Source organism: Amblyraja radiata, chromosome 28, assembly GCF_010909765.2.
Source record: "Amblyraja radiata isolate CabotCenter1 chromosome 28, sAmbRad1.1.pri, whole genome shotgun sequence".
Lineage (NCBI taxonomy): Eukaryota > Metazoa > Chordata > Chondrichthyes > Rajiformes > Rajidae > Amblyraja > Amblyraja radiata.
The window spans coordinates 7076908-7148996 of NC_045983.1; the positions used below are offsets into that span (position 1 = coordinate 7076908).

The 72089-nt window shown below is 45.5% G+C and overlaps 1 protein-coding gene across 1 annotated transcript; it reads left to right on the forward strand.

The window, feature by feature from the left end:
- The first annotated feature begins 17495 nt into the window (after window positions 1-17495).
- On the forward strand, window positions 17496-36904 carry lyrm9 (LYR motif containing 9). The gene is made up of 4 exons (XM_033045665.1): window positions 17496-17607; window positions 21596-21762; window positions 29558-29650; window positions 36547-36904. The coding sequence occupies exons 2-4, from the start codon at window positions 21628-21630 to the stop codon at window positions 36571-36573; spliced, it is 255 nt and encodes an 84-aa protein (XP_032901556.1). The 5' UTR covers window positions 17496-17607; window positions 21596-21627; the 3' UTR covers window positions 36574-36904.
- The last annotated feature ends 35185 nt before the right edge of the window (window positions 36905-72089 follow it).

The window sequence follows — 72089 nt, forward strand, 5'->3', positions numbered from 1 at the left end:
AACAAAAACGTTTATGCCATTATATCCATTCTAACACATTTCCACATAACAAATATGTACTGGGTCACACTTGTTTCTCCCATGGAAGGAAAGTCAGTGAGTTGGGACGAGAGTCATAGAGTCATAGAGTTTTAGAGTCTTGCAGCGAGGAAACAGGCCCTTCAGCCCATCTTGCCCACACCAGCCAACATGTCCCATCTATAACAGTCCCACATGCCCGCATTTGACCCACATCCCTCGAAATTTAACTTATCTAAGTACCTGTCAACTCCCTTCTGGCAAGAAACTGCCAGTTAAGTGATTTTGTGGACATATTGGATATTATCTTTTACAATGCCACAAGGCAACAAAATCTTTCAAGATTTCTCTAAAGAAATACTCAAATCCCCTTTATTCCTCTTTAATCTCCAATCTGTTCCGAGCCGAAACGTCTTCTTTCCCTCGAATGTAAACACAAAAGGCTGGAATAACTTAGCGGGCCAGGCAACATCTCTGGAGAAAAGGAATAGGTGATATTTTGGGTCTTCTTCAGACTCACAGACTCTTCGTTCCCTCCGCAGATGCTGCCTGACACGCTGAGTTCCTCCAGCACTTTGTGTGATTTTTTCTGTGTCTCTTGTGTCCCATTTAAAAAGCTACCTTGAAGGATGACTGCAGAGTTTTTGCTGCTTAGTTACTTTATAGTTAATGTAAAATGTTTGGAAAGGCTTGAGAGTTTTTAAAACTACTGGTTGAGACTCGGATCCAAGAAAAATATTATTCAGCCATCTGTGCACGCCAAGGTACTGTCAACAAAAACAAATTGTTACGTTCGTGTCATTCGATATATTTAATTTGGAACATCAGAGATAGGGTAGGCAGCCAGAATCTATGTCCCAGGATGGAAATGTCAAATACAAGGAGGCAGAGCTTTGAGGTGAGAGTGGGAATTTTTGAAGGAGAGGTTTTTTTTTTGTAAGGTGGTGGGTAGGGTTGCCAACTGTCCCGTATTAGCCGGGACATCCCGTATATTGGGCTAAACAGGATCGCCCTTGTCCCGTATTTGACTGCTATTGACTATTTGACTATTCGGGTCGAGGGGACTGTTGGGTCGGAGCGCTGCAACCCGCCCTGCCTCACCCGTCCCGACGTAGTGCAGCCCATGGAGTGCAGCAGCAGCGCCTCGCCCATGGCCCCATCGGTCAGCTGTCCAACCTTCGGACCTTCGGTTACCGCCGACATGGCCGATCATCGGTTCATGAGTTGGATGGGGTGCCGGACTCTGCACGCATTGTCGCGCGGGCCAAAACTCCTCAGCTGGCCAGCCGGCTGGCCTTTGTGTATAGTCCAGCACCCAGGCCAACTTATCATTCACCCACCACGGCCAAGTCGGTCAACGAATTGCCGTCGGGAATTTGTCCCTTATTTTGACATTTTGTCCTTTATTTAGGAGTGAGAAAGTTGGCAACCCTAGTGGTGGGTGCCTGGGACACGCTGTCTGGGGGTGGTGGTGGAGACAGATACAATAATGACATTTAAGAGACTTTTGAATAGGCGCTCAGATATGCAGGGAATGGAGGGACATGGATTATGTGCAGGGAGGTAAGAGTTGGTCTTGTTATCATCGGACTCCGGAGGCCCCAACCACGGGTGAACATCGAGGAAGAGACTGACTTTGGTGCCTTCCCTCGCAGTGGGAAACTTTTGATTCTGCTGTGTGAGGATGTTTTATGTTTAAATCTATCGTGTGGTGTGTTCTTTATTTTAGTGTATGGCTGTATGGTAATCACACTTCACTGTGCCAGCTGGCACATGTGACAAATAAATGTATCTTCTATCTTGTATGTTCGGCACAAACATTGGGGGACGCAGGGCCTGTTCTCATGCTGTACTGTTCTATGTTCTATTTAGATAATTTATGAACATTGATTGAGAATAAAGAGCTGAATACCAAAGGTGTATAGATGTTCACGGATCAGTAAGACACCTAGCTGGTAATAGAAAGTAGCAAAGAAACATTATAGAATAGAATACCTTTATTTGTCATTCAGACCTTTCGGTCTGAACGAAATGCTGTTGCCTGCAGCCATACATGTAATAATAACAAAACACAATAAACACAAATTAACATCCACCACAGTGAGTTCACCAAACACCTCTTCACTGTGATGGAGGCAAAAGTCTTAGAGTTACTGTCTCTTCCCTCCTCTTCTCCCTCTGCGCCGAGGCGATACCCCACCGGGCGATGGTAAGTCAGTCCGCGGTTCAAGCTCCGCGGCCCGGGGGTGGTCAAAGCTGCCGCCCTCCAGTCCAGGACGCAGCTGTTGCAACGGGTGCTCCGGAAAACAGGCACCAGCCTGTGACCTGCAAGCTCCTGACATTGTCCTCCACTGGCCCGCGGCCGAGCCCCGGATCCAGGTCGCCGCCGCCTCAGCCGCCGTAGCACCGTCTCCGCTCCGCACCGGGCCGCCCACAAGGCAGCGTCTCAGCCCCGCACCAGGCTGCTCACACGGGAGCACCTTCCAGCCAGTAGCCGGTCTGCCCACAAGGCAGCGTCTCAGCCCCGCACCAGCCTGCTCACACGGGAGCGCCTTCCAGCCAGTAGCCGTGCCGGCCGCACAGGAGTGTCTCAGCCCCGCGCCGTCCGCCCTCACCGGAGCGCCGAGTCGTGCCGCTACCCGGACGTCGCCACAGCTCGAAGACGGCCAGCCTCGCGTTGGTGAGTCCTGGCTGGCTCTACCTCCGGACCCTCGAGGTCGGTCGCAGGTTGGAGGCCGCCATCTCCGCCATTAGGCCTCAGCGCAGACGGGGGAAGAGAAGGGGAATACGACAAAAAGTCGCATTCCCCCGAAGGGAGAGACAGAAAGCTCTGTTTCACCCTCCCCCCACACACATAACACCACCTAATAACCAAAAAATGTACTAAACTAGACAAAAAAAAACAACATAAAAAGTAAAAACAGACAGACTGCAGGCGAGCCGCAGCTGTATCACAGCGCCGCCACTTCCGGATCCATAGCATTTCCATAGCAATCTGCAAATTGGTTGGACATCTTAAAGCACTTTACATAAATACTTCTGAGAAATAGTAATTGCTGTGATACTAGAACTATTAGCACAGAAAATCAACTTTGAGAAGCCTGAAAGAACCGGATAATCACTTTTTAAAACCAATTTTGATTTGGCAGAGGCACGGTGGCGCAGTGGTAAAGTTGCTTGAGACCTGTTCAATCCTGACTGCGGGTGCTTGTCTGTACAGAGTTTGTACGTTCTCCCCATGGGTTTTCTTCAGGATCTTCGGTTTCCACCCACATTCCAAAGATGTACAGGTTTGTAGGTTAATTGGCTTGGCGTAAATGTAAATTGCCCCTTGTGTGTGTAGGCTAGTGTTAATGTGCGGGGGTCGCTGGTCGGTGCGGACTCGGTGTGTCGTAGGGCCTGTTTCCACTCTGTATCTCTATACTAAACTAAACTCTGTTGAATCAAGTGGAGAGTATATTCGTCTCAGATGGAATTGCTGCAACTTTGCACTCTTACTCTGGACTCCATTATGTTACTGCCCAAAATCCCAATGTGTTTCTTTCCACTCGTGTACATGGCTTTTTGAGCACAATTGATACGGCTCGCTGGAGTTGTTCCTGACCATTTATAACTTCATTGCTGTGTTTGTCCTAAAATCATTCTGTCACAAAGATGGTGGGTTTTTCCCATCAATAAATTGGCCTTTGATTCAACTTAAACATTTATTATCTCCAGACTTTTGCTGTGAGCAATAATGATAAGTTACATAAAGCACTGCAGTAACTCAGTGGGTCAGGCAGCATCTCTGGAGAATGTGGAGAGGTGACGTTTCAGGTCGTGACCCTTCTTCAGTCTGATGGGAGGAGGTGGAACCTCTTCAAAGTAGGCATACCTTGAGGAGATTTCACACTGGAGCGGTCAAAATGTAGAAAAAAGGAACTGCAGTTACTGGTCCATGAAAAAAAACACAACCAGTCTGAAGAAGGTTCGCGACCCAAAATATCAGCTATCCATGTTCTCCAGTGATGCTGCCTGACCCGCTAAGTTACTCCAGCACTTTGTGTCTTCGTTCATAACCAGCATCTGTAGTTCCTTGTTTCTAATAGATACGAGTACTCTGTTCTTCTTCAAAATTATGCCGTTGTATCTTTTGCACCCAACTTGGGCGAAGGGTGCTGTTTTGGATTAATACGGAATATAGAACAGAACAGCACAGATACTGGCCCTTCGGCCCACGTTGTCTGTGCTGAGCACGATGCTTACTTAAGCTACAGGGAAGATAGGCTGGGTCCCCTTTCACTAAAGCGTAGGAGGCAGAGGGGTGACCTTGTAGAGGTTTACAAAATCATGAGGGACATAGATATGGTGAGTAGCTGAAGGCAGGGGAGTCTAAAGCTAGAGGGCATGGGTTTGATGTGAGAATGGAACGATTTAAAAGAGACCTTAGGGGCAAATTTTTTCACACGGAGTGTGGTGCATAAATTGCATTTTCAGATGAAGAAGTGGAGACGGGTATGATTACGACATTTAAACGGCACTTGGACAAGTACAGGGATAGGAAAGTTTTAAGGTCATAAATGAGAGGAGAGAAGTAGGCCATTCAGCCCATCAAGTCTACTCCGCCATTCAATCGTAGCTGATCTATATCTCCCTCCTAACCCCATTCACCTGCCTTCTCCCCATAACCTCTGACATCCGTACTAATCAAGAATCTATCTATCTCTGCCTTAGGGTTTTGGAGGGACAACAACTGACATCAGGAGTCATTCATAGTAGCCAGTTAGTCAACTAAACAGCACATTACACAGGATGTGAGAGCAATGTGGCACCACAATTAAAGAAGGCATACGGCATCCTTGCCTTTATGGGTTGGGGCATTGAGTATAAGAGTCGGGGAGTCATATGGGGCTTTATGGGACTTTGGTGAGGCCGCATTTGGAGTATTGCGCGCAGTTCCAGTCACCCCATTACAGGAAGAATGTGGTGGCTTTGGAGAGTGTGGAGAGGACATTTACCAGAATGCTGCCCGGATTAGAGGATATTAGCTCTAAGAAGAGTTCGGGCAGGCTTGTCGTCGGCAAGTGGGGCCAGCTCAGTTGGGCAACCTGGCCTGCACGATTGAGTTGGGCCAAAGGGTCTGTTTCCGAACCAGGTTCTCGGGCCCTGTGAGGATGCGGATCTATTAGCAGTACCTCTGTCAGGAAAGCTATTCATACAGCTCTAGATCCCGTATACTGATTAGGGCCACAACATGTTCACAAATTTTATGAGTAGAATTAGGCCATTCGGCCCATCGAGTCCACTCCACCATTTAATCATGGCTGATCTCTGCCTCCGAATCCCATTTTCCTGCCTTCTCCCCTAACACCCGTTCTAATCAATAATTTGTCTATCCCTGCCTTAAAAATATCCATTGACTTGGCCTCCACAGCACTCTGTGGCAATGAGTTCCACAGATTAACAACTGGAACTCAAATCCCCTTACGCAAGGTATTTAAAGAGAGGAATTAATCTTAGTTCCAAGACCTGGTTACTGATATGGATGACAGATATAGGCTGGGCCAGACTTGGGTAGAATTGCCTACGCCATCCTGCTGAGGCTGACGACTGAATAGTAAACATTTGTCAGAGCTATCAGGAAATAGTCACCACGTGAAAAACAACTCCACTGCAGCATGAGTCTGCATCTTCAGACTGACATTTCATGGAATGAATTATGCTTTGTTAATGTATTTTAAATAAAAGTCTGTAGATAGACACAAAAAGCTTGAGTAACTCAGCGGGACAGGAAGCATCTCTGGAGAGAAGTATTGGGTGACGTTTCGGGTCGAGACCCTTCTTCAGACTGTTCCGCTGAGTTACTCCAGCGTTTTGTGTCTATCTTCAGATTAAACCGGCATCTGCAGTTCCTTGCAACATATAACTTAAATAAAGGTCTTATACATATCGCTTAGTTTCCCTCAGATTGCCAACAGTGTAATTTAAAGAAGAGATAGTTCATATGGAAACAGGCCCTTTAGCCCAACGAGTCCACGCCCACCATCGAACAACCGTTGACCATGGTTCTATGTTATCCCACTTTCTCATCCACTCCCTACACATTTTAGGGGGGCAATTTACAGAGGTAAATTAACCTACAAAATCCGCACATCTTTGGGATGTGGGAGGACACCGGAGGAATCCTATATGATCACAGAGAGAATGTGCAAACTCCACACAGACAGCAGACAAGGTCAGAATTGAATCTGGGTCTCAGGTGCTGTGAAGTGGCAGCTCTACCTGCTGTGCCGTTGTACCGTTTGGAAAGTGTTCTGCTATCTGTGTTGGTCGTGAGTATTAGTGTCATAGAGTGATACAGTGTGAAAACAGGCCCTTCGGCCAAACATGCCCACACCGGCCAACATGTTGCAGCTACACTAGTCCCACCTGCCTGCGTTTGGTCCATATCCCTCCAAACCTGTTCTATCCATGTACCTGTCTAACTGTTTCTTAAACGTTGGATTAGGGTTGCCAACTTTCTCACTACCAAATAAGGGACAAAAGGTCAAATTAAGGGATAAATTCCCGACGGCAATGCGTTGACCGACTCGGCAGTGGCTGGGTGAATGATGAGTTGGCCCGGGTGCTGGACTGCACACCAAGCCCAGCTGTCGGGCCAGCTGAGGAGTTTTGGCCCTGGCGCCGGACTTTGCGCGCGCAAAGTCCAGCACCCTGTCCAACTCATGAACCGATGATCGGCCATGAGAAGGAAGGGTGGTGGTGTCGGCGGTAAGCGAAGGTCCGAAGATCGGACAGCTGGCCGGGCTGCGACCGACATGGCCACGGGCGAGGCGCTGCTGCTGCACTACATACACTGCACCATATTGGGATGGGTGAAGCGGGACCGGATGCGACGCTCCGACCCGACAGTCCCCTCGACCCGAGTAGTAGCAGTCAAATATGGGACAAGGGCGGACCCATATGGGACAAACCAATTTAGCCCAATATACGGGATGGTTGGTAACCCTAGTTGGGATAGTCCCAGCCTCAGCTACCTTCTCTGGCAGCTTGTTCCATACACCCACCATCCTTTGTGTGAAAAAGATACCCCTCAGATTCCTGTTAATTCTTTTCACCTTCACCTTGAACCTATGTCCTCTGCTCCTCGATTCCCCTACTCTGGACAAGAGACATTCTATGTGGAATTTTGGTTTACGACCTTATCAATTTGAAGATAAGTTTGTTATCTTTTATATGTTCACTTATGAATCGTTGCAAAATAAAATAAGATATAGCATCACTCACTTTCATTTAAAGTAATCCCCACATCAATAAATGGATTAAGGCACACTAGTTCATACAATTTCAACCGTAAAGATCTATTGTCTTTCAATACCTAAACAAGAGCAGTGTCTACTTCGCTTCAGATCTTTTTTTTTTAGTTGAGTTTAGTTTATTATTGTCATAGGTACTGAGATACAGTGAAAAGCTTTTGTTTTTATTGGCATGAATAGATCTTAATGCCTGATCTACGCTTTCCTGCCACAACGACAGTGCATTCCTCCTATAAATGGTGTTGTAAAGGAATCCATCCACACTTTCAATGGAGTCTCTCCCAATTGGAGACGTTTGGGCAGAACTTCAATGTTCCATTGGGTAGAACGTAGGTTTGTGGGTTAATCGGCCTCTGTAAATTTCCACCATGTGTAGGGAGTGGATGTGACAGTGGAATAACATAGAACAAGTGTGAATGGGTGATCGATGGTCGGCATGGACTCGGTGGGTCGAAGGGCCTGCTTCCATTCTGAACATTTTTCAATTTCAAGATTGTGCTTTACAAGTTTTTGCATGATTGGCAATCTAAGTTACTTCAGAAGGCTGTTCTGTGTTTTATTTTAAGTGCACGTAACCAGATATTGCCACTTCTAAGCACATTGAAGGACATTAATGCTTTACTCTTTGTCTCTCATGCCACCATGCCTCTCCGCACCTTTTTCTGAACAACTAGCCTATACAAACAACAGCGGCTTAAATGGCCAAGATGTATTGTGTACTGAGGGATAAAGTTGGCTGAAGCACTAGAAAAAAATTCCCTTGCTCATCTTCGGGTGCCAACTTTAAACACTCCGCATAGGGCTAATAGTGATATCCTTGTCATCTCATCAGGTATGAGAGAGCCCAGTCCATGTCACAACACATCCTTGATGCTGCACTGAAGAAGCAGATAAGACAATGTGCTTCAAAAACAAAAACTGCTGAAGGCACTCAGCTGGTCAGGCAACGTGATTTGGAAGAGAAACTGTGCCAAGTGAATGGAAAAGTCCGAAGTTTAGTTCAGTTCAGTTCAGTTTAGTTTAGTTTAGTTCAATTTTAGTTTAGTTTAGCTCAGTTTTAGGTTTAGTTTAGTTTAATTTAGTTTAGTTTAGTTTAGAGATACAGCGTGGAAACAGGCCCTTCGGCCCACCAAATCCATACCGACCAACTTATATATCTATATTACTAAAACTCTGTTCTTGACCGGTTTTGGCCATCTGTGCTGCGATTTCCGAGAGAACGCCACCACCTACGGCCATCATTTCTGGCCACCTTGCTTAGAGCCCCCCTCCGACGCATGTGTGCCAAGGATTTTTCCCGTCGATTAAAAATGACAGAGATTTTAATGTTTTTACAAAATTCCCCATTCCCGCTGCTGCCCCCGCTGGCGGCAGAGGAGAGGGACTATAAAACCAGGAAGTGGTGTGCAACACAGTCTCTTCAAGATGGAGGAAGGCAGAGGGTCACGTTTCTCTGAGCTGTGAATAACACTGAACACATGTCTACTCAAATGTAAGTGCCCTTAGTGGTTCTAATATGCTTGCAGAATGTGTCTATTGGTACTAAAGCTTGCAAAAAAAAGTGTCTATTGGTTCTAAAGCTTACAAAAAAATGTCTATTGTTTCTAAAGCTTGCAAAAAAATGTCTATTGGTTCTAAAGCTTGCAAAAACATGTCTATTGGTTCTAAAGCTTGCAAAAAAATGTCTATTGGTTCTAAAGCTTGCAAAAAGTGTCTATTGGTTCTAAAGCTTGCAAAAAGTGTCTCTATTGGTTCTAAAGCTTGCAAAAAAATGTCTATTGGTTCTAAAATGCTTGCAAAAAAATGTCTATTGGTTCTAAAGCTTGCAAAAAAAATGACTATTGGTTCTAAAGTTTGCAAAAAAATGTCCATTGGTTCTAAAGCTTGCAAAAAAAATGTCTATTGGTTCTAAAATGGTTCATACTAGCGCTCCAGAAAGCCCCCTGCCCTCCCCCCCTCCCCCCTCCCCCTTCCCCCTTCCCCCTGGTTGGCTTGGCTTGGGTGTGTCTTGAAATTGAAAGGCACTACTTACTGCAAATGTTGGCATGAAGTTGAAAGGCACTACTTACTGCAAATGGTGGCTTGGGAGCTTTGGCTTGAAGTTGAAAGGCACTATTACTGCAAATGGTGGCTTGGTTGCTTTGGCTTGAAGTTGAAAGGCACTACTTACTGCAAATGGTGGCTTGGTTGCTTTGGCTTGAAGTTGAAAGGCACTACTTACTGCAAATGGTGGCTTGGGTGTGGCTTGAAGTTGAAAGACACCACTTACTGCAAATGGTGGCATGAAGTTGAAAGGCACTACTTACTGCAAATGGTGGATTGGTTGCTTTGGCTTGAAGTTGAAAGGCACTACTTACTGCAAATGGTGGCTTGGGAGCTTTGGCTTGAAGTTGAAAGGCACTATTACTGCAAATGGTGGATTGGTTGCTTTGGCTTGAAGTTGAAAGGCACTACTTACTGCAAATGGTGGCTTGGTTGCTTTGGCTTGAAGTTGAAAGGCACTACTTACTGCAAATGGTGGCTTGGGTGTGGCTTGAAGTTGAAAGACACCACTTACTGCAAATGGTGGCATGAAGTTGAAAGGCACGAGTTACTGCAAATGGTGGATTGGTTGCTTTGGCTTGAAGTTGAAAGGCACTACTTACTGCAAATGGTGGCTTGGTTGCTTTGGCTTGAAGTTGAAAGGCACTTCTTACTGCAAATGGTGGCTTGGGTGTGGCTTGAAGTTGAAAGACACCACTTACTGCAAATGGTGGCATGAAGTTGAAAGGCACTACATACTGCAAATGGTGGAATGGTTGCTTTGACTTGAAGTTGAAAGGCACTATTACTGCAAATGGTGGCTTGGGAGCTTTGACTTGAAGTTGAAAGGCACTACTTACTGCAAATGGTGGCTTGGGTGCTTTGACTTGAAGTTGAAAGGCACTACTTACTGTAAATGGGGGGCGTGGGTGCATTGGCTTGAAGTTGAAAGGCACTACTTACTGCAAATTGTGGCTTGAAGTTGAAAGGCACTACTTCCTGCAAATGATGGCTTGGGTGTGGCTTGAAGTTGAAAGACACCACTTACTGCAAATGATGGCATGAAGTTGAAAGGCATTACTTACTGCAAATGGTGGCTTGGGAGCTTTGACTTGAAGTTGAAAGGCACTACTTACTGCAAATGGAGGCTTGGGTGCTTTGGTTTGAAGTTGAAAGGCACTATTACTGCGAATGGTGGCTTGGTTGCTTTGGCTTGAAGTTGAAAGGCACTATTACTGCAAATGGTGGCTTGGTTGCTTTGGCTTGAAGTTGAAAGGCACTACTTACTGCAAATGGTGGCTTGGGTGTGGCTTGAAATTGAAAGACACCACTTACTGCAAATGGTGGCTTGGGAGCTTTGAAGTTGAAAGGCACTACTTACTGCAAATGATGGCTTGGGTGTGGCTTGGGTGTGGCTTGAAGTTGAAAGACACCACTTACTGCAAATGGTGGCATGAAGTTGAAAGGCACTACTTACTGCAAATGGTGGCTTGGGTGTGGCTTGAAGTTGAAAGGCACTACTTACTGCAGATGGTGTCTTGGGTGCAATGGCGTGAGGTTAAAATGCATTACTTACTGCAAATGGGGGCATGGCTGCATTGGCTTGAAGTTGAAAGTCACTACTTACTGCAAATTGTGGCTTGAAGTTGAAAGGCACTACTTACTGCAAATGGTGGCTTGGGTGCTTTGGCTTTAAGTTGAAAGGCACTGCAAACGGTGGCATGAAGTTGAAAGGCAGTACTTACTGCAAGTGGTGGCTTGGGAGCTTTGGTTTGAAGTTGAAAACCACTACTTACAGCAAATGGTGGCTTGGGTGCATTGACTTGAAGTTGAAAGGCACTACATACTGCAAATGGTGGCTTGGGTGCATTGGCTTGAAGTTGAAAGGCACTACTTACTGCAAATGGTGGCTTGGGTGTGGCTTGAAATTGAAAGACACCACTTACTGCAAATGGTGGCTTGGGAGCTTTGAAGTTGAAAGGCACTACTTACTGCAAATGATGGCTTGGGTGTGGCTTGGGTGTGGCTTGAAGTTGAAAGACACCACTTACTGCAAATGGTGGCATGAAGTTGAAAGGCACTACTTACTGCAAATGGTGGCTTGGGTGTGGCTTGAAGTTGAAAGGCACTACTTACTGCAGATGGTGTCTTGGGTGCAATGGCGTGAGGTTAAAATGCACTACTTACTGCAAATGGGGGCGTGGCTGCATTGGCTTGAAGTTGAAAGTCACTACTTACTGCAGATTGTGGCTTGAAGTTGAAAGGCACTACTTACTGCAAATAGTGGCTTGGGTGCTTTGGCTTTAAGTTGAAAGGCACTGCAAACGGTGGCATGAAGTTGAAAGGCAGTACTTACTGCAAGTGGTGGCTTGGGAGCTTTGGTTTGAAGTTGAAAACCACTACTTACAGCAAATGGTGGCTTGGGAGCTTTGGCTTGAAGTTGAAAGGCACTACTTACTGCAAATGGTGGCATGAGGTTGACAGGCACTACATACTGCAAATGGTGGCTTGGGTGCTTTGGTTTGAAGTTGAAAACCACTACTTACAGCAAATGGTGGCTTGGGAGCTTTGGTTTGAAGTTGAAAGGCACTATTTACTGCTAATGGTGGCTTGGTTGCTTTGACTTGAAGTTGAAAGGTACCTCTTACTGCTAATGGTGGCTTGGGTGTGGCTTGGGTGTGGTTTGAAGTTGAAAGCCACTACTTACTGCAAATGGTGGCGTGCGTGCATTGGCTTGAAGTTGAAAGGCACTAACTGCAAATGGTGGCTTGGGTGCTTTGGCTTGAAGTTAAAAGGCACTACTGTAAATGTACTTACTTCCTGTTTGCACTGTATATTGATTTTAGATAAAACGCTACCACTTACGGCTGTGATTTTTGGCCATCTTACTCAGTCCCCCTCCGCTGAGCAGATGCAGAGAATTCTTCCCATGAATGAAAAATAAAAGTGTTATTAGTTTTTTTAAAAATGTTGAGAATCTCTCTCCTGTCAATCACTCCATGAAATCCACACCTTTTCCGGTGGTGGGGGGGGAGGGGTTATAAAACCCGGAAATGTGGGTGTGGCTCAGTCTCTGCAAGATGGAGGAGGGAGAGGTCACGACTCGCTGTCTTTAGTGGCTTTGCACCCTACTTCAAATGGTATGAAACTGCACTTGAATTTGGTGGCCTTGCACCCTGCCAGAAGTGGTAAGAAACTGCACTTGAATTTGGTGGCCTTATACCCTGCTTGAAATAGAATTTCAAGGATTAGCCGTGAGTCAAATACCAACCCACCAGCCGTGAGTGAGTGAGTTGCCAGCACAACAGGCTTGATTGACTGAGACGCCAGCCCAAGAATCCATTTGGCGCACAATTTGCATACTAGACCTCTGGAAACCAGTCCCTTCAGCCCACAACACCCATACTAGTGCTCCAGAAAGCTCCCCCCTCCCCCCCCCCAACTGGCCACCAATATTAGAATTGGTGGAGAGGTGGAATATTGCGTTGGATGACCAGACCTCCTGTGTGATGCTGGGACCCAACGGGTCCCACTTAGTCTAGTATATATATGTAAATTAACGCAATGGAAAGGAAGGACATTAGTTTGGAGGATGTGGAATCGGTATGGGTAGAGCTGCGAAACACTAAGGGGCAGAAAACGCTGGTGGGTGTTGTGTACAGGCCACCTAACAGTAGTAGTGAAGTTGGAGATGGTATCAAACAGGAAATTAGAAATGCGTGCGACAAAGGCAAAACCGTTATAATGGGTGACTTCAATCTACATATAGATTGGGTGAATCAAATTGGCAGGGGTGCTGAGGAAGAGGATTTCTTGGAATGTATGCGGGATAGTTATCTAAATCAACATGTAGAGGAACCAACGAGAGAGCAGGCTATTTTAGACTGGGTATTGAGTAATGAGGAAGGGTTAGTTAGCAGTCTTGTTGTACGTGCCCCCTTGGGCAAGAGTGACCATAATATGGTTGAGTTCTTCATTAGGATGGAGAGTGACATTGTTAATTCAGAAACAATGGTTCTGAACTTAAAGAAAGGTAACTTTGAGGGTATGAGACGTGAATTGGCCAAGATTGACTGGCAATTAATTCTAAAAGGGTTGACGGTGGATATGCAATGGAAGACATTTAAAGACTGCATGGATGAACTACAAAAATTGTTCATCCCAGTTTGGCAAAAGAATAAATCAGGGAAGGTAGTACATCCGTGGATAACAAGGGAAATCAGGGATAGTATCAAAGCGAAGGATGATGCGTACAAATTAGCCAGAAAAAGCAGCATACCGGAGGACTGGGAGAAATTCAGAGACCAGCAGAGGAGGACAAATGGCTTAATTAGGAAAGGAAAAATAGATTATGAAAGAAAACTGGCAGGGAACATAAAAACTGACTGCAAAAGTTTTTATAGATATGTGAAAAGAAAGAGATTAGTTAAAACAAATGTAGGTCCCTTGCAGTCAGAAACAGGTGAGTTGATCATGGGGAACAAGGATATGGCGGACCAATTGAATAACTACTTTGGTTCCGTCTTCACTAAGGAAGACATAAATAATCTGCCGGAAATAGCAGGGGACCGCGGGTCAAAGGAGTTGGAGGAATTGAGTGAAATCCAGGTTAGCCGGGAAGTGGTGTTGGGTAAATTGAATGGATTAAAGGTCGATAAATCCCCAGGGCCAGATAGGCTGCATCCCAGAGTACTTAAGGAAGTAGCTCCAGAAATAGTGGATGCATTAGTAATAATCTTTCAAAACTCTTTAGATTCTGGAGTAGTTCCTGAGGATTGGCGGGTAGCAAACGTAACCCCACTTTTTAAGAAGGGAGGGAGAGAGAAAATGGGGAATTACAGACCAGTTAGTCTAACATCGGTAGTGGGGAAACTGCTAGAGTCAGTTATTAACGATGGGATAGCAGCACATTTGGAAAGTGGTGAAATCATTGGACAAAGTCAGCATGGATTTACGAAAGGTAAATCATGTCTGACGAATCTTATAGAATTCTTCGAGGATGTAACTAGTAGCGTGGATAGGGGAGAACCAGTGGATGTGGTGTATCTGGACTTCCAGAAGGCTTTCGACAAGGTCCCACATAAGAGATTAGTATACAAACTTAAAGCACACGGCATTGGGGGTTCAGTATTGATGTGGATAGAGAACTGGCTGGCAAACAGGATGCAAAGAGTAGGAGTAAACGGGTCCTTTTCACAATGGCAGGCAGTGACTAGTGGGGTACCGCAAGGCTCAGTGCTGGGACCCCAGCTATTTACAATATATATTAATGATCTGGATGAGGGAATTGAAGGCAATATCTCCAAGTTTGCGGATGACACTAAGCTGGGGGGCAGTGTTAGCTGTGAGGAGGATGCTAGGAGACTGCAAGGTGACTTGGATAGGCTGGGTGAGTGGGCAAATGTTTGGCAGATGCAGTATAATGTGGATAAATGTGAGGTTATCCATTTTGGTGGCAAAAACAGGAAAGCAGACTATTATCTAAATGGTGGCCGACTAGGAAAAGGGGAGATGCAGCGAGACCTGGGTGTCATGGTACACCAGTCATTGAAAGTAGGCATGCAGGTGCAGCAGGCAGTGAAGAAAGCGAATGGTATGTTAGCTTTCATAGCAAAAGGATTTGAGTATAGGAGCAGGGAGGTTCTACTGCAGTTGTACAGGGTCTTGGTGAGACCACACCTGGAGTATTGCGTACAGTTTTGGTCTCCAAATCTGAGGAAGGACATTATTGCCATAGAGGGAGTGCAGAGAAGGTTCACCAGACTGATTCTTGGGATGTCAGGACTGTCTTATGAAGAAAGATTGGATAGACTTGGTTTATACTCTCTAGAATTTAGGAGATTGAGAGGGGATCTTATAGAAACTTATAAAATTCTTAAGGGGTTGGACAGGCTAGATGCAGGAAGATTGCTCCCGATGTTGGGGAAGTCTAGGACAAGGGGTCACAGCTTAAGGATAAGGGGGAAATCCTTTAAAACCGAGATGAGAAGAACCTTTTTCACACAGAGAGTGGTGAATCTCTGGAACTCTCTGCCACAGAGGGTAGTCGAGGCCAGTTCATTGGCTATATTTAAGAGGGAGTTAGATGTGGCCCTTGTGGCTAAGGGGATCAGAGGGTATGGAGAGAAGGCAGGTACGGGATACTGAGTTGGATGATCAGCCATGATCATATTGAATGGCGGTGCAGGCTCGAAGGGCCGAATGGCCTACTCCTGCACCTAATTTCTATGTTTCTATGTAAATGGCTCGATTGTAATCATGTATTGTCTTTCCGCTGACTGGTTAGAATGCAACAAAAGCTTTTCACTGTACCTCCGTACACGGGACAATAAACTAAACTTAAACATTAAAAGTGACAGAAAAAGAGAAGCAAATTGAGACTGAAAGTTACAGCCACATTTGTTTAGAGAGAAAACATTTGAGTGCTTACCTTAAATTGTTAAATCCAATATTTTAATTGAATTTAATCCCAAAATCTTCAGCATATGCAGAATATATATATATATATTGTATATATATTATATATGTGTGTATATTATATATATATATATATATATATATATATATATATATATATAAGTGAATGCATACATACATACAAATTATATGTATATATATATATATATATATATATAATTTGTATGTATGTATGCATTCACACACACACACACACATATATACACGTTACTGGGACATGTTGACCGGTGTAGGCAAGTTAGGCCAAGGGGCCTGTTTCCACACTGTATCATTCTATGCTCTTTAATAGATGTTCTGTGTATGATGTGGAACATGATATTAAATATAATGCTTATAGGAGTGCTGTTATGATGTGTAGAACCAAAGAGGATAAATGTCTAAAATGTCCTGATTTTAAATTGTCTGACAATAATCTTAATGTCTGTAAAAAGGTAAAATAGCTTGGGAATTTTATTAAAGAACAAGTGACAGATGATGAAGATATTTATAAGCAACGGCGTATGCTGTATGTACAGGCGAATATTCACTTGCGTAAGTTTGGTGCGTGTACAGATGTGGTGAAGATGTTGATGTTTAGACCATATTGTACACCACTCTATACTGCGCACCTGTGGTTGAACTACGGAAAGACAAGTTTGCAGAGACTAAAGGTGGCCTATAATGATGCCATGAGAACACTGCTAAGGAAACCTAGATGCTGTAGTGCTAGTAACATGTTTGTGGATGCAGGAGTCAGTAATTTAGAAACTATCCTAAGATATCATCTCTATAAATTCATTTGCAGGATAAATGACTCTAAATATGTAATTATCGTGGCTTTGTCAAACGTAAGTTTTAGCACTACATGCTACCAATCCCAGTTGTGGAGACCTTGGTATTGCTGTCTCATTGTAGGACACTGATCTTTCTTTTTTATTCTATTTTAAATCATGTATTGTGTTTTTTTATATATCCAATTTATGATGCTTTTATAAGTGATATACTAAGATTTTATATTGTTTAAGAAGGAACTGCAAATGCTGGAAAATCGAAGGTAGACAAAAGTGCTGGAGAAACTCAATGGGTGAGGTAGCATCTATGGAGCGAAGGAAATAGGCAACGTTTCGGGCTGAAACGTTGAAGCAGGGTTTCGGCCCGAAACGATGCCTATTTCCTTCGCTCCATAGATGCAGCCTCACCCGCTGAGTTTCTCCAGCAATTTTGTCTACCTACTAAGATTTTATATGTATTTTACGGTGTTTTTATATGCAATGTATTTATATGTAATGTTGTCCTTTGTCTGAACCTTGAGTCTGAAATAAAGTTTTCATTATTATTATTATTGTTATTATTATTATTATTGTTATTACGACTTTATCATGGAAACTAGACACATTCTCACCTTCAAGTTGTAAAAATGAACAAGGAACTGCAGATGCCAGTTTATTTAAAAAAGGATATAAACATGCTGGAGAGACTCAGCAGGTCAGGCAGTTATCACTGGAGAGGGTGGATAGGTGAGGTTTTGGGTTGGCACCAAAGATACTGGCACCCTTCTTCACTTAGACTGAAGAAGGGCACTGATCTGAATCCATATGTTTTCCAGAGGTGCTGCCTGGCCCGCTGAGTTACTACAGCACCTAGTAGCATTTTAAATATTGTGCTCGAATGATGTTTGCTGGGCGGCACTGGTGAGGATCAGGTTATGCTGTTGCTCTTTATGCAGCTGAAACGGGTGCGCGGCCCCTTTAAATGTGTAGCAACTGCGCCGGAGCCGCTCCCTCCCTCCCCGTCCGGGTGCTGCCGCCGCAGGAAGGTGAGGGGAAGCCGGGCGACCAGGGACAGGGAGGCCGGGGTAGAGGTCTCAGCCCCAATGGTTCAACAGAAACTCCAGGCCCCACGGTAGAGAAGACCCCCCTCTGCCCCCACGGTGGAGGTGTTGTTAGGCCCCACGATGGAGGAGAGCCTCTGGTCCCCACGGTGGAGGAGGGTCCCTGTCCCCACGGTGGAGGAGTCTCAGTGCTGCTAGCTCCGTCCGCGTGGGTGTCTGCTGCAGGAGTCCCCGGGACTTGCTGCACCGCGCCCGGCTCTGGCTCTGCCCGAGGCCGAGGCCTGCCGTGGCGGAGCAGGCCGCTGCCCCAGTGCAAGGGCAACCTGCACCACACATGGAGCACAGAACAGCTCACCATATGTGTTCTTAACCACTATGTCTAAGTGTGTTTAAGAAAAGACTGCAGATGCTGGGAAAATCAAAGGTAGACAAAAAAAAGGAAGATAAATGCTCCATAGATGCTGCATCACCCGCTGAGTTTCTCCAGCATTTTTGTCTGTCTAAGTGCATTGTCACTTTGCTCTCGCATCCCATTTAATGTGCTGCTTGGTTGACAAGCTGGCTACTGTGAATTACTCCTGATGTCAGTAGAAGGTAGTGTCGGTAGGTGAAACCAGGGTACGGTGAGAGATAATCAGGTACCAGGGAAATGAGTAGGGGAATGTGATTGATGATAGACACAAAACACTGGAGTAATTCAGCGGGCCAGGCAGCATCTTTGGAGAAAAGGAATAGGTGACTTTTCAGGACAAGACGATTCTTCAGGCTGGCCAATAGTCTGAAGTAGAGTCTCAACCCAAAAAGTCACCTATTCCATTTCTCCAGAAATGCTGCCCGAGCTGCTGCGTTACTCCAGCATTTTGTGCCTATCTTTGTTGTGTAAACCAGAATCTGCAGTTCCCTCCGACACAATGTGACTGACGAGGATGCTCTCAGATCTAGCATGGACTCAATGGGCCCAGTGGTCTCCTCTTGAAAGGAAATATAAAAGAGCTACAAGTTCTCCATGAGCACTGAGGTCTGAGTCATAAAGATGCACAACACAGAAACGGGCCCTTCGATTCAACTCGTCCATGCCAACCAAGATGCCCCATCTCAGTTAGTCCCATTTGCCTACGTTTGGCCCATATCCTAATCCTTTCCTATCCATGTCTCTTTACAAATACATTTTATATACTATTATAGTACCTGTCTCAACTACATCCTCTGCTTGTTCGTTCCATATACCAACCACCCTCTGAGTGAAAAAGTTGCCCCTCGGGCTTCTTTTAAATCTTGCTCCTTTGACCTGTTTTCACTGGTTCTTGATTCCCTGACTCTGGGTAAAATACTCTGTTTGTTCACTCTATCAATTCCCCTCATGGCTTTTATACACCTCTATGCGATCACCCTTCCTGCGTTCCAAGGAATAAAGTCTTAATTTGCCCATCCTCTCCCAATAGCTCAGGACCTCGAGGTACATTCCAAGAAATTGGAAGTTGTTGGTGGGGAGATTAGTTCAGTTTAGTTTAGAGCTACAGCATGGAAACAGGCCTCCACTCCACCCATTCCACACTGACCAACGATCACCTGTTCACACTGGTTCAATGCTATTCAACTTTCGCATCCACTCCCTACACACTAGGGGCAATTTACAGGAGGACAATTAACATACAAACCCACCCGTTTTTGGGATGTGGGAGGAAATCGGCGCACCTGGAGGAAACCCACATGGTAGCAGAGAGAATGTGTAAACTCCTCACTAAGACGGAACTCGAGGTCAGGATCGAACCTGGATCTCTTGCGCCGTGAGGCAGTCACTCTACCAGCGATGCCACTGTGCTGTTCCAATTTACGTAGTGCGAGACTATCTGAAAGAATGTAGATCAAGAGAAGGGAAGTGGAAATAACTTGAGAAACCACTGGACACCATGGTGTGAACGACTTCTCTCTGCAGTCCGAATTTCCATGATTTAGAAATTTGTTTTTGAAGTAAAGTTACTGCAAATTTATGGCAAAGGTTACTGTGAAGAAATAAAGTAAATGCAGGGAATCTACGGTCCAGTTATGTGCAGCAAGATCTCTGAAGCATTAACATGTTAAACTCGCAGTGATACAGGTTCGGAGAAAAAAAATTCCCTCAGCTCTTTAAAATAATACCATGAGAGCAAATAGCTTTGATTTAATATCCCAACTGAAATCGGCACTTCTGGCCATACTGTACTTACATAGTAGTTTGTAGGCGCAGCGCCAGAGACCCAGTTTCGATCCTGACTATGGGTGCTTGTCTGTGCGGAGTTTGTACATTCTCCCCGTGACCGCGTGGGTCTCGTCCGGGTGCTCCGTTTTCATCCCACACCCCAAAGACATGCAGCTTTGTAGGCTAATTAGCCACTGCAAATTGTCCCTAGTGTGTAGGATAGAGCAGGGTGATAGTTGGTCGGCGCAGACTCGATGGGCCAAAGGGCCTGTTTCTACGCTGTATCTCAAAACCAAATTAAACTAAACACTGAGAATTACTGCCTCACTGCGACAGAGTTTGATCTGGGTTTAATCCGAACCTTGGTGCTGTCTCTGTGGAGTTTGCACATTCTTTCTGTGACTGTGGGTTTCCTCCGGGTGCCCCCTTTTCCTCCCACATCCCAAAGACGTGCCGGTTGGTTGGTTAATTGGCCTCTCCAAAATTGCCCCTAATTTGTAGGGAGTGGATGTGAAAGTGTGATAACACAGACCAAGTGTGTAACGGGCAATCAGTGGACTCGGCGGACCAAGGGGCCCTGTTTCCATGTTTTATCTCCAAACTAAATTAAACTTTTTGACTTCAATCGTAATTGAAAACATGGATGCTGAAATACAGCAGAAACTGCTGTAAGTACCCTTCAGACCAGGGATGTAGCTGTGTGAGATGAGAGAAATGGTTACATTTCCCGTTCAATGTTCTTGCATCAGAACCCAGTTTAAAATCTTTCTTCTCAATCGAAAGACTGAAGGGCCTGTCCCACTTGGCCGTCATTTGCGCCTCATTTACGCGTCATATGTAAAATAGGTCGATGCGTCATGACGCATGGGGTGCGTGTGGGTGATGCACGCATTACGCATGGTGAGACGTGCAAAAGTAACTGGCATTTATGATGTATTTAGAAATGTATTTACAGTGTTTGGAAACAGGCCCTTCCGCCCACCAGGACCACGCTGTCCAGTTCTATATTCTAGGAACAATTTACAGAAGCCAATTAGCCGACAAATCTGCACATATTTGGGGTGTGGGACGAAACCAGAGCCCCCGAAGAGAACTCACGCTGTCACAGGGAGAAGGTATAAACTCTGTATAGACAGCACCTGTAGTCAGCATTGAACCAGGGTCTCTGGCGCTGTGAGGCAGCAACTCTACCACTGCGCCACTGCACAGTACAGATGCTTGTTTATATGATAGACACAAAACGCTGGAATAACTGCAAGTCAGGCTGCATCTCTGGAGAAAATGGATAGGTGGCGTTTCAGGTCGGGAACCATCTGGCATTCATGAGTTGGGTGTTGCAGGAATTAAGTTATTTCATAAATGTATACGAACGTTAAGAGGTTTGGCTTTAAAAATAACCATGCAATTAGTTCTTTGCAAGAACAATGATGTAAAAAATTGATGCAGGATGTTCAGTTCCTTCCAATTCCTAAGTTTATTTTAGTTTTAGTTTAGAGATACAGCACAGAAACAGGTCCTTCGGGCCACCAGCCATCTCCGCACACTAGTACTATCTTACACACACTAGGGACAATTTACAATTTTACCAAGCCAATTACCTTACAAACCTGTACGTCTTTGGAGTGTGGGAGGAAACCGGGGCACCCGGAGAAAACCCACGCTGGTCACGGACAGAACGTACAAACTCAGTACAGACAGCACCCGTAGTCAGGATAGAAACCGGGTCTCTGGCGCTGTAAGGCAGCAACTCTACCGCAGCGCCACCTCGTGAACTCATCAAAATGTGTATTTCAGGTCGTGCCATCAGCTGAGGCAGGAAGTCGTAAATGTGGAAGATGCCGCCCTTGCCCGGTGCAGAATTGGTACGGACGCCTCTCCAGTTATATCGGTACCTCTTTCGATGTTGCAGGCTCCTTCCAACACAAACCATACAGCAGCATTACAAGCATACAATTAGACAGGTGTGTTCAATGTCATGAAACAAACTATTCAAATATTTTGAAGCATTTCCTTATTATGGCACTTTTAAACTTTAACTTACCATTTTTTCTCCATCCATGATTTTTAATTCTGGAAATGAACATTGTAATATTGGAAGGGGGAAATAAGTTTGTATAATCTTATAGTGCAAATTACAAACCAAATAGGGGGGTGGTTTAGTTTAGTGATACAGTGCGGAAACAGATCCTTCAGCCAACCGGGTCTGCACCGACCAGCGATCCCCGAATATTAACACTCTCCTACATATACTAGGGAAAATTTACATTTATACCAAGCCAATTAACCTACAAACCTGTACATCTTTGGAGTGTGGGAGGAAACTGGGAGCCCCCGGAGAAAATCCACGTGGTCACGGGGAGAACGGACAAACTCTGTGCTGACAGCACCCGTAGTCAGGATCAAACGTGCGGCCAACCAATTCCACACCAACCATTGATCACCAGAAAATGTGGCGCCTAGGCCGGGTGAAGTGGCCGATCTCAACCTCATGGGGACTTCCGCAGCTGATCGGCGGGTCGAATTTGCCCCCCTGTGGCCAGGACTCTGGAACGTCCGGCCTGGAAGGAGCGGCAGATCCGTCCCATCGCCGATTTCTGAGGCCGACTGCGGGCCGGTATCTCTGCCCCTCGGCAGCCTAGATGGATGGTTCAGGCATCGCCCCGTGTTGGTCCCCACAAAATGGATATTCCAGAGAGGCTCTAGAACTGAGGGTTTCATCGGTGGTGGACCTGTACTTTCATCATTCTACACACATGGTGGCGCAGCAGTAGAGTTGCTACCTTACAGCGGTAGAGCTGCTACCTTACAGCGCCAGAGTCACCGGTTCGATCCTGACTGCGGGTGCTGTCTGTACGGAGTTTGTACGTTCTCCCTCTGACCCCGTGGGTTTCCTCCGAGATCTTCGGTTTAATCCCACACACCAAAGACGTGCTGGTATGTAGGTTAATTGGCTTGGTGCATGTGTAAATTGTCCCTCGTGTGTGTAGGATGGTGTTAATGTGCGTGGATCGCTGGCCTGTGCGGACTTGGTGGGCCGAAGGACCTGTTTCCACGCTGTATCTCTAAACTAAACTTCTTATTGTTGAAAGTATGTTGTCTGTAACACATTAGTGTGATCTAGGGTCATGGAATCATACAGCATGGAAACAGGCTATTCAGCCCAACTCGCCCTTGCCGACCAAGAGCCCACATCTAAGCTAGTTCCCATTTGCCTGCATTTGGCCTTTGTCTCTCAAAATCTTTCATATCCATGTACTTGTACTTATCCATGTGTTTTTTTAAATGCTGTTATGGTACCTTCATCCACAACCTCCTGTGGCAACTTGTTTTTTTATCACCGCCACCCTGTGAATGAACAGGTTGCCCCTCAGGTTCGTATTATAGACATTAGACAATAGGTGCAGGAGTAGGCCGTTCGGCCCTTCGAGCCAGCACCGCCATTCAATGTGATCATGGCTGATCATCCCCAATCAGTACCCCGTTACTGCCTAATCCCCATATCCCCTGACTCCGCTATTTTTAAGAGCCCTATCTAGCTCTCTCTTGAAAGCATCCAGAGAACCCGCCTCCACCGCCCTCTGAGGCAGAGAATTACAAGTACATTGTCTTGGCCCACTCGCCTTAAAACATATCTCTTCTTGATTTTGATTCCCTACGCTGGGTAACACACTCTGTGCATTCACCCTATCTGTTCCCCTCATGATTTTACAATTTCCCTCATGAATAATGGCTGTCATGATTTTATGATTCAAAATGCTGGAGCAACTCAACGGGTCAGGCAGCATCTCTGGAGAAAAGGAACAGGTGACGTTTCGGGTCGGAACCCTTCTTCGGGCTGATATTAAGGAACCTCCTTTAAAAAGGCAGTTCACCAATAATTAAGACAAACTGGCAAATGATTGAAATGAAAGATACAGCATAGAAACAGGCCCTTCAGCCCACCAAGTCTACGCTGACCATCGGGCAAACGTTCACACACGTTCTATGTTGTACCGCTTTCACATTCACTCCCTACATAATGGAAACTTATAGAGGACAACTAACCTACAAACCTGCAGGTCTTCAGGATGTGGGAGGGAAACCGGAGCACCCGGAGGAAACCCATGTGGTCACAGGTAGAACACAAATGCCACCCAAGGTCAGGATTGAACCCGGGTTTAGTTTAGAGATACAGCGTGGGAACAGGCCCTTCAGCCCACCGAGTCCGTGCCGACCAACGATCATCCATACACTAATTAGCATTATGGACAATCTACATCCACCCCTAGGGGATCGGAATTTAGGGGAAGTTTAGGGGATTGGAATCTGAACTACACTTCCTGCAGCTTCCATGATGTGAAAGGCCTCCAGGTGCTTTGGAGGAAGAACATTATTTTCTGGTTGCATTTGAATGGGAATGACAATGCAGCTACATCAGCAACAATGTTATGTGAATGGGTGCCAACATTTGGAGGTGCACGGAAAGGATTATTGCGTTGATGCTTATCATCCTGAGAGTTTCTCAGTTATCAGGCATTTGACTGAAAACTATTGCTTATGAACGTCCTCCTCCTTTTTCTTGGGCAATTGCTCAGTCAATCTCAACTGAGTAGCTGAAGATAGACACAATATGCTGGAGTAACTCAGCTGTCATTCATTTCTTTAATAAGTGAGCACCTTCACATGTGTTGAAATTACCCAAACAATGAGTTTGAGTTTGGTTTCTTGTCACGTGTACCGAGGTACAGTGACGATCAGAGTAGTAAACAATGTTTACGCCTCAATGGTGATTTTAAACATTTTTATACTTGGAAGATTTAATGATATTGTAAGCGTGTTTTGGCGAGGCAGGTTTCCAGTGCACTGTGTTTGGACAGCCGACCTTGGCAGCAGTGGGAGCCTCGGCAGCAACGGGAGCCTCGGTGGCGGTGGGGCCTCGGAGGCAATGAGAACCTCGGTGGCAACGGGGAGGGGAAGACAATGGGGACCCGGTGTGGGGGGATCGCCGTGAAGAACAATGGAGGACCCGGTGGGGGGGGATGGTGGGAGAACAAATGGGGACCTGGTGTGGGGGGGAAGCACTCTAGTCTTAGGCTCCTCTGCCCAGGGGATAAGCCTGCGTTCGTTTGTTTGTTTGTTTGTTTGTTTGTTCGCTTCGGTTAAGGTGCTGTGCACACGGCAGGCAGCCAACATTCGCTTGTCTTTTTCTTTATTTTCACTTTTAATTTCATTTTAATTTCAAGTTTTCGTGTACCTTGTTGGGTGTTCGGACTGTTGGCAGACCAATTTCCCTCTGGGGATGAATAAAGTTCTATCATATTGTATCGTATGATATGATGAATTATACAGAAAACATTAGAGCAAGACGACTCTTTATGTGCTCTGCCCGATTCACCTTTACTGCAATGACATTGGCCTTTGTCTGTGGTAGTGCTACACTACAATGCTGAGAACAATATTCTGCACTCTGTACCTTCCCTTTTTGTTCTATCTGTTGTGTTTGAGTTTGACTTGATTATATTTATGCATGGTATACCTGACCTGTTTGGATAGCATGTAAAACAAACCTTTCACTGTACTTCAGTAATAAACAGTAATAAACCTACATCGAAGTATCACTACTCACATAACTCAGCAGATCAGGCAACATCTCTGGACTCAAGTATGAAGAAGGGTTTCCGACCAGAAACGTCACCTGTTCCTTTTCTCCAGAGATGCTGCCTGACCCGTTGAGTTGCTCCAGCATGTTGTGTCTATTTTAATATTAGATTTTGAGTTAAATCCTATTAGCATCCAATGCTGGATCCTGTTAAATGTGGTCTTTGTTGGCAGGAACATCCAAACAGTCTGAATCACATTAAAGTTCCTACTTTAACTTCAAACATTGGTAAGGCCAAAGAACACTGGGCAGTACAGTGGTCGACTTGCTGCCTTTCAGCGCCAGGATACCGGGTTCGAACCTGACAACGGGTGCTCTCTGGACGGAGTTTGTATGTTCTCCCCGTGACCTGCGTGGGTTTTCTCCGAGATCTTTGGTTTCCTCCCACACTCCAGAGACATACAGGTTTGTAGGTTAATTGACTTGGTATAAATTTAAATTGTCCCTCGTCTGTGTAGGATAGTGTTAATGTGCGGGGATCGCTGGTCGGCGTGGACTCAGTGGGCCGAAAGGCCTGTTTCCGCACTGTATCTCTAAACTAAACTAAACATGAGACCAGAGGTAACGGCGGAGTAGTGGGTTTGGTTTGAAGTCAGTGGAAGGATCCGAGAGACTGAGGAAGCCGGAGAAAGCAAAATACTTATAATGGGGAAGTCGAAAGGTCTAAGTTTAATTTTCATATGGAATGCCACTACCTAAAATCAGCGCTCCCATTAGTTTATACACGTCCTAAACGGCTTTGGATTCAGACAATCTCTGAGAAGATATTAAGGCTTGATCTTGCCCTTCATATCAATAACCTATTATCAAAACTATGCAAACAACTGACGTGATTGTCTTTGATAACTCGGATTGCCAGAGTTTGTAAATATGCTTTCCTCAGAATTTATTTACGAGGCAGTAAAGAAAAAACATTTGTTGACATATTGATCTATTAACTTGAACAAGGTTCACTGTATTTACTCAGCGGGCTGTGTAACATTGACGACTCTATCCAGAAATAGCATTAGTAATTGTTCTAATTTCGTCAGTAGCATCCGTGCAGAATGTGGTTTTGTTACTCAAAAGAAAACATGTTTGAATGATTGAGTAATAAGTCATTGTTTAAATAGATAGAAAAGTTTACACTCAAACATTTGGAAGGATTTATTGCAGCAGATGTTAATACTTTGCCCCACACTATGTATTGATTCTGCCTTTCATGAACAGAAGGGCAGCATAGTGGCCCCACAGTAGAGCTGCTGCCTCACAGCGCTAGAGGCCTGGGTTCGATCCTGACCTCGGGTGCTGTCTGTGCAAGTTTGCACGTTCTCTCTGTGACCGCGTGGGTTTCCTCCGGGTGCTCTGGTTTCCACCCACATCCCAAGGACGTGCAGGTTTGTAAGGTAATCGGACTCTGTAAATTGCCCCTAGTGTGTAAGGAGTGGATGCGAAATTGGGATAACATAGAACGAGTATGAACGGGAGATCGATGGTCGTCATGGACTCGGTGGGCCTTGAGGGCCTGTTTCCATGCTGTATCTTTCGAGCAAGATTCAATTGATTTGTGTAAAACTGCTTTATAATTTGATAGTATCGGTCGGTGCCTCCCAACCCATATTGTGCAAGTTAACATTCTGGTTTTGATCAACCTCCAAATATTTTTTCCAGTACTTTTTATAGATAAAAGCTATCAATTCATCATTTCACAGAAGGAAGTTGATTAAAACAATCGCGGTACCGAGCCTCCCACGATCTTTGCCCAATTACGCAAAATTTCAGGCCAGGTGGTTGCTCCAAGTAACTCAGAAAAATATTTGGCTTTTCAACATTCCTCAGCAGATGAAGGGGAAAATCGAATGGCTGAGTGTTTGTTTCCTTCCCGCAAGTATTAATTGTTTGATTGCAAGTGTCCCTGCCCCTCCCTGAACCCTGTAACTAAAAATTCCAGCTGACACTGTGTTCAAATAATAAGTGAATGGATTATAATTTCCGGGAAATCTTGTATCTCTGGAACAGTAAATTTAATATTAACTTTTAGGTTCAAACTAGTTTGAGTTTTGTTTATTGTCATGTGTACCGTGCTGCAGTGAAAAGCATTTGTTGCGTGCTAATCAGTCAGCGGAAAGACAATGCATGATTACAACTGAGCCATCGAGAATAGTTCTGTTCCCTTCTGAAGTTACATGTACAAATAATAGCACTTATCCATTTTAGATCTGTAGAACTTGAGAGTTGACATCAGCCATAACAGCTTGGATGAAAAATGTTCAGATTAGTCAATTACTTTCTGTTTAGTATCTGAAGAAACTGAATTATTGTTTGTAGGTTACCCTCACTTCTTAAAACATTGTTGGATCTGAGTATCCAGGCCCGTACAAAGCTTTTCAAAAAGGGGTGTGGCATGACAGGATTACAAATATTTTATGTGAAATAATGTGGGCTCAGTGCACATCACGAGCGCGTAGCTCGTAGTCCCTTGTGGCCAGGGTCCAGGGCCCTGGAAGCTCTGGGGTTTTAGATGCTCTCTGGTGCATTCTGAGCCTTATTTTGGAGCATTTTTGCACCAAATTTATGACCAATATTTCAGAAATAATTTAGGTTGAGTCAAGAGTCATGAGTGGGTGGAATGGGATGATTGGGATCATTGTTGTATACATTTTTTTAAATCAAGAATTGAAGTTGTCCTTGTTTTAATAATCAAGTTGTACTGTTTTAAAATGTTATGTAAAATCTTATAAAGGCGCATGCAAAAACTGCAAATAAAATACTGTAAGTTTTTGCAGTAAAGAAAACCTTTTTTTAGAAAATGTTTTGTGTGTTGATTTGATTGCCTGTTACTGTCCGACTGTGTTAGTGTGTGCAGTGAACCTTTAATGGTCCTCCTGACCTAACAACTTCACATCACATCCATTTCAACATGGAATAGTGATGTGAATACAACATTTGGTTTGACTTCAATTTCCACCATGAAAATTGAAGTCAAACTAAATGGTGCATTTACATTACTATGATCGCTTTCAAACGAACCTATTTTACTGTTATACTATTATAACAAATTCTAGTTCCATGATGACTCATAAACAAGATCATAAATCTCATTTTGAATTCTCATTCACAATGTGATTGTGAATAATTGCAGAGATGCCAAATTTCACCGAGCATTTCCGTATTTTGATGGCAGAAAATCAGTATTTTGTTGGGGAAATCGGGGTTTCTCACATAAATTCAATAGAAGGTACCACATAGAAACTGGATTTTTGTAAATCAGTATTTTGCATTCAACCTCATGTATTCTCATATATCACTATGGAATACTGAAAATCAGTACCGCTGAATTGTGAAACCATTTTCGAAATGTGAATTTATAATTCTTGATTTTGATTCATATATATATATATATATATATACACACACACGCACACACACATATATATATATATATATATATATTACATATATATATTACTTAAACTCTCATCTTGACCACTTCCTGTCTGCGTTGTAATAAAATTTGCGCAAAAACGATTCCCCATAGTGCTACGGTTTTTTGCCACCTTACTCACCATTCTCCTCTGCTGCAAGTCAAATAAATGTTGTTCCGATTGGTGAAATCGTACAAAAGTTCCCCCTCCCCCACAGCCCCCCCTCCCCCACAGCCCCCCCTCCCCCACACCATCACACACACCCTCCCCCACACCCCCTTCCCCCACACCACCACACACCCCCTCCCCCATACCACCCTCCCCCACACCCCTCTCCCCCACACACCCACACAAACAACACCCAAGGTCAGGAGGATTGAACCCAGGTCTCTGGCGCTGTGAGGCGGTGGTTCTACCAGCTGCGCCACTGCACCGCCCTGCTGGAGGATGCACCAATTAATGGCCTGGATGGCATTGAGCATAGAGTGTTGGAGCTCTGCCCATCCATTGATTGAAGAGTATTCCATCCATCCCCTGGCCAGTGTGGTATAGATGGTGGAAAGACTTCATAGGGTTTCAGGTGACTCACTCACCGCTGAATACTCAGCCTCTGCCCTAGTCCTGTATTCACAGCACTTATGTAGCTGGCGCACGTGAGTTCTGAAAATTGTTCTGTAAACAGTCTGAATGAAGGATAACTTTTATACCTTGCAGAATTTTAAGATTCATGCGGATGAAGATGATCCAAAGAGAATTGAACAGATTATCAAAAGAGCAATAGAAGATTCAGACTGGATTCTGTCCAAAGTAAGTGGCCGTGGATTATTTTTGTCGTTGAGGGTACTGAATCCCAACTCGGGCGGCACGGTGGCGCAGTGGTAGAGTTGCTGCCTTTCAATGCCAGAGACCCGGGTTTGATCCTGACTACGAATGCTGTCTGTACGCAGTTTGTACGTTTTCTCTTTCTGTGACCGCGTGGGTTTTCTCCGGGTACTTCTATTTCCTCCCACGCTCCAATGAAGTACAAGTTTGTAGATTAATTGGCCTCTGCAAATTGTCCCTTGTATGTAGGTTAGAACTAATGTACGGGTGATCTTAGGTCGACGTGGCCTCGGTGGGCCGAAGGGCCTGTTTCCCCGCTGTACCTCTAAATTAAACTAGACACAAAAAAACTGTAGTAAATCAGCAGATCAGGCAGCCTCTCTGAAGAACATGGGTAGGTGACGTTTCAGGTCTGGACTCTTCTTAATCTAAACTAAACTCGTGTCCCATCTAAACTAGCATTAGAAACAAGGAAAAGTAGGCATGCAGGTGCAGCAGGCAGTGAAGAAGGCGAATGGTATGTTAGCATTCATAGCAAAATGATTTGAGTATAGGAGCAGGGAGATTCTACTGCAGTTGTACAGGGTCTTGGTGCGACCACACCTGGAGTATTGCGTACAGTTTTGGTCTCCTAATCTGAGGAAAGACATTCTTGCCACAGAGGGAGTACAGAGAAGGTTCACCAGACTGATTCCTGGGATGTCAGGACTTTCATATGAAGAAAGACTGGATAGACTCGGTTTGTACTCGCTAGAATTTAGAAGATTGAGGGGGGATCTTATAGAAACGTACAAAATTCTTAAGGGGTTGGACAGGCTAGATGCAGGAAGATTGTTCCCGATGTTGGGGAAGTCCAGAACAAGGGGTCACAGTTTAAGGATGAAGGGGAAATCTTTTAGGACCGAGATGAGGAAAACTTTTTTCACACAGAGAGTGGTGAATCTGTGGAATTCTCTCCCGCAGAAGGTAGTTGAGGCCAGTTCATTGGCTATATTTAAGAGGGAGTTAGATGTGGCCCTTGTGGCTAAAGGGATCAGGGGGTATGGAGAGAAGGCAGGTACAGGATACTGAGTTGGATGATCAGCCATGATCATATTGAATTCATATTGAATGGCGGTGCAGGCTCGAAGGGCCGAATGGCCTACTCCTGCACCTATTTTCTATGTTTCTAAGGAACTGCAGATGCTGCTTTGCACAAAAGGACATAAAGAGCTGGAGTAACTCAGCATCTCTGACGAACATGGATAGTCGACGTTTCAGGTCAGGTCCCTCCTTCATACTGGCAGAACTGCTTCAGATTTCAAAATACAGAACTAGTATCATTCCGTCACTCCTTCCCTGAGCCCCCTTTCCAACTCTCCTCCCAACACCCAACATATCCCCAAATCAAAAGCATTAGATCTGGCCTTTCATGGATCCTGAAGGTGGAAGTTTCAGATTAAGTAAATACATGCAGGTGAAATAAGGGAGTACATCATTAAATTGCTTAACTGTGATGCCTATTAATGGTTCCATTGTTTCACTTTTGTTGGCATTTGTCTGTCCATATATCATGTTGCCCATCAAGATCTAATTGAATGTAATTGCTGAAACAAGAATCTGTGAATCAAGCTCTTGAAGTGCCACGACTGCTATGCATCCTTTTCAAGCTTTCAGTTTTATATCAACTGACATTAACTTCAGGGACATTTTGTTACTCAAATTGGTGTTAAGAATCTTGCTATTCAAAAGCAAAGAATTTTGATCAGTAATTTTTAGCACATTAGTTTGGACAGTGCCAGCCAGTGCTTTGTTTCTGTGTTTTAGAGTCATACAGCAAGGAAACAGGCCCTTCAGCCCAACTTGTCCATTCCGACCAAGATTGTCCCATCTAAGGGGCAGCATTGTGGCGCAGCGGTGGAGTTACTGCTTTACAGCGCAAGAGGCCCAGTTTGATCCTGACTCTGGGTGCTGTCTGTACGGAGTTTGTACGTTATCCCCGTGACCGCGTGGGTTTTCTCCTGGATCTCTGGTTTCCGCCCACACTCCAAAGACATACAGGTTTGTAGGTTAATTGGCTTGGTAAAATTGTAAATTGAGCCCTGTGTTAGTGATAGTGTTATTGTGCGGGGATCACTGGTCGCGCGAACTCGGTGGGCCAAAGGTGTTTCTGCACTGTATCTCCAAACTAAACTAAACTAAACTAAGCAAGTCCCACCTGCCTGTGTTTGGCCCATATCCATCTCAACCTTTCCTATCCGTGTACCTGTACTAACATATTTTAAATGTTCATAGTATCTGCCTCAACTACCTCCTCTTGCAGCTCATTCCATCCACCCAGCACTCTGTGTGTAAAAGGTAGCCCCTCGTGTTCCAAATTAAATCTTTCCCCTCTCACCTTAAACCCATGTCCTCTGGTTCTTGATTCCCCTACGCTGGGTAAAAGACTCTGTGCTAGTTCAAATATATTCAGATTGGACAGGCCAACGCAGGGAGACTAATGGCCTTTCGGGTGGTTGTCATAAGGTCTTTGTTTATAATCAATGTTTAGATCAAATGAGGAAAGAAAGGCACTAAATTTAGACAGAACTGGGGCTGAAACAATGCATTTCATTGTATGATGGTAAAGGAAGTGCTGTCTTCAGAACTCCTTTTAACATATACTACACTGTTCTAGAGTCAAATTTCCAGTAAATGTTTTATTATTATTAATGTTTAGTGTTTTCTGAGTCTTTCGTAACTGTCACTGTATACCATGTTGTTACTTGTGAGCGGAGCACCAAGGCAAATTCCTTGTAGGTGAATATTTGGCCAATAAACTTACTTACTTTCTTTGAGGAAGGTGAGTGAAAATGCATAATGCTATGTAGGTATGTTGCAAAGCCTACCTGAAGCGTCTTTGAAAATCTGCCGCTGCCCGTGTGCGCGATTTTGGCGCCGTTTAGAGGGGGCGGGTTTAAAACGCGATTTTCTCTAGGCTGTTCAAATCGAAGATGTTCAGCCTAGTTAATTATTAACGAAAAATCGCTGGAAGACCCCGTCGCAAAAGCTATTATTAGGTTTAAAGGCCTCGTATAATAGTTATAGTAGTTTAAAAATCAATCTCTAAACCCGCGACCGCCAGCAACCGCAGAGTCTCATAAAGCAAATAGCAGAAGTTAGGTTGTATATTTTTACATTAAAAAGGGCTTCTAAAGATCCCTTTATACAAAATTTAATATTGCGAGTAGCTCAATTTGGGCCCATTATATCGCGCAGTATTTTTCTGGGCATTTGGGGCACAAATCTACCGCAATGTGAACGTTCTAAACCAGCGCGTTCCACAGGGACCCACTGGAAAGCTGATTTAAATGGGCATTTATTTACAGCAATTGAACACTGAATTCCTTCCATTTGGTCTATAAATTAATGTAAATGAGATTTAAAAATCATGTTTTATTGTGAATTATTTGTGAATATTATTTGGACATTTAGGCTATTTAAAATGTTAATAATTTATTAAGAAATGGATAGATGTTTAGATCTAGTAATTGAAGTCTGAAATTAGCTACAATTAGGTAACTAACTAATTATATGCTTTAATTTCAGGTCATCCAAGTAAGATTATTTTATATTTGTTTCAGAATGCTTCAATCTATGATAACTGAAAATTTCATTCAGTTCTCTTAATTTTTAAGAAAGTTATGGGCTTTTGACTGTTCACGATCACAACTTTTTTGTTATGTCCATAGAAAATCAATAGGAAACAAGATGCTCATTTCCGAGTATGAAAATGGCCATAACTTTTTAAATACTTGAGATATGAAAGTGAATTAGGTGTCAAATTAAACTTATTTGTATGCTTTATCTGATGGGATAAATTACAGACTTGATTTTTAAAATCTCAAAATTTTGTAACATTGCTATGCTATGCTTTTTAAAAATAATAAGAAATATTAGCAAAGGATTGAAATGTAGATTGAGCTTGAATTGTTTGATATTCACAGGAACTCTTCTCACTAATATACTTTCATTACATCTATCTTTATATTATTATGTATCTGGGTGAATTTTCGCCACCCCCAGCTTTTTTGCATCTCTCTACATATCTAACAAATAAACGGATACATTTACCTTTCTTTTAAAGTAATTAATTGATTGATTGAAAAATACAGCACGGAAACAGACCCTTTGGCCCTCCGAGTCCATGCCGACTATCGATCACACACTCACATTAATGTTATCCCACTTCCGCATCCACTGAGTCTCTGGTGTTGTGAGGCAGGAGCTCTACCAGCTGCACCACTGTACCACCTTTCTTTTTTTTTGTTGTTGTTTATTTTATTAGAAGTTAATACAGTACAAAACAGTACAGTGGAACCTAATTTTAGGTGCCAACTATGTCATACCCTAATCCATTCTATGTACAACCTCTAGTTTTATGTTTTGAGAAGGAAGTAAGCAAGACAAGAAAAAGAAAACAATAGAAATGGGAAAAAGAGGAAAAATAGATGGTAGAGAATAGAAAAACATGAAGTGTGTATATTTAAAAAAAAAAAAGTGGAAAGTAGAAATAGGAGAGAAGGCCCCTTAAAAGAGAAATTTTCAAATCTTTATTCGGAGATGTAGATCTATCCGCGGCATGAACTGAAACCAGCGATCTTTACAGTACCGCTGCATCACAGGATTCCAAAAAGTCGATGAAAGGAGACCAACTCCTTAAGAATTGGTCATATTTATCTATTAGTCGGAGTCTCATTTCTTCCTGTACCACCTTTCAAAAGCAAATGCAAAGTATTGATAAACAAAGACAAATGCTGTTGTTTGAAAACTTTTTTAGGGGAAGGCAGTTCGTCCAAAACAAAAATGAGCAAAATTTAAAAACTAGAACTTAAAAACAAATAGGTAACCTGATTTCTGGATCGAGGAAATATCTGTATCTCACCGGGCGGCACAGTGGTGTAGCAGTAGAGTTGCTTCCTGACAGCGCCAGAGACCCGGGTTCGATCCTGACTACGGGTTCTGTCTGTACGGAGTTTGTACGTTCTCCCCGTGACCTGTGTGGGTTTTCTCTGAGATCTTCGGTGTCCTCCCACACTCCAAAGACGTCCAGGTTTGCAGGTTAATTGGCTTGGTGTAAATGTAAATTGTCCCTAGTGTGAGGGATGGTGTTAGTATGCGGGGACTTGGAGGGCTGATGGGCCTGTTTCCACTCTGTATCTCAATACTAAACTAAACTCTGTTAAATCAAGTGGAGAGTAGATTCCTCTCAGATGGAATTGCTGCAACTTTGCACTCTTACTCTCGACTCCGTGATGTTACTGCCAAAAATCCCAATGTGTTTCTTTCCACTCGTGTACATGGCTTTTTGAGCACAATTGATACGGCTCGCTGGAATTGTTCCTGACCATTCATAACTTCATTGCTGTGTTTGTCCTAAAATCATCCTGACAAAGATGGTGGGGTTTCCCCTCAATAAAATGGCCTTTGATTCAACTTAAACATTTATTACCTCCAGACTTTTGCTGTGAATTTGTCCCAGATCAAACACTGCACCCCAAGCTGCAGGATGTTTACAAGAGGGTAGAGAAAAGTTATCATTGCAAAAGTTAACAAGTTTGGACATGTCCCAGTGCAGTCAGCATTGACAAAGGTGAGAGAATGTAAAACCTGGGCTGATTTGACCTACTGGTGAAAAATACACAGTGTGTGGCTTTCTCTGCACAAGAGTCTGATGAACCCTAATGGTGCTGTCCCACTGTACTAGCTAATTCAAGAGTTCTCCCGAGTTTCCTCTGATTCGAACTCGGAGGTAATAGCCGCTCGTAGGTGCTCGGGGTTCTCGTGGAGATTTTTCAACATGTTGAAAAATCTTCACGAGTCTTCCCGAGCTTACCGTGTTTCCCGAGTACCTGCCTTTAGCGCTACGAGCTGCTAAGAGACGTCCTGAGCTCCGACGTACCTGCTACGTACATTCTACGTGCTTCCACGAGTTCGATTTTTTTTTAAACTCGGGAGAGCTCTTGAATTACCTCGTATAGTGGGACAGGCCCTTAACTGTTCCAGGTCAGAGACATGAACGTTGATAGGTGTAGGAAGGAACTGCAGATGCCTGTTTAAACCGAAGATAGACACAAAATGCGGGAGTAACTCACCGGGACATGCAGAATCTCTGGAGAGAAGGAATGGGTGATGTTTTTGGTCGAGATCCTTCTTCAGACATACTGCCTGTCCCGCTGAGTTACTCCAGCATCATGTGTCAATCTGAAAGTTGATAAGGATGTTTTGCCCAGATGACAGCATGTAGAGGAATGAGAAGTAGTGTAGGTGAATTATGTGCCGATCATTTTAGTCATTCTGCATGGACCAAGCAAAGAAGGATTTGTAGGTCAATTGGCTGCTGTAACTTATCCCTAGTGTGTAGGGAGTGGATGCAAAATGGGATAACATAGAACTAGTGTGAAAGGTTGATCGATGGTCAGCGGGGACTCGGTTGGCCTAAGGGCCTGTTTCCATGCTGTATACTAAACTAATTTGTCCTGATCCAGTCTCAAGTCATAACGTCAACTGTCCCTTTGCCTCAGCTTGATATGCTGTGTTCCATCAACAAATTGTTTAAGAAGGAACTGCAGATGCCGGAAAATCGAAGGTAGACAAAAAATGCTGGAGAAACTCAGCGGGTGAGGCAGCATCTATGGAGCGAAGGAAACAGGCAACGTTTCGGGCCAAAACGTTGCCTATTTCCTTCGCTCCATAGATGCTGCCTCACCCGCTGAGTTTCTCCAGCATTTTTGTCTACCTTCCATCAACAAAGTATTGTTTTTACTCCAGAGTCCAGCATCTGTAGTCTCTTGTGTCTCTGAAGAAGTTGTCCATGCATGGTTCAAATCCATTGGTTAATTTTGTCCATTGTATTTTTACAGTATAAAAATATGGAACTACCGAAGTAGTGAACACACTACAAGCAAAATAATGAAGATAATGAAGATATTGGCTGGTACCAAAGCTGGAAAGTTAAGAGAAAACAGTGGCGAAACACTTAATGATTTACTTAGCATGGGACATTTATGCCCTGTTCGGTCACTGTAAAGATCTATACGAGAGACAAACTTGAAAGAGGAAAGAATGTTGGTGTGTCCTTGGAATGCAGAATTTTTTGGATGTCCGTGAGGCATTTTTATTTTTGACTTTAGAGTATTTATATCACATTTGTTATTAAACTTGTGATTTTATCACTGATGCTAACCATTTTCCCACCAAAATACAGTTCTCATTTGGGAGCCAAAGAGTCAAGAGAGTTTATTTGGCATATGCACCAGAAATGAACCAGAACTATGAAATCCTTACTTGTTAAACAGGCACATTAGATTAAAAAACACCGACAATAAATGTACATTAAATTATCAGTTTTTTTAAGTAAACTAGAAAATGATATGTCCAAAGGCTTAAGAAGGCAGTAAATCCTGGGCCTAGTAAGGAAGGCTTTTGGTATTTTGCCTTCACCGGTCAGGGTTTTGATTATAAAAGTTCATTATTCGGGGCATTGATAAAAATGTTGGAACATTGCATACCAACATTTAAAAGACACTTGGAAAGGTACATTGATAGGAAAGGTTGAGAGGGATATAGGCCAAATGCGGGAAAATGTACTAGCTTAGATGAGGCATCTTGATTTGGGTTGAAGACCAAAATACATGCAGCAACCATAATACTGCAAAGTCCACAGTGGTTCAATGCTGAGATAGGATTGTGGTAAAGGTTGTGCAGAGTGATTCAAGAACTTAATGATTCAGGGGAAGAAACTGTTCTTGGAGGTGATAATTCACAGGCTCTTGTAACTTCTTCCCAATAGTACCAGCGAGAAGCGAGCGTGTCCAGGGCAGTGTGGGTCTCTGATGATATTAGCTGTCTTCTTGAGGCAACACCTCCTACGGATCCCATCGGTGGTGGGGAGACCAGTACCCATGATGGACTGGACAATGTCAAGTCAAGTCAATTTTATTTCTATAGCACATTTAAAAACAACTCTCGTTGACCAAAGTGCTTTACATCAGTGCAGGTACTAACGTGCTACATACAATGGTACATAGATCTAACAATACAAACATAAATACAGGTAGTCCTTACTTTCTCGTCCCCTTCTCAGCTCTCCCTCAGCCCACTGGCTCCACCTCTTCCTTTCTTCTTCCGGCCCCCCCCACCCTCACATCAGTCTGAAGAAGGGTTTCGACCCGAAACGTTGCCTATTTCCTTTGCTCCATAGATGCTGCTGCACCCGCTGAGTTTCTCCAGCATTTTTGTCTACCCTAGAGGTAGAAAGATCAGTTTAGTTTATTACCACGTGTACCAAGATACAGGTGCACAACCTTTTATCCGAAAGCCTTGGGACCAGACACTTGTCGGATTTCGGAATTTTTCGGATTTCCGAATGGAAGATTTTTAGCGTAGATTAGGTAGGTAGCGCGGGCGGCTTGAAAAGTCTGGAGCGGCTGCCTCCTCCCCGGAGACCGGGGAATCATTGCATAAATGTTAGTCAGTTCGTTTGGAGGGATTTTATGTGGTGGGGTGGGTGAAGGGGGAAACTTTAATTCTTAGTCCCCTACCTGGTCGGAGAGGCGGGGAGCGGGCAATGCCTTACCGGGTTGCCGTGCAGTAAGCTACGGAGTGCTGTGGCCGCCAACTCCCAACATCGCGGAGCTGGGGGCTGCGGGCGTCCGGCCGCGGTTGGAGCTCCGACCCCGGCAACTCTACCCCTGGCTGCGCGGCGTTCCAAATCCAGCGCGGCCCGCGGCTGGACGCCCGCAGCCCCAGCGCCGCGATGTTGGGAGTCGGCGGCGTCGCAGCGCTGGGATACCAGCGGGGAGCGGGCAATGCCTTACCAGGTCGCCGTGCGGTAAGCTCCGGAGGGCGGTGGCCGCCGACACACAACATGTCGGCGGCCACAGCGGTGCTGGGGCTGCGGGCGTCCGGCCGCGGGCCGCGCTGGATTTGGAGCGCCGCGCAGCCAGGGGTAGAGTTGCCGGGGTCGGAGCTACAACCGGGGCCGCCCGCGGCCGGACGCCCGCAGCCCCAGCTGGGAGTCGGCGGCCACAGCGCTCCGGAGCTTACTGCATGGCGACCCGGTAAGGCATTGACCGCTCCCCGCCTCTCCGACCAGGTAGGGGACTAAGAATTAAAGTTTCCCCCTTCACATAAAAGCCCTCCAAACTAACTGACTAACATTTAAGCAATGATTTACAGATGTTTAAGTGTCTCCCCGGTCTCCGGGGAGGAGGCAGCCGCTACAGTAGTACAAACCTGGGTTGACCGTGGGTCGTTTTGGGTCAAGTTTGGCGCCAAACGCGAGCTTTGGTGTGCAGACGACATCCTGGAAAAAATGGCCGGTTTTCGGAGTTTTTCGGTTTCCGGAACTCCGGATAAAAGGTTGTGCACCTGTACAGTGAAAAGTTTTTGATGCGTGCTAACCAGTCAGCTGGACGATAATACATGATTACAATCGAGCCACTTACAGTGAATAGATACATAGATCTAACAATACAAACATAAATACATACATACAGAGCTCCCTCAGAGGACCTCAAGAAACGTTTGTGAGAAGAAATAGGTTTTAATTCTAGTCTTTAATGTCCACCACTTTCTCTGTTGTTGAACGTTTCAATTTCCAAAACGGCCTGCGATGCACCCAGTCTGTATAGTCTCCTCTGTACCCTTGTCGAAGAATAGAATATTTGATGAATTATTCAAAATCTGGAGTAGAGCTGTTAGTTTCCAACATGTGAAAATATTTCTAAACTATTGAAGACCATTAAAATTTGAAAAATAGAAATCTTAATCAAAATTTAAAACCGGAACCTAAAAACAAGTAAATAAATACCTAAACACAAAATGCTGGAGTAACTCGGTGGGACAGGCACTGGGGACATATCGTTGACACTGATATTGCAAAACCCTCTCAATCCACGGCTAGGATGTGTGAGTATCTTCTCCCAGGACAACATGTCCATTATCAAAGCCCTGACCCCAATCGCATTTCACTATCTTGGGTGGAGTTTATAGGATGGCCATGTGAGCGTTTGACAGCACTGGGCCTTGACTCGCTGGAACTGAGGAGCAAGCTAAGAAAGGAAACCACGAGGGCAAAAAGGGGTCTGGAGATCGCTTTGGCAAGTAATATTAAGGATAATCCCAAGAGGTTTTATGCACATTAAGGGGAATAGGGTAACCAGAGAGAGAGAATGGGACCCCTCAGGAGTCAAAGTGGACAACGCTGTGTCCCATGTCCCCTCACTCTTGACGGACTCAATTTCTCTCGTCATCCAAGCTTCCTTAAGCCCACGCCTTGCCCTTTGCTCTTTCCTTAACTCCTTATCTCATACATTGTCTTTTCACCTCTGGCCGTTGTTCACCCACCGAGTTTAGAAGGTTGAGGGGGGACCTCATTGAAACTTACAGAATAATGAAAGGCCTAGATAGAGTGGATGTGGAAAGGATGTTTCCACTGTTGGGAGAATCTAGGACCAGAGGTCATAGCCTCAGAATTAAAGGGCACTCTTTTAGAAAGGAGGTGAAGAGGAACTTCTTTAGTCAGAGGGTAGTTGATCTGTGGAACTCATTGCCACAGAGGGCTGTGGAGGCCAAATCAGTGGATATTTTTAAGGCATAGATAGACAAATTCTTGATTAGAACGGATGCCATGGGTTATGGGGAGGTAAATGGGATTAGGAGGCAGAGATCAGCCATGGTTGAATGGCGGGGTAGACTCGAAGGGCAAATGGCCTAATGCTACTATAACATGTGAACGTGATCCACAGGATTGATGTCAACCTCCCGAATCAAACTGAGGAAAGGTCCCGACCCGAAACGTCACCCATCCATTCCCTCCACAGACGTGGCCTGTGCCACTGAGTTACTGCCGGACTTTCTGTCTTGTCCAAATCAAGCACTGCACCCCGAATCCCGTGACCTTGGGATGCTTCCAAGTGGACAGAGAAAACACATGAAGAACCACCACATTATAAATGTTAATATGTTAGAAATGTCCTGGCACAGTCAGCGTTGATAAAGATAACACAAAGTAAAACCTGGGCTGATTTGACCTACTAGTAAAAAAAACAGTGTGATTTGAGTGACTTCTCTGCCCACTATTCTGATAACACCTTACTAAACTGGGTCAGACACATGAGTCTGACATTGAATAGGATATCTTGTGTAAACAATAGTGTAGATGGAATGGGAAGTGGCACATGTGGATTATGTGCCGGTCTTTAGCCTTTAGACATAGAGCGTGGAAACAGGCCTTTTATCCACCGAGTCCACGCCGACCAGCGATCCCCGTACACTAGCACTCTCCGACACACTAGGGACAATTGACAATTTATAGAAGCCAATTAACCTACAAACCTGTATGTCTTTGGAGTGTGGGAGGAAACCGGAGCGCCCGTGATGTGATCCAACTCTCTCCATTCCCAGCATATCCAAAAGTCTCTTGAACGCCACTATTGTTTCTGCCTCCACCGCCACCACCCCAGGCAACACGTTCCAGGTACTCGTCACCCTCTGTGTAAAATAACATGCCCCACACATCTCCTTTAAGCTTTTCCCCTCTTACCTTTATGCTTTGCCCTCTAGTTTTGGACATTTCCATCCTGGGAAAAAATGGTCTGACTTTATATCCTATCTATTTTTGTCTTAACTTTATACACTTCTATCAGCTCTCCCCACAACCACCCACGATCCAGAGAAAATAATCCAAATCTGTCCAACCTCTCCCTGGAGCTAATAGGATAATAATCAAGGCATCATTCTGGTAAACCTCTGCACTCTTTCCAAATTCTCCACATTCCTCTGCATTGGGATGTTTGGAACTGCACACAACGCTCCAAATGTGGCCTAACCAAGGTTCTCTAAACCTGCAACATGGCACCCGGACTCTTATGCTCAATGCCCTGACCAATGAAGGCAAGCATGTCATATAACCATATAACCATATAACAATTACAGCACGGAAACAGGCCATCTCGACCCTTCTAGTCCGTGCCGAACACGTATTCTCCCCTAGTCCCATACACCTGCGCTCAGACCATAACCCTCCATTCCTTTCCCGTCCATATAACTATCCAATTTATTTTTAAATGATAAAAACGAACCTGCCTCCACCACCTTCACTGGAAGCTCATTCCACACAGCCACCACTCTCTGAGTAAAGAAGTTCCCCCTCATGTTATCCCTAAACTTCTGTCCCTTAATTCTCAAGTCATGTCCTCTTGTTTGAATCTTCCCTACTCTCAGTGGGAAAAGCTTATCCACGTCAACTCTGTCTATCCCTCTCATCATTTTTAAAGACCTCTATCAAGTCCCCCCTTCACCTTCTGCGCTCCAAAGAATAAAGACCTAACTTGTTCAACCTTTCTCTGTAACTTAGTTGCTGAAACCCAGGCAACATTCTAGTAAATCTTCTCTGTACTCTCTCTATTTTGTTGACATCCTTCCTATACTTAGGCGACCAAAATTGTACACCATACTCCAGAATTGGCCTCACCAATGCCTTGTACAATTTCAACATTACATCCCAACTTCTATACTCAATGCTCTGATTTATAAAGGCCAGCACACCAAAAGCTTTCTTTACCACCCTATCTACATGAGATTCCACTTTCAGGGAACTGTACACAGTTATTCCCAGATCCCTCTGTTCACCTGCATTCTTCAATTCCCAACCATTTACCATGTACGTCCTATTTTGATTTGTCCTGCCAAGATGTAGCACCTCACACTTATCAGCATTAAACTCCATCTGCCATCTTTCAGCCCACTCTTCCAACTGGCATAAATCTCTCTGTAGACTTTGAAAATCTACTTCATTATCCACAACCCCACCTATCTTAGTATCATCTGCATACTTACTAATCCAATTTACCACACCATCATCCAGATCATTGATGTACATGACAAACAACAGTGGACCCAACACAGATCCCTGTGGCACCCCACTTGTCACTGGCCTCCAACCTGACAAACAACCATCCACCATTACTCTCTGGCATCTCCCATTCAGCCACTGTTGAATCCATCTTGCTACTCCACCATTAATACCCAACAATTGAACCTTCTTAACCAACCTTCCGTGAGGAACCTTGTCAAAGGCCTTACTGAAGTCCATATATACAACATCCACTGCTTTACCCTCATCAATTTCCCGAGTAACCTCTTCAAAAAATTCAAGAAGATTAGTCAAACATGACCTTCCAGGCACAAATCCATGTTGACTGTTCCTAATCAGACCCTGTTTATCCAGATGCTTATATATATTATCTCTAAGTATCCTTTCCATTAATTTGCCCACCACTGACGTCAAACTAACAGGTCTATAATTGCTAGGTTTACTCTTAGACCCCTTTTTAAACAATGGAACAACATGCGCAGTACGCCAATCCTCATACTGAAGAAGGGTCTCTACTCATAGAAATATAGAAAATAAGTGCAGGAGGAGGCCATTCGGCCCTTCGAGCCAGCACCGCCATTCATTGTGATCATGGCTGATCGTCCCCTATTAATAACCCGTGCCTGCCTTCTCCCCATATCCCTTGACTCCACTAGCCCCTAGAGCTCTATCTAACTCTCTCTTAAATCCACCCAGTGACTTGGCCTCCACTGCCCTCTGTGGCAGGGAATTCCATAAATTCACAACTCTCTGGGTGAAAGATCTTTCTCTCACCTCAGTCTTAAACGACCTCCCCTTTATTCTAGGACTGTGGCCCTGGTTCTGGACCCGCCCAAAATTGGGAACATTTTTCCTGCATCTAGCTTGTCCAGTCCTTTTATAATTTTATATGTTTCTATAAGATCACCCCTCATCCTTCTAAACTCCAGTGAATACAAGCCTAGTCTTTTCAATCTTTCCTCATATGACAGTCCCGCCATCCCAGGGATCAATCTCATGAACCTACGCTGCACTGCTTCAATCACAAGGATGTCCTTCCTCAAATTAGGAGACCAAAACTGTACACAATACTCCAGATGTGGTCTCACCAGAGCCCTATACTCGAAACGTCACCCATTCCTTCTCTCCACAGATGCTGCCTGGCCCGCTGAGTTACTCCAGCATCCACCCTCACCATGTCAGACAGCTTCTTTACCACTTCATCTACTTTTGTTGCCCCTTACAGGCACCTGTGGACTTGGACACCAAGATCCCTCTGTACATCAATGCTGTTAAGGTTCCTGCCATTGCCAATATACTTTCCCCTTACATTCATAGAAACATAGAAAATAGGTGCAGGAGTAGGCCATTCGGCCCTTCGAACCTGCACCGCCATTCAATATGATCATGGCTGATCATTCAACTCAGTATCCTGTACCTGCCGTCTCTCCATATCCCCTGATCCCTTTAGCCACAAGGGCCACATCTAACTCCCTCTTTAATATAGCCAATGAACTGGCCTTAACTACCTTCTGTGGCAGAGAATTCCAGAGATTCACCACTCTCTGTGTGAAAAATGTTTTTCTCATCTCGGTCCTAAAAGATTTCCCCCTTATCCTTAAACTGTGACCCCTTGATCTCGACTTCCCCAACATTGGGAACAATCTTCCTGTCCAACCCCTTAAGAATTTTGTAAGTTTCTATAAGATCCCCTCGATCTTCTAAATTCTAGCGAGTACAAGCCGAGTCTATCCAGTCATTCTTCATATGAAAGTCCTGACATCCCAGGAATCAGTCTGGTGAACCTTCTCTGTACTCCCTCTATGGCAAGAATGTCTTTCCTCAGATTAGGAGACCAAAACTGTATGCAATACTCCAGGTGTGGTCTCACCAAGACCCTGTACAACTGCAGTACCTTGCATGGATCAAATACAGCGTTTAAGTTTGTCTATTATATTTTTACTATAAAAATATGGATCAAAAGCTGCAGTAAAGACTCACACTACAAGCCAAGTAATAAGGATAGACAAGATGTTGGCTGGTACCAAAGCCGGAAAGTTAAGAGAAAATAGTGCCCAAACATTTAAGTGGTGACTTACCATGGGACATTCAAGATAAATAGGAATTTGGTCACTGGAATCTATAAAGTTAACAAACATGAAATAGCAATAAATAGATGGTTAAACATAGACCATAGAAGTATAGCACAGGCCAAGCGGCCCACAATGTTTGTGCCGAAGCTGATGGCAAGTTAAACTGATCTCATTTGCCTGTACGTGATCCAGCCACATCCCTCTATTCCCTGCACTTCCATGTGCCTATACAAAAACCTCTTAAACACCATCGTATCTGCCTCCACCACCTCACCTGGCCATGCGTTCCTGGCTATTCTCTTTGTGTAAAAAAACTTGCCTCGCGCATCTCCATTAAACTTTCCCCCTTTCACCTAATAGCTGTGCCCTCTAGTGTTGCACATGTCCATCCTGAGGGAGAAGGATCTGACTGCAAGTTGGTGCACTCTTGGGATGGAGAACGTAGAAGTCAAGGAGGCAGGTCTCCACAACCCCCTGCCTCCACACCCCCCTTACAAGCTGCTGGCCCTGACGGCATCCCCGGGCGCATGCTCAGGGCCTGTGCTGCGCAGCTGACAGACGTCTGGACTGACATCTTCAACCTGTCACTTGCCCAAGCAGTTGTCCCCACGTGCCTTAAAACCACCTCCATCGTGCCAGTGCCAAAACACTCCACTGCGGCAAGCCTCAACGACTTCCGCCCAGTTGCACTTACCCCCATCATCACCAAGTGCTTCGAGAGGCTGGTCCTGGCACACCTCAAAAGCTGCCTACCCCCCACACTGGATCCCTATCAGTTTGCCTACCGCAAGAACAGGAGTACGGAGGATGCCATCTCAACGGCACTTCACTCCGCCCTCTCCCACCTCGACAACAGAGACACTTACGTAAGAATGCTGTTCATCGATTACAGCTCAGCATTCAACACCATTATACCATCAAAACTGATCACCAAACTCGGTAACCTGGGCATCGACCCCTCCCTCTGCAACTGGATACTGGACTTTCTAACCAACAGACCACAGTCTGTTAGGTTAGACAAGCACACCTCTTCAACCCTCACCCTGAACACCGGCGTTCCACAGGGCTGTGTGCTGAGCCCCCTCCTCTACTCCCTCTTCACCTATGACTGCACACCTGTACATGGTACTAACACCATCATCAAGTATACAGATGATACAACGGTGATTGGCCTCATCAGCAACAACGATGAGTCGGCCTACAGGGAGGAGGTCCAGCACTTAGCAGCATGGTGCGCTGACAACAACCTGGCCCTTAACTCCATGAAGACCAAGGAACTCATTGTAGACTTCAGGAAGTCCAGGGGCGGCACGCACACCCCCATCCAGATTAACGGGACGGAGGTGGAACGTGTTTCTAGCTTCAGGTTCCTGGGAGTCAACATCTCCGATGACCTCTCTTGGACCCACAATACCTCAACTCTGATCAAGAAGGCTCACCAGCGTCTCTTCTTCCTGAGGAGACTGAAGAAGGTCCATCTGTCTCCTCAGATCCTGGTGAACTTCTACCGCTGCACCATCGAGAGCATCCTTACCAACTGCATCACAGTATGGTATGGCAACTGCTCTGTCTCCGACCGGAAGGCATTGCAGAGGGTGGTGAAAATTGCCCAACGCATCACCGGTTCCTCGCTCCCCTCCATTGAGTCTGTCCAAAGCAAGCGTTGTCTGCGGAGGGCGCTCAGCATCGCCAAGGACTGCTCTCACCCCAACCATGGACTGTGTTCCCTCCTACCATCCAGGAGGCGCTACAGGTCTCTCCGTTGCCGAACCAGCAGGTCCAGGAACAGCTTCTTCCCGGCGGCTGTCACTCTACTCAACAACGTACCTCGGTGACTGCCAATCACCCCCCCACCCCCCGGACACTATTATCAATTATTATTATTTATTCAAATCATTTGTTATGTCGCTCTTCCAGGGAGATGCTAAATGCATTTCGTTGTCTCTGTACTGTACACTGACAATGACAATTAAAATTGAATCTGAATCTGAATCTGAAACTGTCACCTATCCATTTTCTCCAGAGATGCTGCCTGAGCCGCTGAGTTACTCCAGCACTTTGTGTCTATTTTAGTCCCCTCCAGCTTCCCCTTCAGATCTCTTATGACCTTGAGAAGACGCTAAGTGAGGTTTTAAAGTGATTTGCACTTCGTAACCTGAAATTCATCAATACAAGGAAATCGGTATTCTGCTGAGTTCATCCCAAGTTGTTTAAAATAAGGCAGATGCTGCAAATACCGCATCTTCTGTTAATGATTTAGTCGATGAGTTAATGGTTAAACTGTTCCTTTGATTGTTGTTATATAAAAGGTATCTTGTCTACCATTTCTATCTTAACACAATGCGCCATGTACACTTTTAAAAGTCATGAACTCTACTGAACAAATAACAAAATGCTGAGGAACTCAGTGAGTCAGGCGACTTATGTGGAGGCGATGCAACCGAAATTGAACCCTTCAGCCAAAAAGCGTAGGAGTGGAGCAAGCTGGCATGGAAAGTTTCGGGCCGGGCAAAGCTTGGCAAGTGATGTGGATACAGGTGCGGGGGGTGTGGGAGATTAGCAGTGGTGGCGATAGTAGCAAAGGCTAGAGGCAGAAAGTTCAGTTTAGTTTAGTTTATTACCACGTGTACCAAGGTACTGCGAAAAGTTTTTGTTGCGTGCTAACCAGTCAGCTGGACGACAATACATGAGTAACTCAGCGTGTCTGGCAGCATCCCTGGAGAACATGGATAGGTGACTTTTTGGATCGGGCCACTTCTTCAGACTGATTGCAGAGATGGGGAGTAAGAAAACTCGACTCTACAGACAGAAGAGACAAAGCCTTCTGCACTTCTCCATTGTGGTTACTGGACAATCTTTAGTTAATCTAGAGTGTAGTTAATCTGTGGAACTCATTGCCACAGAGGGCTGTGGATATTTTTCAGGCAGAGATAGACAAATTCTTGATTAGAACGGGTGTCAAGGTTTGTGGGGAGAAGGCAGGAAAATGGGAGTATGAGGCAGAGATCAGCCATGATTGAATTGGAGAGTAGACTCAATGGGCCGAATGGCCTAATTCTACTCCTATAACTCTTGAACAATGGTTGAGTCTGGATGAACACCTTGCACTTCACCTTCACTGTGTTTCCAATTATACACTTGCCAGGGTCATCCCAGGTCAAAATTCAACATTCAACTCGACTGGTTAGTCTTCTCATTTGTATTCCAGAGACAGGGTTTGTATGAAAATTAGAAGTAATTTGTGTCTGCAAATAACAGTGGTGGATCCTAAAGTTCAAAGACAGCCCATCCCAAAATAGCTCACTGTGTAAGTGCGCGGAATATATTTCAGTCTGAACAGCATTGGCTCTGTATACATCAGTATCAACATCAATATTTGAGTCCTCGAGACAGCGTGAGTGTCTGCGCTTGTTCACACGTGCATTCTGTTTCATGTGACTGTGTGTATCACTAATAAAAGCACTCGGGGGGGTGGGGGGGGGGGGGGCAGAAAGCGTCAAATAGTTGGCCAGTTAAAAGCAGTCAGCCATTGGGAACACACTATTGCGGTGGTGATCACAGGACATTCAGAGGTTCTTGAGATAATCGAGCAGACTTTTACAAAGGGGATATCATTGTTGACAAATTTGCTGGAGTGCTTTAAGGATGGAACATACAGAGTGGATGAGTGGAGACCGTCAGTGTGTGTCATTCTTGGATTTCCAGAATGGAGATACAAAGAACTGCAGGTGCTGGAATCCTGTGTAAAACACAAAGTGCAAGAGTAATTTGTCGGGTCAGGCAGCATCTGTGGAGGGAATGAATACGTAGGAAGAAGGGTCTCGACCTGAAACATCGCCTATCCGTTCCTTCCACAGATGATGCCTGACCCGTTGAGTTACTCCAACGCTTTGGATTTCCAGAAGCCATTTGGTAACATGTTACTAAAAAGACATTAAGCGGAACAAGTGCAGGATATTGGGATTAATAAGAGTGGATCAGCAACAGAATAGAGAATTGGGATGAATGGGTTTAAAGATAGACCCTGACTGAAAATGAGAGTGGATATTGGCTTAGTCATTCAAGATGTAGGTGGCTGGGTAGAGCTGAGAAGCACCATTGGATAGAAAACATTAGTAGGAGTTATACAGTATATATAGGCTTCCAAACTGTAGTGATAATATAGGCGATGGCTTCAAACAGGCAATAAGATATCGCTTTACAAAGTCATGCTGACTATCCCTCAATCAGCATCATGGAGGAAACATAAATACACTCAAATTCTCCAATTGTACATAACTACAACACTCTGCCCTTCTTTCTCTAAGCCCCCATTCTTCTCTCCGATTTCTCCCCTCCCCTTCCACCTACATTCCTAGCTCTGGCTTCACAATTTGCAACTCTTCAATCCTTTTGTCTCACACCGTCTGCTTTTTCATCCCCGGCCTTTTGCCATCACCTTCCTCACCTGTATCCACCTATTACCTGCCAGGCTTTGTCCTGCCCCTTCTCTCGTCCAACTTCCCTCCCCCCCCCCCCCCCTTCCATCCCCGTTCAAAGTCTCAAGAAGGGTCCCATGTCCTCCGGAGATGCTGCCTGACCAGCTGAGTTACTTCTGCACTTTGCGATGCAGTGGCGCAGTGCCTCACAGCACCAGGGACCCGGGTTCGATCCTGACCTTAGGTGCTGGTCTGCACGGAGTTTGTATGTTTTTTTGCATGGTTTTCTCCGAGTGCTCTCATTTCCTCCCACATTCCAAAGACGTGAAGGTTTGTAGGTTAGTTGCCTTCTGTAAATTCCTCCTGGTGTGTATAGAACTAGTGAATGGGTGATCAATGGACGAAGTGGGCTCAGTAGGCTGGAGAGCCAGTTTCCACGCTGTGCCTCTGAACTAAACTAAACTTTGTGTCTTCTTTGTAAACGAACATCTGCAGTTCCTTGTTTCTAAAAGTATTCTGGTCATCACCACATTGCTGCTTGCATGTTGGTCTATATTAATAAACCATCTAGAATGCTTTGGCCTGGAGCACTGTGGTGCTGCTGCTGCCTCCCAGCTCCAGGGTTCGATCCTGACCTCGGGCGCTGTCTGTGTGGAGTTTGCACGTTTTTCCTATGACGGCGCCGGTTATCTCCGGGTGCTCCAGTTTCCTCGAAAACCCTGAAGACGTGCGGGTTTGTAGGTGAATTGGCCTCTATAAAATTGTCCCGAGTGTGTAGGGAGTGGATGATGAAGTTCATAAGTTCATTTATTGTCACATACACCAATTGGTGTAGTGAAATTTATTGGCCAGGTCAGTCATACAATTAAAAAAAAAAAAAAGCAACAGACTCAAAAAACACATTTTAACATAAACATCCATCACAGTGACTCCTACACATTCCTCACTGTGATGGAAGGCGAAAATAAAGTTCCAAATCCTTCCCTTGCTGTTCCTCCTTGGTCGGAGGCCTCGAGCCCCCCGTTGACGGGACGGTCTTGAGTCCCGTAGCCGGCAGCGTTCGGGCCCTCTGCATCGAGGCGTTCAGCTCCTGCATCGGGGGGTTGTCAGCTCCCCCGCGCCGGGCGATCGAACCTCGCGTCGGGGCTGGACGAACCTTCAGCGGCCTTGGAGCTCCCGACTTGCCTCTCCTGAGACTGTGAGCCCTTGATGGTAAGTCCGCAGTGGGAGCTATCCCAGGCAAGGGATCCACTCTGATGGTAAGTCCGCGCCCCGTGGTGGGGCTCACGACAGTCCGAGGCGGCTTCCAGCTCCAGCGATGGTAGGCCACGGAGCCCGGACAATGTGATCCGAAAATTGATCACCTCTCCGGGAAGGTAAGAACCTGAAAAAAAAAGTTTCCCCCTGCCCCCCACATAAAACAAACAGGAGAACATTAAAACAAACTTTAAACAAACGCTAAAATAACAAAAAGGATGAAAAAAACAAAGACTGCCGGCAGGGCTGCCATCTCCCTCCTCCGGCGCCCCCTAGAGACTCATCCGCTGATGAAGTGGGATAACATAGAATTAGTGTGACCGGGTGATTGTTGGACAGCATGGACTCAGTGGGCCGAAGGGCCTGTTTCCATGCTGCATCAATCGATCATTTCAATATTCTATTGTGGTAAACTCCTATCATCGTGCGTCTGTTGGACTGAGCGGCAAAAGGACAATTTGTGGTGCCCGCCGCAGAACCGGGAACCCGCCTGAAGAGGGAGCCGCCGAGCCCGGCCTCCGCTTGCCTTCAAGGACCAGGGAACCCGAGAAGAGGGTGGAGGGAGTCGGCGACGGTGGGCGCAAGAACAAAGGGCTGGCAAGAGGATGAACCATGGTCTTACCCTCCACGCCCTCAAGGTGCCCCCAGGGTGCGAAGGCTGAAAGTGGCCGGGCGAGGAGAGGGACGATGGTTCGCTGGATGATCCAGGTGGAGACGACGGCTGCAACGGACCTTTATGGCCAGCTGCAGGTGGGCTTTGAAAATGGCGCTAAACCTGCCGACTCTTGCATATGGGCGGCACGGTGGCACAGTGCTGGTGGCACAGTTGCTGCCTCGCAGCGCTAAAGACCCGGGTTCGATCCTGACTACGGGTGCTCTCTATGCGGAGTTTGTACGTTCTCCCCGTGACCTGCGTGGGTTTTCTTCGGGAGCTTTGGTTTCCTCCCACACTCCAAAGACGTATAGGTTTGTACGTTAATTGGCTTGGTATAATTTTAAATTGTCCCTAGTGTGCGCAGGATAGTGTTAGTGTGCGGGGACCTCTGGGCAGCGTGGGCCGAAGGGCCTGTTTCCGCGCTGTATCTCTAAACAACACCAAACTAAACCAAATTTCGGACTTAATCTGGGATTGTGTTTATGTGTAGTGATAATTTACTGTACTGTATGCAAAAGCAAGAATGTCACTGTACCTCAGTACATATAATAATAATAGTAAAGAACCATGTGTGCACTTCTCCACTTGTGCTCTCTTGCACATCTCTGATTACCACCTTCACCCTCCAGAGGTTGCGCTGTCTGTGGCTGCCAAAACCCAAGGCTCCATAGTTTGGTTCCCAAACATCACTAACTTTCTCTCCCCCATTTAGATCCATGTCTTGGACTATTCTTAGTCATCTGGCCTCATAGCCATTTTTGTGGCAAGGCCTGTTGTCAAACCTTGCTTAATCTTTCTTCTTGGATGCCTCAGGTTGTTATAGTACCGTAATCAATGCATCAAGTAGATGGAGGTTTAGGTTTGCCTTTATTGCTGTCACGTGTACCGAGGTACAGTGAAAAGCTTCGTTTTGCCCGCTGTCCAAACAGATCAGATAACACTATACATAAAATACAATCTATCCAAACTCAAGTACGTATGAATGTGTTCTATTTATTGACAATTTATGTGACAATTTATTTATGACAATTTATTTTTCAGGGTCTGAAGAAGTGTCCCGACTTGAATCAGCGCCTATCCATATTCTCCTGAGATGCTGCCTGACCCGTTGAGATCCAACATTTTGTGTCTCTTCTTTGGATTCTTTTAATTCTTTTTTAATAGTCTATTATTAGTATCATAGTCATACAGCATGGAAACAGGCCCTAACTTGCCCAATCCGACCAACATGCCCCATCTACACTAATCGCACCTGCCTGCATTCGGCCATATTCCTTTAAACCTATTCTATCCATGTATCTAGACTTTAGAGATAATACAGCTTGGAAACAGGCCCTTTGGCCCATCGAGTCCGTGCTGACCAGCAATCACCCGTACACTAGCAGTATCCTACATACTATGGACAATTTGTACCAAAGTCTAATTAACCTACAAACCTGGGAGGAAACTGGAGCACCCGGATCAACACACACATGGTCACAGAGAGAATGTACAAACTCCGTACAGACAGCACCCGTAGTCAGGATTGGCGCTGTAGGGCAGCAAGTCTACCACTGTGCCATCCCTCTTTTTGGTCCCTATGGATCAGTGGTTCTCACCTGTTAAATGGTTAAATGAAAGCCCTACTAATTCCACACAGTATCCACCCTCCCCAGTTGTATGGAAGCAGACTGGATCACTGCTTTTAAGAGATACTGGCTGACCTGCTGAGTTACTCCAGCACTTTGTGTCTATTTTTAAGAACAATCTGCGGAATTGCGAAAACAATTATCAGGAAGTGTTCCGTTTTTGCTTTTCACTAACTGGCAATTTGTGCGACTATTTAAATGGACAGTGTCTCACCTTACCCACGGATGATTTACTTAAAAATGAAATAATTGTTCTGTTATGGGTTGCTTTTGTAACGTGATCGTATCTCGTCTTGCCTATGGGTGCCAATTAAAGTAGAGTCTCTCATTACCTGTAACTGTTAAAAGCAACAATGTGATTCCACAGATCCGCATTTGAAAGGCATTTCACCCAGCTGTATTGGGGAGGTGCAACATTGCTATATAAAGTGGCCTTCTCTGTACGTGACAAGCACACACACACATATCACAATGACAATGAATCTCTCTGGTTTGGGGACAGAAGCCTTCTCAATCTGGAGCCAAGGACTCGGGGGATAGCACAGTGCGCAGCGGTAGAGTTGCTGCCTTACAGCGCCAGAGACCCGGATTCAATCCCGACTCCACGGGTGCTGTCTGTATGCAGTTTGTGCGTTCTCCCGTTGACCGTGTGGGTGCTCGGGTTTCCTCCCACATTCCAAAGACGTACAGGTTTGTAGGTTACAGGGGCAAATTAACCCGCACGTCTTTGGGATGTGTGAGGAAACGGGTACCTGGAGGAAACCCACGAGGTCACAGGGAGAACGTGCAAACTCCACGCAGACAGCTCCCGAGGTGAGGATCGAAGCGGGTCTGGCACTGTGAGGCAGTGGCTCTACCACTGTGCCATGATGCCACCAAATTCCTTAAGCTTTTGGAGAAATAATCTGCAGGGATATGCAGAAGGAACAGGCAATGAGCCGAACCAGATTGCTCTCCATGGAACTGAACACAGACGTGATAGATAAGTGCCATGACAATATTATGATTTAAATGTTGAATTTATTCAGAGCGATTTTTCTTCTTGTCTCTCCCAATTTGAGTGTTGGTTTCTGTAACTAACTAGTTGGATCAGTATATTTTTTGTAAAGATCCTGTGCTCCGTTGCACAATGGATGCTTATTATTTGCCATATGGCGGTTAATACCAGTACGGGCGGCACGATGGCGCAGCGGTAGAGTTGCTGCCTTACAGCGCCAGAGACCTGGGTTCGATCCTGACTACGGGTGCTTCTCTGCACGGAATTTGTACGTTCTCAACGTGACCTGTGTGGGTTTTCTCCAAGATCTTCGGTTTCCTCCCACACTCTAAAGACGTACAGGTTTGTAGGCGAATTGGCTTGGGTATAAATGTAAATTGTCTCTAGTGTGTGTAGGATAGTGTTAGCATGTGGGGAATCGCTGGTCGGCGCGGACTCGATGGGCCGAAGGGCCTGTTTCCGTGCTGTGTCCCTAAAACTAAAAACTAATGTTGGAGTGTGTCAAGATGTTGTGAGATGTCATGTGTGGTGATGCAGAGGTAGTGGTGCTCATCAACTCAAACTATTGCCCAAGTCAATTAGTTTTATTTCCTCTTAATGTCTGTGTACTATTCATGTGATCATGACTGCTCGTTCCACTTTCACACAGATGCAGCACAATATTGCTTCAGATCTTGAGATAAATGACCAAATATTACTGTGAAAAAGCTTCAATTTCCTTCTGATTCCTGTTTTTCACTAAAACACGTTTTGATACTAGTGAGAATGAGGTTATAGAGAGAATTGGGATGCAATAGTATAACCCGTCCCATGTCGGGAGGTCATGTTGCAGTTGTATAGGACGTCGGTGAGGCCGCATCTAGATTATTGTGTTCAGTTCTGGACACCATGTTATAGGACAGATGTTGTCAAGCTGGAATGGGTGCAGAGAAGATTTATGAGGATGTTGCTGGGACTCGAGGGCCTGAGTTATAGCAGGAGGCTGAGCAGGCTAGGTCTCTGTTCCTTGGAGTGAAGGGGGATGGGTGGTGATTGGAGAGGTGTACAGAATTATGAGAGGAATAAATCGGGGAGTATAATGGCAGTCTTTACGATGGCTCCTACAGGGAGATACACAGATTTTGTTGACCAGAATAGTAGGGTGGTAGGTGTATGGAACGGGTTTCCAGAGGAGGTAGTTGTGCTGCTTTAATTTGTGAGCATTGATTGGCATTTACCTCTATACCGCTTACGTGCATGCATTCTTCCCTATCAAGTCAAGTCAAGTCTAGTCAAGTCATGTTTATTCGTCACATACACATACGAGATGTGCAGTGAAATGAAAGTGGCAATGCTCGCGGACTTTTGTGCAAAAAGACAAACAACCAAACAACCAAACAAACTATAAACACAATCATAACACACATATACCTTTACATAATAAATAATGGAAGGAAAAACGTTCAGTAGAGTTAGTCCCTGGTGAGATAGGCGTTTACAGTCCGAATGGCCTCTGGGAAGAAACTCCTTCTCAACCTCTCTGTTCTCACCGCATGGCAACGGAGGCGTTTGCCTGACCGTAGCAGCTGGAACAGTCCGTTGCAGGGGTGGAAGGGGTCTCTCATGATATTGTTGGCTCTGGAGTTGCACCTCCTGATGTATAGTTCCTGCAGGGGGGCAAGTGAAGTTCCCATAGTGCGTTCGGCCGAACGCACTACTCTCTGCAGAGCCTTCTTGTCCTTGGCAGAGCAATTCCCAAACCAGATGGTAATGTTCCCGGACAAGATGCTTTCCACCGCCGCTGCGTAGAAGCACTGGAGGATCCTCAGAGACACTCTGAATTTCCTCAATTGCCTGAGGTGGTAAAGGCGCTGCCTTGCCTTACTCACGAGTGCTGACTATTCCATCTATTCCATCAGTTGCCTCAGCCTGAACCAATGTCAATAGACCAAACAAACGTCAACAAAAGCCCAAGTTTTAAAAAGGAGGCAGCTCAGAATAAATGGGCGAGCAGAGAACATTATCAATTTTATCCTTTTCTATGCCTTGAGATAAGTTCAACCAGGTTTACGCACCTCGAACGTCCAAGATAAGAGTGGAATTCTTAGAAAGCTGCCACACTCCCATCCCTTAAACTAAATACTGATCATCTTTACAGTTAGTCAACATTAAAATTATTTGGAAACTACACCCGAGTCATAGAGTGTGGAAACAGGCCTTTCGGCCCAACTTGCTCATACTGACCACCATGCCCCATCTACATGAGTCCCACCTGCCTGAGTTTGGCTCATATCCCTCTAAACGAGTCCTACCCACCCACCACCCTCTGTGTGGAAAAAGATACCCCTCAGGGTACCCATTAAATCTTTCCCCCCTCATCTTAAACCTATGTCCTCTTGGTCTTGATTTCCCTACTCTGGGCATTCACCTGCTCAAATCTTCTCATGATCTTGTAAAGCTCTATAAAAGTATCCCTCATCACAGCTGGTAGAACTGCTGCCTCACTGCGCCAGAGACACCAGCTTCAATCCTGACCTCGGGTGCTGTCTGTGTGGAGTTTGCACGTTCTCCCTGTGACCGCGTGGGTTTTCTCCGCGTTCACCGGTTTCCTCCCACATCCCAAAGACGTGCGGGTTGGTGGGTTAATTGACCTCTGTAGATTGCCTCTAATGTGTAAGGGAGTGGACGAGAGAGTGGGATAACATGGAACCAGTGTGAACGGGTGATCGATGGTCGGTCTGGACTCTGTGCCGAAGCACCTGTTACCCGACTATATCTTTCAACTGAAATAATAATTTCACGACGTTTTCATCAGTTTATAAGTTCTAGGAGCAGAATTAGGCCATTCGCTACGCACTTGCGGCAATTTGCAGAGGGCCAATTAACCTTTAAGCTCACAGGTCCTTCGGTTGTAGGAGGAAACCCACACGGTCACATGGAGAATGTGCAAACTCCACACAGTCCATGACCAGGATTGAACCCATGGGCGGAAATCCTGGGGTGGGGGGGGGGGGGGGGGACAGGGGCACGTCTCATCCCATGCTTTGAGAGGTGGGGGGCAATCCCCCCCATGTTTTGTAATCCAGACTTTATCAGACGCTTTCTAAGGGCTGAATCGGCCCGTTCGCGGGGCCTTTCATCGCCCGGCTCGGCTTAAAATCAAACTGCTGCATCAAGGCAATCGAGGCTCCCGATGTTGAAGCCCCCGCCGGCCGATGAAAGACCCCGTGAACGGGCCGATTGAAGCCCCACGATTTGGGGCGGACGAAGCTGCTGTTGCTGGAGTTCGGAGTCGGCCACCAACCAGTTCAGCTGCTGATGTTACCGTCCACAGCTCTGTGATCTTTGGTCCACAGGGCCCACGGCCGAAGCCTCACGTGTGTGCGCATGCGTGCGCGCGGCCGCCAAGAAATTGTGTCCCCCCCCCCATGTATTGATAGTGGTTTCCGTGCCTGATTGAAGCCAAGACTCTGTTGCTGTGAGGCAGCAGCTCTACCTGCTGCACCGCTATATATATAGGTTGAATGCATAAACCGTGTTTGATTCTTTACCTGCAGGTTGTCATTTGAAATAAAGTTTGGTGGTTTCAGAATGAGACAGACTGGGTGTGGGAACTTGCAAGTATTGAAAGCTTCCTAAACTAGCCACCGGAAATAAAACTATCCTCATGCAGTCATTGAGCTTCATTTGAAAGCCCAGACTTCCCCACAGAGTCATAGCGTCGTACACTGTGGAAACAGGCTCTACGGCCCAACTTACCTACGTCAACCAACATGCCCCATCTACATTAGTCCCACCCGCCCACGTTTTGCTCATATCCCTTTAAACCTGTCCTACCGATGTACACGTCTGAATGTTTCTTAAACATTGCGATGGTACCTGCCTCAACTACCTCCTACGGCAGCTCGTTCCATTCACCCACCACCCTTTGTGTGAAAAAGTTACTCCTCGGATTCCTGTTAAATCTTTCCCTCCTCACCTTAAACCTACGGTTCTTCGTTCCCCTACTCTGGGCAAAAGACTCTGTGCATCTATTCCTCGTGATTTTGTACACCTCTATAAGATCACCCCTCATCCTCCTGCACTCCAAGGAACAGTATCTTAGCCTGCTCAACCTCTCCCCATAGCTCAGGCCCACGAGCCCTGACAAACATCCTCGTAAATCTTCTCTGCACTATCTCCAGCTTGGCAACATCTTTCCTATAACATTGTGACCAGAACTGAACACAGTCCTCCAAATGTGGCCTCACCAATGTCTTATATAACTGTAACATGACCACCCAACTTCTATACTCAATACTCTGACTGATGAAGGCCAATGATGCCATAAGGTCATAAGGTCATAAGTGATAGGAGCAGAATTAGGCCATTTGGCCCATCAAATCTACTCCGCCATTCAATCATGGCTGAACTATCTCTCCCTTCTAACCCCATTCTCCTGCCTTCTCCCCATAGCCCCGCCACTTTCAAGGAACTAAGTACCTGCACTCATAGATCCCTCTGTTCCACTACACTCCCCAGGGCCCTGCCATTCATTCAAAGAATTCAATAACATTGACTGCGTCAAGTCACCAAAAGTGATCTCAAGTGGCTGTTTTTGTCATCCCAAAGGTTGGTGACTGGAAGTTGTTCAAGCTCTGATGAGATCAATAAATAATATTTGTATTTGTGAGCATGGTGAATCAGTTTCAACCAGTCTTCACTGGGATTGTTTGTACTTTGCTGAATTGATCGTATTTTTATCTCATTCTGGGTATTGCCCTTTCTAGACTTGTTGTCAGACTATGTCACCATCCTTTGACCTGCAAATATTAATTTAGTTTAGAGACACAGCACGTAAACAGACCCTTCGGCCCACCGAGTCCACACCGACCAGCGATCCCCGCACATTAACGCTATTCTACTAGGGACAATTTACATTTTACACCAAGCCAATTAGATTCAGATTCAGATTCAGATTCAAGATTCAACTTTAATTGTCATTGTCAATGTACAGTACAGAGACAACGAAATGTGGAAGGAGTGTCCGGGGGGTGGGGGGGTGATTGGCAGTCACCGAGGTACATTGTTGAGTAGAGTGACAGCCGCAGGGAAGAAGCTGTTCCTGGACCTGCTGGTCCGGCAATGGAGAGACCTGTAGCGCCTCCCGGATGGTAGGAGGGTAAACAGTCCATGGTTGGGGTGAGAGCAGTCCTTGGCGATGCTGAGCGCCCTTCGCAGACAACGCTTGCTTTGGACAGACTCAATGGAGGGGAGCGAGGAACCGGTGATGCGTTGGGCAATTTTCACCACCCTCTGCAATGCCTTACGGTCGGAGGCATAGCAGTTGCCATACCATACTGTGATACAGTTGGTAAGGATGCTCTCGATGGTGCAGCGGTAGAAGTTCACCAGAATCTGAGGAGACAGACGGACCTTCTTCAGTCTCCTCAGGAAGAAGAGACGCTGGTGAGCCTTCTTGACCAGAGTTGAGGTATTGTGGGTCCAAGAGAGGTCATCGGAAATGTTGACCCCCAGGAACCTGAAGCTGGAAACACGTTCCACCTCCGTCCCGTTGATGTGGATGGGGGTGTGCTTGCCGCCCCTAGACTTCCTGAAGTCTACAATGAGCTCCTTGGTCTTCTTGGAGTTAAGGGCCAGGTTGTTGTTAGCGCACCATGCTGCTAGGAGCTGGACCTCCTCCCTATAGGCCGACTCATCATTGTTGCTGATGAGGCCAATCACCGTTGTAACATCTGCATACTTGATGATGGTGTTAGTACCATGTACAGGTGTGCAGTCGTAAGTGAAGAGGGGGCTCAGCACACAGCCCTGTGGAACGCCGATGTTCAGGGTGAGGGTTGAAGAGGTGTGCTTGCCCAGTATCCAGTTGCAGAGGGAGGGGTCGATGCCCAGGTTACCGAGTTTGGTGATCAGTTTAGAGGGTATAATGGTGTTGAATGCTGAGCTGTAATCGATGAACAGCATTTTTACGTAAGTGTCTCTGTTGTCGAGGTGGGAGAGGGCGGAGTGAAGTGCCGTTGAGATGGCATCCTCCGTACTCCTGTTCTTGCGGTAGGCAAACTGATAGGGATCCAATGTGGGGGGTAGGCAGCCTTTGAGGTGTGCCAGGACCAGCCTCTCGAAGCAATTAGCCCACAAACCCCTGTATATCTTTGGAGTGTGGGAGAAAACCAAAGAACTCTGAGAAAACCCACACGGGGAGAACGTACAAATTCCGTACAGACAGCACCTGTAGTCAGGATCGAACCCGGGACCCAGGTGCCTGGCCCTGTAAGGTAGCAACTCTACCGCTGCGCCATCATGCCGCCCCCGAAATCTCCCAAAAATAGCAAAGGAGATACCTATGCATTTCTATATGGGAAGGTTTATTCTGAAGGCCTATTAGCATTACCTGAACAATGATTTTTTAATTAAGAAGTTTTTTTCCATAAAAGTTTACCAATTTTACATCTGCATATCTTTTCTGTTTCAAATTTTGACTTCTTTGGTATTATAATTTTTGTCAGGCATTTCACCTTTAGTTGATTGATTGATTGATTGATTGATTGATTGATTGATTGATTGATTGATTGATTGATTGATTGATTGATTGATTGATTGATTGATTGATTGATTGAAAGATACAGCATGGAAATAGACCCTTCGGTCCACCGAGCACACGCTGACCATCGATCGCTTGCTCACACAAGTTTCATGTCATCCCACTTTCTCATCCACTCCCTGAACACCAGGGGCAAATTACAGAGGGCCGATTAACCTGCAAACCCGCACGACTTTGGGATGTGCGAGGAAAACCGGAGCACCCGCACTGTCACAGGAAGAACCTGCAAACTCCACACAGACGGCGCCCGAGGTCAGGATCAAACTAGAACCAGAAGGGTCTGAAGTCTGAAGAAGCATCCTGATCCAAAACGTCACCATTCCTTTTTCTCCAGAGGCGCTGTCTGACCCACTCCATCACTTTGTGTCTATCTTTGGTGTAAACCAGCATCTGCAGTTCTTTGTTTCTACATTTTGTAGTAATGGGTTTCTTTCTGGAAGTAAATCTGGCCAGCACATGAATTGCCTTACGTCTGCAGAGAAGAAGCAAGCTTCACTTAGTCTAGTTTGTAAATGATCATGAGTGTTAAAATCTGAATCCCCCTAGGAGTGAACAGGAGGCAACAATGATTGAAAAGAGAGCCGTGTGACCCCTTGTGGGGAAGTTGGGGAGTGAAGGCATCTATGAGGTGCTAACTTTGTTATCAAGTTCACATAAGGAGCTCATAAGAAAATAAAAGAATGCTTCAGAATGTTGTTTCTCCAACAACTGGACTGGTAAAGGTCTCTGAAGAAGGGTCCCGACCCAAAACATCGTCTGTCCATATCCCTGCACTGTTGCTGCCTGACCCGCTGAGTTACTCCAGCACTTTGTGTTTTGCTCAAGATTCCACCATCTGCAGCTCCTTGTGTCCCTTTGACAGCTTCTTGTTAACAGCAGTGGCCTGTGACCCTATCATGCAATGGGGAGAGGGGAGGGGGTATACTGCTGTCTGGAAGAAAGTGAGAATTTCATTTAACTATTTTGTACCAAATGAGAACCGCTGATCAAAAGGGACCATATATGTCTGGCACGGTGGTGAAGCGGTAGAGCTACTGCCTTACAGCGCCAGTAGACCTGGGTTAGACCCTGACTATGGGTGCTGTCTGTATGGAGTTTGCACGTTCTCCCCGTGACCTGCGTGGGTTTCCTCCAGTTGTTCCGGTTTCCTCCCACACTCCAAGACGTACAGGTTTGTAGGTTAATTGGCTTGATATGAGTGTAAAATTGACCCTAGTGTGTGTAGGATAGTGTTAGTGTATGGGGACCGTTGGTTGGTGCAGACTCGATGGGCGAAGGGCCAGTTTCCGCGCTGTATCACTAAACTAAACTAAACTATAAACTAAATAAATTGTTTCCTAATAAATGCTTTAGTTAATGGCATACTTTAAACAATTTAAGGAAGATAGGTGACAACACAGGCAGTGTGACTGAACTTTGATCGGGAGGGTTTGTGGACAGTAAAGATAGACACAAAGTGCTGGAGTAACTCAGCGGCTCAGGCAGCATCTCTGGAGAAAAAGATACACAAAGAGTGACAGAGGTTGTCACAGCTCCAGGAAACATCTCTGCCCTGAGTCATTGAAGGGACTGATCTAACGCACAAGGAAGGGAGAGGGAATATGTAACTAATCTTTTTCTGAATGCATTTACACCTTGGGGGGAAAACACAGGCACAATAGGAGCAGAGCGCAGCAGTCAATTTAACAAGGTGGAAAAAACAGCGAGAACTGATCTCTGCAGGTCACTGGCAGACAGGTATGTAATGATTCATTTTTAAGATACCTATAAGGCTGTAGGGAGGATGACAAACTATTAGTCAATTAGAGGCCTGCGTAGGATAGACAGGCAGCAACTTTTTCCCAGGATGGAAATGGCTAAAACTAGAGGGGACAGCTTTAAGGTGAGAGGGGCAAAATTTAAAGGAGATATGTGGGTCAAGTTCTTACACAGAGGGTGGTGGGTGCCTGGAACGCACACTGCCAGGGGTGGTGGTGGAGGCTGATACAATAGTCATGTTCATGAGGGTTTTGGATGGGCATGTTGGATATGTAGGGGATGGAGAGAAATGCATCATGTGCAGGCAGGTAAGAGTCGGTCTTGGCATCATGTTCGGCACAGACATTGTGGGCCAAAGGGCCTGTTCCTGTGCTGTACTGTTCTATGTTCCATGAAGCTGGAGCCAAACCAAGAGCAGAATTGAAACTGGTTGGAGTCATCAGGCAGGTGAGGTCAGGTCAGACAGCATCCTGTTGAGAAGATTTTGTGCTTCATTTCAAGAAGTGTGAAACATCACCTATCCATATCCTCTAGAAATGCTACCTGATCCGCTGAGTAACTCCAGCACATTTTAATACAGCAGAACTGCAGATGCTGGTTTATACTAAAGATGGACACATTTGAGTTTCACTGTTAATTGGTACATGGCGCCAGCAATGGCTGCCTCGCCAACAGTCTGTCTGTCCCTTCCTTCTTTGTATAATAGTATATGTTTTAGTGTTCTTTAACTTGTTTTATGTGGGGGGGTGGGGGGGATTGTTGGGGGAAACTTTTTTTAATCTCCTACCTCGACGGAGATGCGATTTTATCTCCATCCACACTGCGGCCTAACATCGAGGAGTTGCCGGCCTTTCCTGGAGACCGACTTTGAGAGCTCCACCGCTGGTAGCCTGCGGACTTAACATCACGGAGCTTGCGGTCCCTTTGCCAGGGATCGACCTCGGAGCTCCAACCGCAGGTGCCTGAGGATTTTAACATCGCAGAGCCCGCAGTTGTTGGTTAGAGACCGACTTCTGGAACTCCAAGCCGCAGGAGGTTTAACCGTCCCGACGCAGGAGCTTCCACCGCCGGCTGCGGGAGCTTCGATCACCCCGACAGATGGTTTGACTGCCCCGACCACGGGAGATTAAAGAGGAAGAAGGTTGGACTTTTTTGCCTTCCATCGCAGTGGGGAATGTGGGGAATCCGCTGTGGTGGATGTTTATCTTAACTTTTATGTAGTTGTGTGTCTTGTTGCTTTTTTTTCCGTATAGTTGTATGGTAATTTGCATATCACTGTACCTTAATTGGTACATGTGACAATAAAAGACCTTTGAAACTGACCTTTGAACCTTTGAAATGCTGGAGTAACTCAGCAGGTCAGGCAGCATCTCTGGAGAAAATGGATAGGTGACGGGTTTCAGGTCAGGACCATTCTTGAGACTGATTCACGAAGTGCTGGAGTACCTCAGCGGGTCAAGCCTCATGGACGTTTTGAGTCGGGACCCTTCTTCAGACTTCAGACCTGTTGAGTTACTCCAGCACTTTGTGTCTGAAGAATGGTCCCAACCCGAAACGTCACCTATCCATGTTCTCCAGAGATGCTGCCTGATCCGCTGAGTTACTCCAGCATTTTGTGACTATCTTCAGCACTTTATGATTCAGTTCTGTGGCCTCGGGAAATAACATTTTCATAATCCATGTCCTATGATTACATTTGGTCCCCACTATTTCTATACCACCTTTCAATGCATCAAAATGTGGCACAACGTTTTAAAACCTGGAAAGACCTTTTTGAAATGAAGTTACCGATGCAGAAAGTACGGCAGCTATTAATCCCGTGAAGAGCAATGTGATTATGATCAGATTAACAGTTCAGTTAAGTTTAGAGATACAGCGTGGAAACAGGCCCTTCAGCCCACTGAGTCCGCACCGGCCAGCGATCCCCGCACACTAAAGGGCCTGTCCCACTTTCACGACCTAATTCACGACCTTTTTTACTCGTGGACATTTTTCATCAGGCTAGAAAAACGCCCCAATCTACTTGATGCCACGAGTACCTACGACTAGCATCACGACCTACCTTTGACCTCCTACGACCTCGTGACGACCATGCTGCGAGTTTGAGTCAAGGGCAAACTCGGCAGAGGTCGTGAATTAAGTCGTGAAAGTGGCACAGGCCCTTAACACCATCCTACACACACTCCGGACAGTTTACATTTACACCAAGCCAATTAACCTACAAACCTGTACGTCTTTGTCTGTGGAATTCTCTGCCTCAGAGGGCGGTGGAGGCAGGTTCGCTGGATGCTTTCAAGAGAGAACTAGATAGGGCTCTTAAAAATAGCGGAGTTAGGGGATATGGGGAGAGGGAAGGAACGGGGTACTGATTGGGGCTGATCAGCCATGATCACATTGAATGGCTCGAAGGGCCAAATGGCCTACTCCTGCACCTACTGTCTATTGTCTTTGGAGTGTGGGAGGAAACCGAAGATCTCGAAGAAAACCCACGCGGTCACGGGGGGAACGTACAACTCCATAGAGACAGCGCCCATAGTCGGGATCAAGCCCGTGTCTCCAGCACTGTCAGCTCTGTAACGCAGTAACTCTACCGTTGAGCAACCGTGCCGCCCGCTATTATTATCGCACTTTTCAATGCATCAAAATGTGCCACAACATTAACTCCACGTTAACTCAGGCAGCATCTCTGGAAAAAGGGAATAGGTGACGTTTCGGGTTGAATCCCTTCTTCAGACTCGACCCGAAACGTCACCTTTTCCTTTTCTCCAGAGTTGCTGCCTGTCCTGCTGAGTTACTCCAGCTTTTTGTGTCTATTTTCGATTTAAGCCAGCATCTGCAGTTCCTTTCTACTCCAAATGAAGATGATGTCTTGGTTTACCGCCTCGTCCAAAATACAGCATTGCTAACAAGGCCGTTCATCTACAGTGTTGTACTTGGGTCACAGTAATAGCCCTGTCCCACGGTGCAAGTTCATTCCAAGAGCTCTCCCGAGTTTGCCCTGATTCGAACTCGGAGATTTACGGTAATGGCTGCTCGTCGGTACTCGGGGCTCTCGTGGACATTTTTCAATGTGTTGAAAAATCTTCCCGTGCTTACCTGCCATTAGCAAGTCTTCCCGAGTACCTGCCGTTAGCGTTACGAGCCGGTAAGAGACGTCCCCGGGCTCCGACATACCCTCTACGTTCATTCTCCATGCTTACCACGTGTTTGATTTTTTTTTAATTCGGGAGAGCTCTTGAATGAACTTGCACCATGGGACAGGGCTTTAAGTGATCACTGTTTTGTGGATAGCCTCTTACATGGACAGAGAGAACAATAGGGAGGTGATCCTAGCGATGGAATGATCACCTCCCTGTTGTAGGTGCTAAGGCTAAGGTCATCACCGAAACTATGTGCCAATTGACAGAGAGAGGGTGGGACCAGTGCTATTTTGAGGAACCAGTAATCATTTAGGAAAAAGGTGTACCATTGGGTGGGGCTTCACTTACATAAAGTAGATTCCAGTAACGTGATTGAAATGGTCAATAGGACATGCACAACTCTTCAAATTAATTTAAGATAGAGATTGCACTTCGGAGAGGAAGGAGAACAATGGGGGCAGGGGCAGGTTGAAAGTTGTACAAACCCAGAGATGAAAGCCGACTGCGATAAAGGATTGGAAACAAATATGGTGCTAAAGCATACGGGGGAGTTGAAGTGCTGAGCCACCGGGAGATCAGGTATTTTTTTGCTTGAGATTAAGGCCTGGTGCTCGTGCTTCAGATTAAGACCTAGGCACTTCAACTCCCCCTCCCATTCACAATCTGATCTTTCTGTCCTGGGCCACCTCCATTGTCAGAGAGAGGCCCAGTGCAAATTGGAGGAACAGCACCTCATATTTCGCTTGGGTAGCTTACACCCTAGCGGTATGAACATTGACTTCTCTAACTTCAGATAGCCCTTGCTTTCCCTCTCTCTCCATCCCCTTCCCCTTCCCAGTTCATCCACTAGTCTTACTGTCTTATTTTAATTTTTTAATTTTTGTCTAGTTAAATGTACTTGTTGTGTTCTTTTATACTGTTTTTAACTGTGTATATGTGGGGGGCGGGGGGTGCGGGGGACTTTTAAAATCTCTTCCCTGCACGGGAAACCTGACCTTAGTGTGGGGAGCGGTGGTGGTGCGCTACTGCGGCCTGACTCCGGAGCTCGGAGGCTTCAGCCGGCGGCCCGGTGGACGGGACGTCGGGAGCTCGCGGGTCCGGGTGGGAGACCGCTTTTCGGAGCTCCGCAATGCAACTTCTCCCGCCCGTGTCGCGGGGTTGGAACGACCCGGAGCGGGGCCGTACATTGCCCGGCGCGGCTTTAATGGCCGCGGGACATTCCAACGCCCGCCAGGGGCTCCCCGTTGAGACATTAAGACCTGGAGCGGGGCCGTACATCGCCCGGCGCGGCCTCAATGGCCGTGGGACTTACCATCGCCCGCCGGAGGGCTTCAACATCGGGAGAAAAATGGAGAGCAGGGGAGAGAAAAGACTTTGCCTTCCATCACAGTGAGGAGGAGATTCACTGTGATGGATATTTGTGTGAATTGAATTGTTTGTGTGCCTTGGAGGAATTTGTTTGTATGGCTGTAGAAACAGAGTTTCGTTTGAGTCTCACTGAGGTTCAAACGACAATGAATAAATATTGTATATTGTATATTGTCTCCGACTACATTCTATCTTTGTCCCACCCCCTCCCTTGACATTAGTCTGAAGAATGTTCTCGACCCGAAACGTCGCCCATTCCTCCAGCATTATGTGTCTGTACAAATAGCTGACTCCATTCTAATACTTCCCTGAAGGAAATTCATTCGGTGCTTCTATTTTAAAAACATATTTCCTTACTAATCATCCCCCATAATCACCCTCTGTTTCTGGTGCAAGAACTAAATACCATGACTAACGTTGCACTTCAATTGACGACAAGAAAAATATTTACTAAAGTTGATTGCTGGCAATCTCATATTGAGTAATAAGAAATCAAAGATTCAGAAACCTCTTGTTGTGTAATCTGATATTTATTTTTAAACATTTACCTCACAAAGAAAATTACTTCAAATTTTTTTGAAAAAGAGACACCCTTCAATGTTAAATTCTGAAACGTTACACTTTTGTGGTTTTTTTTTTAGAGCTACAACGGGGAAACAGGCCCTTTCGGCCCACCAAGTCCACATCGCCCAGCGATCTCCGCACATTAACACTACCCAACACACACTAGGGAATTTATTTTACATTTATACCAACCCAATTAACCTACAAACCTGTATGTGGGAGGAAACCGAAGATCTCGGAGAAAACCCCAGCAGGTCACGGGGTGAACATATAAACTCCGTACAGACAGCACCCGTAGTCGGGATCGAACCCGGGTCTTTGGTGCTGTAAGCCCTGTGAGGCAGCAACTCTACTGCTGCGCCACTGTGCCACCCTCTGGCATTGTGCTCAAGACCATTGTGCTCATCACTTTAAATTTGTTGCGCAAATGAAGATTTTTATTAATATGGGAGCAATTCTGCAATGGTACATATCTTCATGAAATTTACAGGGTCTCAGTAATTGTAAGTTCTTTTTTAAATTAATTTAATTTAATGTCACATGTGCCGAGGTACAGTGAAAAGCTTTTGTTGCGTGCTAACCTGCCAGTGGAAAGGCTGTACATGATTACAGTCAAGATGTCCACAGTGTAGAGATACAGGATAAAGGGAATAATGTTTAGTGCAAGATAAAGTCCAGTAAAGGACGTCCCAGAGATGAAATAGGTTTTTGGTTTGAAATGTTATGCAGTTTTGAAGACATTGAGTGAGTGAATGACATTCGCAGACTTGTCTCCTTCACAGATTTTTAAAAATGCATTTTACAACAACATAGATGTACAAACGTACAAACTGCGTACAGACAGCACCCTCGATTAGTACACGTGTCAGGCGTTATGGGGAGAAGGCAGGAGAATGGGGTTGAGAGGGAAGGATAGATATGCCATGATTGAATGGCGGAGTCGACTTGATGGGCCAAATGGCCTAATTCTGCTCTTATAACTTATGAAGCGCATGTAGTCAAGATCGTACCCAGGTCTCTGGCGGTGTAAGCCAACCACTCTAGCGCTAGGATCGTGCTAAAGTACGGGGTGACGGCTGGTCGATGTGAACACAGCGGGCTGAAGAGCCTGTATCCACGCTGTATCTCTTAAAGTCTAAAATCTATTTGGTTTTCTTGTGAGGTCATCGGGGAATGTTGTATAACCTTTGCTCAGGAGTTATGTACTTTATTTGCGACAGATCAGATTGTGAAAGAGTAGAATGTGAGTGACCTAAGAGTTTATCTCACCTCTTGTTTTCGAATGTTCTTTTGTTCGGGTTTTAATCTTCGTGCTTCTAATTCCATGAAATTCCTTGTTCATGAAAACTCCCTTGGACCTGCGCCTTTGTCATTTTTGCTCATTTACTTAACTTCTGTTAATGCGCTTAAAAATCAATTTGATCCTGAGATGTTGAAGAAAGAACTGCAGATGCTGGAAAAATCGAAGGTAGACAAAAATGCTGGAGAAACTCAGCGGGTGAGGCAGCATCTATGAAGCGAAGGAATAGGTGACGTTTCGGGCCTCGTATAAGTCTATTAAGGGTCTGGACATGGTGGACGCAGAAAACATGTTCTCAACGTTGGGGGAGTCCAGAACCAGGGGCCGCAGTTTACGAATAAGGGGCAAGCCATTTAGAATGGAGATGAGGAAAATCTTTTTCACACAGAGGGTTGTGAATCTGTGGAATTCTCTGCCGCAGAAGGCAGTGGAGGCTAATTCTCTGCATGCTTTCAAGAGAGAGTTGGATAGAGGTCTTAAAGATAGCAGAGTCAGGGGATATGGGGAATAGGCAGGAACGGGGTACTGATTGTGGATGAACAGACATGATCACAATGAATGGCGGTGCTAGCTCGAAGGACCCAATGGCCTACTCCTGCACCTATTGTCTATCGTCTATTGCCTATTGTCTACCATAACTAGGAGAGCAGTCCTGATCTACCTCATTGGTGGCCCTCGGGCTATCTTTAATTGGACTTTACTGGCTTAACCTTGCACTAAACATTATTTCTTTATCATGTATCTGTACTGTAAATGGCTCGATTGTAATCATGTATTGTCTTTCCGCTGGATGCTAAGCACGCAACAAAAGCTTTTCACTGTACCTCGGTACACATGACAATAAACTGAACTGCACCCACATTTAAGAAACAGTTAGACAGGTACATGGATAGGACAGGTTTGAAGGGATATGGACCAAGCGCAGGCAGGTGGGACTTGTGTAGCTGGGACATGTTGGCTAGTGTGGGCAAGTTGGGCCGAAGGGCCTGTTTCCACAATGTGTCACTCTATGACTCTACCGGATCACACAGATTGCTGTGAATCGCCAGTCCATGGTCACTCAAAGCGGAGAAGAAGCAACAGAGATGATATTGAGGACCTTGAGTCCAAACATGGAGGTACACAGAGGCCCAGTGTAAGGGACAGGAGGAGCTCTGTGGTTCCCATGATGGCCTCATTGTCCACCTCACGTTCCACCAACGAGGAAATTACTTTCTCCTCAGTCCTCGGGTTCTGGCGTAGAAGTAAGATCTTACAACAGCGCGCATCTCATACAAATTATGCTTTCCTGTAAAACAGGCTGCCAGCCAACACAATCTTTTCCAGTAAAACTCAACTTGCCTCTTGCAACATTGAAGAAGTTTGACCGCCAAGTGTTGGTGCTTCATCCTGGGTGGGATGTGGAAGTGCAGTGTAACCGGTCTATTAATAGATCCTCCTAAACCACAAGCACTAATGCCTCTCAGATGTGTTGAGCAATAAGTATTACTTGCTGCTGCCAACAAACACACACCAAGGACAACGGGGTTTGGAACCAAGGAACCATTAATTCACGATACAAAAAAATGCATTAGTGTACTTATGTGTGTAGACTATATAAGGGAGATCAATATGGGAGGAAGCCAAAGATATCGGAGAAAAATCCACGCAGGTCACTTCTGCGCCACCGTGCCGCTCACTTTATTGCACCTGCACCTCACCCCACTTGGGCATCTGACAATGAACTCGTCTTGACTTGTCTAGAAAATGATTCATGTTGATTTAGGGTGTGCAATACTTTATAGGTGATATTCTCAGATTATTCAAGGACAGAATGGTACATTTGAAAAAATCAAAGGCAAGTTCTTTAATCTTGTATCAATTATATATTTTGAATGAGTATTGTTGACTTTGTGTATTAATTATGCCCCACATATTATGGATAAAAAGAATCACAAAAGAAATTATAACTGTTACAATTGGGCAATTATTATAATCCAGTTGGGTGGCACAGTGGCAGAGTTGCTGCCTTACAACACCGAAGACCCGGGTTCGATCCTGACTAAGATTGCTGTGTGTACGGAGTTTGTACAGTCTCCCTATGACCGCATGGGTTTTCTCCGGGTGCTCCGGTTTTCTCCCACTCTCCAAAGATGTGCAGATTTGTAGGTTAATTGGCTTTTGTAGAATGTAAATTGTCCCTAGTGTGTAGGATAGTGCTAGTGTACGGAGTGATCGCTGGGCAGCATGGACTCGGTGGGCCGAAGGGCCTGTTTCCTCGCTGTATCTCTAAAGTTGTCAGGAAAGGTTTGGATCCTGAGATCAAACTATGTGTCAATGACCCAAAGCTTAGCCTGATCTCCAAAATATATGATTCTTCTTCTTGCGTATGGTGTGCACAGCCTAAAGTTGTAGGACAACTTGTTCAATTTGATCTTGTTTGATTGTGCACACCGGGTTGATTGCATTCGTCAAAACAGGGCAGACCACGTGAAGGTTGCAATCTTCCACCCCCAATATATATGCAATAAACAATGACTCAGTCTCGGTAACTGTTCGAGGTACCTCCCAGATCTCTCTAAATAAGCCACCAAAAGCAGGTATGGATAGGAAAAGGATATGGGTCAAATGCAGACAAATGGGACTTGTTTAGATGGGGCATCTTGGTCAGCATGGACAAGTTGGGCGAAAGGGGCAGTTTCCGTTCTGTATGACTTTATAACTCTAAACAACGTGAAGACAAAGCATGTCGCTAGGATTAATTGCCATTAATAAAAGTAATTATGAGGTAAATTATATAAAACATGAAACATAGAACAGTACAGAGCAGGAACGGGCACTTTGGCCCACATTGTGCCAAACATGATGCTGAATTAAACTGATCTCATATCCCTCTATTCCCCTCATTTCCATGTATCTACCTAAAAGCCTCTTAAAGGCCATTATCATATCTGCCTCCATAGGCACGCAACAAAAGCTTTTCACTGTACCTCGGTACACATGACAATAAACTGAACTGCACCCACATTTAAGAAACAGTTAGACAGATACATGGATAGGACAGGTTTGGAGGGATATGGACCAAGCACAGGCAGGTGGGACTTGTGTAGCTGGGATATGTTGTCTAGTGTGGGCAAGTTGGGCCGAAGGGCCTGTTTCCACATTGTGTCACTCTATGACTCTACCGGATCTCACAGATTGTTGGGAATCGCCGGTCCATGGTCACTCAAAGCGGAGAAGAAGCAACAGAGATGATATTGAGGACCTTGAGTCCAAACATGGAGGTACACAGAGGCCCAGTGTATGGGACAGGAGGAGCTCTGTGGTTCCCATGATGGCCTCATTGTCCACCTCACGTTCCACCAACGAGGAAATTACTTTCTCCTCAGTCCTCGGGTTCTGGGGTAGAAGTAAGATCTTACAACAGCGCGCATCTCATACATGTTATGCTTTCCTGTAAAACAGGCTGCCAGCCAACACAATCTTTTCCAGTAAAACTCAACTTGCCTCTTGCAACATTGAAGAAGTTTGACCGCCAAGTGTTGGTGCTTCATCCTGGTTGGGATGTGGAAGTGCAGTGTAACCGGTCTATTAATAGATCCTCCTAAACCACAAGCACTAATGCCTCTCAGATGTGTTGAGCAATAAGTATTACTTGCTGCTGCCAACAAACACACACCAAGGACAACGGGGTTTGGAACCAAGGAACCATTAATTCACGATACAAAAAATGCATTAGTGTACTTAAGTGTGTAGACTATATAAGGGAGATCAATATGGGAGGAAGCCAAAGATATCGGAGAAAAA

Coding starts and splice junctions, on each gene's coding strand:
- lyrm9 (XM_033045665.1), top strand. CDS start 21,628: ATGTGGAAGATGCCGCCCTTGCCCGGTGCAGAATTGGTACGGACGCCT. Junction 21,763..29,557: donor ACAAGCATACAATTAGACAG/GTGTGTTCAATG, acceptor TATACCTTGCAG/AATTTTAAGATTCATGCGGA. Junction 29,651..36,546: donor CAGACTGGATTCTGTCCAAA/GTAAGTGGCCGT, acceptor GTATTTTTACAG/TATAAAAATATGGAACTACC.